The sequence below is a fragment of the Salmo salar genome, chromosome 07 (assembly GCF_965601325.2).
Source record: "Salmo salar chromosome 07, fSalSal1, whole genome shotgun sequence".
Lineage (NCBI taxonomy): Eukaryota > Metazoa > Chordata > Actinopteri > Salmoniformes > Salmonidae > Salmo > Salmo salar.
Genome location: NC_138297.1, coordinates 34,585,861 through 34,646,808, shown reverse-complemented (window position 1 = coordinate 34,646,808; position 60,948 = coordinate 34,585,861). Strand labels below are relative to the sequence as shown.

At 41.2% G+C, this 60,948-nt stretch overlaps 2 protein-coding genes across 2 annotated transcripts; both read left to right on the top strand.

Moving 5' to 3' along the window:
- Nucleotides 1-2,414: 2,414 nt before the first annotated feature.
- On the top strand, nucleotides 2,415-40,812 carry lgi2a (leucine-rich repeat LGI family, member 2a). The gene is made up of 8 exons (XM_014207467.3): nucleotides 2,415-2,694; nucleotides 14,279-14,350; nucleotides 24,209-24,280; nucleotides 24,484-24,555; nucleotides 26,853-26,924; nucleotides 33,561-33,730; nucleotides 35,504-35,668; nucleotides 37,036-40,812. Exons 1-8 carry the CDS (start codon nucleotides 2,438-2,440, stop codon nucleotides 37,851-37,853), a joined length of 1,698 nt encoding a protein of 565 aa, XP_014062942.1. The 5' UTR covers nucleotides 2,415-2,437; the 3' UTR covers nucleotides 37,854-40,812.
- A 7,930-nt stretch (nucleotides 40,813-48,742) lies between these two features.
- Nucleotides 48,743-51,940, top strand: LOC106609076 (uncharacterized). The gene is made up of 7 exons (XM_082977563.1): nucleotides 48,743-48,936; nucleotides 49,063-49,199; nucleotides 49,318-49,421; nucleotides 49,519-49,703; nucleotides 49,810-49,913; nucleotides 50,015-50,122; nucleotides 50,280-51,940. The coding sequence occupies exons 4-6, from the start codon at nucleotides 49,531-49,533 to the stop codon at nucleotides 50,083-50,085; spliced, it is 348 nt and encodes a 115-aa protein (XP_082833689.1). The 5' UTR covers nucleotides 48,743-48,936; nucleotides 49,063-49,199; nucleotides 49,318-49,421; nucleotides 49,519-49,530; the 3' UTR covers nucleotides 50,086-50,122; nucleotides 50,280-51,940.
- The last annotated feature ends 9,008 nt before the right edge of the window (nucleotides 51,941-60,948 follow it).

Below are 60,948 nucleotides of genomic sequence, written 5' to 3'. Positions count from 1 at the left end.
CAACCAGTCAGGATGCCCTCGGTGGTGCAGCTGTAGAAACTTTTGAGGATCTGGCGACCCATGCCAAATCTTTTCAGTCTCCTGAGGGGGAATGGGTTTTGTCGTGCCCGCTTCACGACTGTCCTGGTGTGTTTCGACCATTCTAGTTTGTTGGTGATATGGACACCAAGGAACTTGAAGCTTTCAACCTGCTCCACTGCAGCCGCGTCGATGAGAATGGGGGCGTGCTCTGTCCTCTTTTTCCTGTAGTCCACAATCATCTCCTTTGTTTTGATCACGTTGAGGGAGAGGTTGTTGTCCTGGCACCACACGGCCAGGTCTCTGACCTCCTCCCTATTGGCTGTCACGTCGTTGTCGGTGATCAGGCCTACCACTGCTGTGTCATTGGCAAACTTAATGATGGTGTTGGAGTCGTGCCTGGCCATGCAGTCATGAATGAACTGAGCATGCACACCTGAGGGGCCCCTGTGTTGAGGATCAGCGTGGTGGATGTAACCGACATGTAAGAATTGGTTACCCTTGATGTCCAGCAGTCAGTGGTAAGGCAAACTGCTGCAGCTTTTTGGACTCTTTCCCGCACTGAAGCCTGTGTGCTCTCGTACAGTTGTGGAATAAGTGATTTTGAAAGGGTTTTCCTGCTTGGAATTGTGTACATTGGATTTAGACTATTGCTATAATTTCTAAAACCTCTGTCCTCCACGATCAGAAATGGCTGGAAATCGGTGGCAATCATTTTAGCCAATGCAATATCAATTTGGCCTTGTTTTGCTATAGACATAGACTTTGGCATAAACTGGTCCATAGAAGACTGCGTTGCTTAGAGTCGCAGAGTAGGCCTACTTGACTGAGTGGATACATCTCCACGTGTGGAGGTGCTGGCTCCACCACTATCCACAGCAGGCCCGCTAGTTTCTCGAATCTCCACTACAGCTAGCTTCACAGTTGGGTGCACAGTTTGCATATGCCGGTGTAGGTTGTGCATAGAACCGGCTTTATATGAGATTTTGTTTTGGCAAATTCAACACTGTGCTCTAACATACTCTAACTATTTACCTCAACACCGAGATTTTAACACCTGCATATTTGCTGTGCATGGACAGAGCCATGCTCCGTTTGTTTCTATTGCAGAGGCTGTGGTACAGCTAAGCCTAATCAGACTTGCCTGTGCTAATGGAGCTCCAGGCAAAGTAAAATGATACAAATTACTTTTTTGATGCACGCCCCTCAAATGATACAAATGTAACAACAGCCTGAGCCACAGAACTTGAAACAACAATACAGATGTAACCTTAACCATGTGTGCCATACAATGTAGTATCTGAGTGGCACTGGTGCTCCCAAATCAAAATTCCATGTACATTCCACAGGTCACGTTTATAAGTGTGTTCCAAAAAATTATCAAGATTAGGAAATGTTTCGCGGCACACCTGAGAGTTCCAGTAGAGTAAAGTATAATGTACTGAATTGTACTGTACTCTGCTATACTATACGTACTTAACTGTAGTCTACTGTACTGTATTCTACTGTACTGTACTCCACTCTATTGAACTAAACACTGCTGTGCTGTACTGTACTGCACTCTACTCACTGTACTGTGCTGTACTGTCCAACTTGTGAAATGTAGATGTCTATGATCGGTTCAGATTTGGTCCGATCCAGACCAACCAAACGTGGTCATGTTTGGAGCGGGCTCATTAGAACCATACCAGGCAATTTTTACATGTACATTTTGATCATATAGAGATCTACAGTCAGTGCATTCAATTAAGGTATATAAACAACCACATATCACAGTCATAGCAAGACAAAAACGTTTCTGTAACCTTTACTGAGAATGTTGCAGTTGAAGTGTTCCATTGTTTTTTTTTTTTGACAGATGAGAGCAATAATACATATTCCACACAGCAATCTTCAGTTGGCTCCATTTTCTCTTTTAAATTGTAATTCAATATCCAGAAAATACGTATTTTCACATGTAATTTAGAACAGAAAATGAACCTGATTTCAATGTCCGGAAAACGTTATTTGGCTCAATGGGTAGCAGTTGATCAAATATTGTATTTGCTCTAGCATGATGTATCTAGTAATATGCATTATTGAAATAAGCACTACAATGTTTCATCAACTGACTTTTGGCCTGTAAGGTGATGTGAGTAGAACGAACGCTTCATAGGCTAGAAGTATGACATGTTGCCTACAGTCAATGCTAGACTATAATTGCAATTAGCCTACAAAAATCATACCGGTATTCATTGAAGTTTATAAACAAGCAAGCTAAATGCACGCTAAACCTATGCGGCTACACTCGAAAGTCTGCTGTGAAGATAACCGCTCTTTAACCAAACTATCAACAGAGTACAGGGTATAATAAATAATTAAATTGCGCGAAGGGAGCTGCAGCTGAATTGCTGATGTAAGGGGTTCAGTGCAGCATTTCATGTCGCAGGGTGGAAGGAAGCCTTGTAATCTGCCCGGCGTTTATTGCTATCTCACACATGCAAGTCCGACAAAAAATATGCTGTCAATAGTTAAAAACTGCGTGTTATTTTCATTTGTGTGCTTGTACATAGCTACGCCGATTTCTTTAAAAAGGGTTTCCAGATGTCCTTCAGCATGCAGCTGTTCCAAGGAGTCCATCATTTGTTTTGGATCTTCCTATGTCCCAAGGATCATCCCGAACGACATTAATTCACTGTAAGTAACTTCAGTCATACCTGATTTAGTCTAGGCTACAAATAATTATGTCTTTGCCGCTAATGCAAGTTATGACATATGAACGAACGAGTAGGCCTACATATCTCATATTGTATAGGATAAGAGATGTTTGTGGTGACACTCGCACAAGCTTGTTATAATATATATATATATATATATATATATATATATATATATATATATATATATATATATATATATATATATATATATATATAAGCAATGGCATAGGGTAGACCGGGGCTAACACTTTTTCTTATTTCTGAAAAAACGGAGTTAGATTAATAATATTTTTATACAAACATAGGCTACATGTCTCAGCTACCATTGCCCGCTGTCACTACGTTTCTAGGACATACCAGTCATATACAATTTAAACCGAAAGTGGTGGAGGTGAAATGTTACATTTAAACCCCACAGACTGGGTTAAATGTAACACTGTCTTCAACTGTAAAAATGAGGTGTTATAGAAACATTTTACGATTTGAAACTGATATTAAGATAAAAATACACTAAATGGACAAAAAATGTTTTATTACAGTTTAAGAATGCCATATTGACCAAAAACGGTTTAGCCAGAATTTATTAGCATTCAAATGTATGAATTAGACTTAATATATATTTTTTATTATCTTATTTCTAGTTGATGTAAAGAGGTGACATTTTATACAATTATGTAAATATGTCTAAATACCGTAATAAAATATGATATAATTTTTGGTAACCTGCGTTTACAACTAGCCCTTATTTACTAATCTGAGTCTAATCTGAGTTTTGTGAGGAAATACAACAATAATGAATGTAATCAACAATACCAATCATAATACCTCTTCATACTGATCAAAATTAGGCCATGGCTATGGATATGGTGTTTTTGCGTCCGGAAAGCTCTTTTTTAAATCTGAGGATCCGAATCACGTTCTGCGCATGTGTTATTTCCTTTTTTCTCATTTAGCTGCTGCTCATACTCCCCCTCCCTTCACGTTTCGCTCTTCTGAACCATGATGTAGCCTTTGTCTTTGCCTCTTATTTTTCTGAATATCTGAAATAAAAACCCTGCAGCGATTTGAACGAACATTCCAAAACAGATATACTATGAACCTTCTCTGTCTGTCTGTTGTAACGGATATTGCAGTTGCACAAGCAGGACGCAGTCCTTACACTTTGGACACATTCTGTATGATTATGTAGGCTAATCTTTATAGTTGCTGCCATATCATGGTTCCTGAAAAAAGTGTGTATAAGGACCGGTAAAAAATAATCTGACATTGGGCGAGTTCGTTTTGCATCGCCCGGTGCCATAGTTATGCCATATAAACTGATATCGTGTCGATAATAAATAGCTGAATCCATGTCAGCAGCTAAGAAAAACATGGAACCGCTAGACGGCCTGTTTATGTCGTATTTACAGTATGCTTGCAATACTGACAACACATTTTGTACAAACGTCGATATTGTATTTTGTGTAAAACATTTAAATAGCTGCATGTAGCCTACTCTCCTCCTGAAAAAAATAACATGAAATCGCGTTTATGCCTACTGAGGAATGGAATGCAATAGTTTGAACAGTTTTGTGTACAACATGAAATGTGTAAACTACCCCAGTGACGAGACAAAGGCGATCAAGGAGGGGTGAGTGGCGTCAGGGCACTCAGCACAGCAGCTAAGTAATCACCGGAGTGGGCACAAAAAATATCCTGCACGTGCACAGCAATATCCGCATTTTGCGGCAAATTGGGATACAGAAACTCTGTATCCATAACCACTCCCGAGGGTTCCCGAGTGGCGCAGCGGTCTAAGGCACTACATATCAGCGCTAGTAGGGGTCACTACAGACCCTGGTTCGATTCTGGGCTGTATCACAATCGGCCGTGATTGTGAGTCACATAGGGCAGCGCACAATTGGCTCAGTGTTGTCTGGAGTAGGCCTTCATTGTAAATAAGAATTTGTTCTTAGTTAACTGACTTGCCTAGTTAAGTAAAGGTTAAATGGGGAATGTTCCACAGGTCAGTAACCAAAAAAGAAAGGCAGGCAAGAATATTTATTTTAGGGCTCAAAAAATTGTTTTTGTCAATACAAAAAGAAAAGTGATGGATTTAAATAAAACAGTGCCCTTGACTTATTCCACATTTTGTGGACAAAGTGAAAACATGTTTTTAGAAATGTTAGCACATTTATTGAAAGTGAAATACAGAAATATCTAAATTACATATGTATTCACACCCCAGACTCAATATATCTCAGAATTACCTTCGGCAATGATTACAGCTCAAATCAAATTTTATTTATTTGTCACATACACATGTTTAGCAGCTGTTATTGCGGGTGTAGCGAAATGCTTGTGTTTGTAGATACAGCAGTGCAGTAGTATCTTAAAATTCACAACAATACAGACAAGGCACACAACCTAAAAGTAAAAGAATGGAATTAAGGAATATATAAATATTAGGATGAGCATTGTCAGAGTGGCATAGACTAAAATACAGTAGAATAGAATACAGTATATACGTATAAGATGAGTAAAGCAAAAATATGTAACCATTATTAAAGTGACTAGTGTTCCATTATTAAAGTGGCCAGTGATTTCAAGTCTATGTATATGGGGCAGCGGCCTCTAAGGTTCAGGGTTACGCAACTGGGTGGAAGCCGCCTAGTGATGGCTATTTAACAGTCTGATGTCCACCATTGTTCCTGTACCTGCCACCCTAGACCCACTTCAATTTGCATACTGCCCCAATAGGTCCACAGATGATGCGATCGCCATCACACTGCACACTGCCCTATCCCATCTGGACCAGAGGAATACCTATGTAAGAATGCTGTTCATTGACTACAGTGCAGCATTCAACATCATAGTACTCTCCAAGTTCATCATTAAGCTTGAGGCCCTGGGTCTCAACCCCACCCTGTGCAATTGGGTCCTGGACTTCCTGACGGGCTGCCTCCAGGTGGTGAAGGTAGGAAACATCTCCACTTTGCTGATCCTCAACACTGGGGCCCAACAAGGGTGCATGCTCAGCCCCCTCCTGTACTCCCTGTTCACCCATGACTGCATGGCCAATTACACCTCCAATTCAATCATCAAGTTTGCAGACGATACAACAATAGTAGGCCTGATTACCAACAATGACGAGACAGCCTACAGGGAGGAGGTGATTGCACTCGAAGTGTGGTGTCAGGAAAATAACCTCTTACTCAACGTCAACGAACAAAGGAGATGATCGTGGACTTCAGGAAACAGCAGAGGGAACACGCCCCTATCCACATCGACGGGACCGCAATGGAGCAGGTGGAAAGCTTCAAGTTCCTCGACGTACACATCACTGACGATCTGAAATGATCCACCCACACAGACAGCGTGGTGAAGAAGATGCAACAGTGCCTCTTCAACCTCAGGAGGCTGAAGAAATTTGGCTTGGCACCTAAAACCCTCACAAACTTTTATAGATGCACAATTGTGAGCATTCTGTCAGGCTGTATCACCAGAGGGTGTTGTGGTCTTCCCAACGCATCACCGGGAGCAAACTACCCACCCTCCAGGACACCTATAGAACCCGATGTCACAGGAAGGCAAAAAAGATAATCAAGGTCAACAACCACCCAAGCCACTGCCTGTTCACCCTGCTATCATCCAGAAGACGAGGTCTGTACAGGTGCATCAAAGCTGGGACAGAGAGACTGAAAAACAGTTTCTATCTCAAGGCCACTGTTAAATAGCCATCACTAGGCGGCTTCCACACAGTTACGTAACCCTGAACCTTAGAGGCTGCTGCCCCATATACATAGACTTGAAATCACTGGCCACTTTAATAATGGAACACTAGTCACTTTAACCTCTCGAGGGCCGGCGGGACGAAATCGTCCCACCTACGTAACAGCCAGTGGAATCCTGTGGCGCGTTATTCAAATACCTTAGAAATGCTATTACTTCAATTTCTCAAACATATTACTATTTTACAGCATTTTAAAGACAAGACTCTCGTTAATCTAACCACACTGTCCGATTTCAAAAAGGCTTTACAACGAAAGCAAAACATTAGATTATGTCAGCAGAGTACCCAGCCAGAAATAATCAGACACCCATTTTTCAAGCTAGCATATAATGTCACAAAAACCCAGAAGACAGCTAAATGCAGCACTAACCTTTGATGATCTTCATCAGATGACACACCTAGGACATTATGTTATACAATACATGCATGTTTTGTTCAATCAAGTTCATATTTATATCAAAAACCAGCTTTTTACATTAGCATGTGACGTTCAGAACTAGCATACCCCCGCAAACTTCCGGTGAATTTACAAAAAATGTACTAAATTACTCACGATAAACGTTCACAAAAAGCATAACAATTATTTTAAGAATTATAGATACAGAACTCCTCTATGCACTCGATCTGTCTGATTTTAAAATAGCTTTTCGGTGAAAGCACATTTTGCAATATTCTCAGTAGATAGCCCGGCATCACAGGGCTAGCTATTTAGACACCCAGCAAGTTTAGCACTCACCAAAGTCAGATTTACTGTAAGAAAAATGTTATTACCTTTGGTGTTCTTCGTCAGAATGTACTCCCAGGACTTCTACTTCAATAACAAATGTTGGTTTGGTCCCAAATAATCCATTGTTATATCCAAACAGCGGCGTTTTGTTCGTGCGTTCAAGACACTATCCGAAAGGGTAAAGAAGGGTGACGAGCACGGCGCATTTCGTGACAAAAAAATTCTAAATATTCCATTACCGTACTTCGAAGCATGTCAACCGCTGTTTAAAATACATTTTTATGCCATTTTTCTCGTAAAAAAGCGATAATATTCCGACCGGGAATCTGCGTTTAGGTAAAAAGAGGAATGAAAATAAAGCACGGGGTCGACTCGTGCACGCGCCTAAGCCCATTGTCCTCTGATCGGCCACTTGCCAAAAGCGTAAATGTGTTTCAGCCTGGGGCTGCCTCGATATCATTCAGCTTTTTCCCGGGCTCTGAGAGCCTATGGGAGCCGTAGGAAGTGTCACGTTACAGCAAAGATCCTCAGTCTTCAATACAGAGACAAGAAGAACAAGATCTTGTCTGAGAGGGCACTTCCTGTAAGGAATCTTCTCAGGTTTTTGCCTGCCATGTGAGTTCTGTTATCCTGTTTAGGATAGGGGGCAGTATTGACACGGCTGGATAAAAAACGTACCCGATTTAATCTGGTTACCACTCCTACCCAGTAACTAGAATATGCATATACTTATTACATATGGATAGAAAACACCCTAAAGTTTCTAAAACTGTTTGAATGGTGTCTGTGAGTATAACAGAACTCATTTGGCAGGCAAAAACCTGACAAGGTTTCAGGCAGGAAGTGGCCTGTCTGACAAGGTGTCGTTCTTCTTGTCTCTGTTTATTGAAGAGTGAGGATCTTAGCTGTCCCGTGACACTTCCTACGGCTGCCATAGGGTCTCAGAAGGCGGCAAAAAGCTGAATCGTGGCTTTGCAGGCTCTGGCTGAAACAAAGTAGCGCGTTTGGGTAGTGGCTGGTTACAGTACTGTGAGACTCAGGCGCGTGCCCGCGTCGACCGAAAGCTTTGTTTACTTTCCTCAGTTTAGCTAAATGGACATTCCCGGTCGGAATATTATCGCTTTTTTACGAGAAAAATGGCATAAAAATGGATTTTAAACAGCGGTTGACATGCCTCGAAGTACGGTAATGGAATATTTAGATTTTTTTTGTCACGAATTGCGCCATGCGCGCGACCCTGATTTACCATTTCAGATAGTGTCTGGGACGCACGAACAAAACGCCGCTATTCGGATATAACGATGGATTATTTTGGACCAAACCAACATTTGTTATTGAAGTAGCAGTCCTGGGAGTGCATTCTGACGAAGACAACAAAAGGTAATCAAACTTTTATAATAGTAAATATGATTATGGTGAGTGCTAAACTTGCCGGGTGTCTAAATAGCTAGCCCGTGATGCCTGGGCTATGTACTTAGAATATTGCAAAATGTGCTTTCACCAAAAAGCTATTTTAAAATCGGACATATCGAGTGCATAGAGGAGGTCTGTATCTATAATTCTTAAAATAATTGTTATGCTTTTTGTGAACGTTTATCGTGAGTAATTTAGTAAAATGTTAGCGAATTCCTCCGGAAGTTTGCGGGGGGTATGCTAGTTCTGAACGTCACATGCTAATGTAAAAAGCTGGTTTTTGATATAAATATGAACTTGATTGAACAAAACATGCATGTATTGTATAACATAATGTCCTAGGGTTGTCATCTGATGAAGATCATCAAAGGTTAGTACTGCATTTAGCTGTCTTCTGGGTTTATGTGACATTATATGCTAGCTTGAAAAATGGGTGTCTGATTATTTCTGGCTTGGTACTCTGCTGACATAATCTAATGTTTTGCTTTCGTTGTAAAGCCTTTTTGAAATCGGACAGTGTGGTTAGATTAACGAGAGTCTTGTCTTTAAATAGCTGTAAAATAGTCATATGTTTGAGAAATTGAAGTAATAGAATTTTTAAGGTTTTGAAAATCGCGCCACAGGCTTCAAGTGGCTGTTACGTAGGTGGGACGAATTCGTCCCGCCTAGCCCATAGAGGTTAAACTCACAGACACCATTCAAACAGTTTTAGAAACTTTAGGGTGTTTTCTATCCAAAGCCAATAATTATATGCATATTCTAGTTACTGGGCAGGAGTAGTAACCAGATTAAATCGGGTACGTTTTTTATCCGGCCGTGTCAATACTGCCCCCTACCCCCAACAGGTTAACCTGTTGGGTCTAGGGGGCAGCATTTGCACGTCTGGATAAAAAAAATGTACCCGATTTAATCTGGTTACTAATCCTACCCAGTAACTAGAATATGCATATACTTATTATATATGGATAGAAAACACTCTAAAGTTTCCAAAACTGTTTGAATGGTGTCTGTGAGTATAACAGAACTCATTTGGCAGGCAAAACCCTGAGACATTTTCTGACAGGAAGTGGATACCTGATGTGTTGTATTGACTTTAAACCTATCCCATTGAAAAACACAGGGGTTTAGGAATATTTTGGCACTTCCTATTGCTTCCACTAGATGTCACCAGCCTTTACAAAGTGTTTTGAGTCTTCTGGAGGGAGATCTGACCGAACAAGAGCCATGGAACGGTGATGTCCCATTAGACACCTGGCGCGCTAGTTCATGTTGGGTACCCTCGTTCCAATACGTTATAAAAGAGTATGCATTCGTCCACCTTGAATATTATTCATGTTCTGGTTAAAAAAGGCCCTAATGATTTATGCTATACAACGTTTGACATGTTTGAACGAACGGAAATATATTTTTTCCCCTCGTTCATGACGAGAAGTCCGGCTGGCTTACATCATGTGCTAACGAGACGGAGATTTTTGGACATAAATGATGAGCTTTTTTGAACAAAACTACATTCGTTATGGACCTGTGATACCTGGAAGTGACATCTGATGAAGAGAATCAAAGGTAATGGATTATTTACATAGTATTTTCGATTTTAGATCTCCCCAACATGACGTCTAGTCTGTATCGCAACGCGTATTTTTCTGGGCGCAGTGCTCAGATTATTGCAAAGTGTGATTTCCCAGTAAGGTTATTTTTAAATCTGGCAAGTTGATTGCGTTCAAGAGATGTAAATCTATAATTCTTTAAATGACAATATAATATTTTACCAATGTTTTCTAATTTTAATTATTTAATTTCTTACGCTGACTTGACTGCCGGTTATTGGAGGGAAACGATTTCCTCAACATCAATGCCATAGTAAAACGCTGTTTTTGTATATAAATATGAACTTGATAGAACTAAAAATGCATGCATTGTCTAACATAATGTCCTAGGAGTGTCATCTGATGGAGATTGTAAAAGGTTAGTGCATCATTTTAGCTGGTTTTATGGTTTTGGTGACCCTGTCTTTGACTTGACAAAACATTACACACAACTCTTGTAAATGTACTGTCCTAACATACTCTAAATTTATGCTTTCGCCGTAAAACCTTTTTGAAATCGTAAAACGTGGTTAGATTAAGGAGATGTTTATCTTTCAAATGGTGTAACATAGTTGTATTTTTGAAAAATTTGAATTTTGACATTTATTTGGATTCAAATTTGCCGCTCTTGAAATGCACCTGCTGTTGATGGAGTGCACCACGGGTGGCACGCTAGCGTCCCACCTAGCCCCAAGAGGTTAATAATGGTTACATATTTTTGCTTTAGTCATCTCATATGTATATACTGTATTCTATTCTACTGTATTTTAGTCTATGCCACTCTGACAATGCTCATCCTAATATTTATATATTCCTTAATTCCATTCTTTTACTTTTAGGTTGTGTGTCTTGTCTGTATTGTTGTGAAGCAAGTGGGCACAGCAGACTGGGATAGGGAGAGATTGAATATGTCCTTAAACAATCCAGCCAGCTGGTCTGCGCATGCTCTGAGGACGCGGCTAGGGATGCCGTCAGGGCCGGCAGCTATGCGAGTGTTAACATGCTTAAATGTCTTTCTCACCTCAGCCACGGAGAAGGAGAGCCCAAAGTCCTTGGTAGCGGGCCGCGTCGGTGGCAATGTGTTGTAAAGCTGGCGAAGAAGGTGTTTAGCTTGTCCGGGAGCAAGACGTCGGTGTCTGTGACGTGGCTGGTTATCCCTTTGTAGTGTGTGACTGTCTGAAGACCCTGCCACATACGTCTCGTGTCTCAAACCGTTGAATTGCAACTCCACTTTGTCCCTATACTGACGTTTTGCCTGTTTGATTGCCTTGTGGAGGGAATAACTACACTGTTGGTATTCAGTGTTATTCCCAGTCACCTTGCCATGGTTAAATACAGTGGTTCACACTTTAAGTTTTGTGTGAATGCTGACATCTATCCACTGTTTCTGGTTAGGGTTGCTTAATAGTCACAGTGGGTACAACATCTCCTATACACTTCCTGATAAACTCAGTCACAGTATCCGTGTATTCGTCAATGTTATTCTCAGAGGATACCCTGAACATGTCCCAGTCCACATGATCAAAACAATCTTGACGGGTGGATTCCGATTGGTCAGACCAGCGTTGAATAGTCCTTTGCACGGGTGCTTCCTGTTTGAGTTTCTGCCTATAGAAAGGGAGGAGCAAAATTGAGTCGTGATCAGATTTGCAGAAGGGAGGGGGGGAGGGCATTGTAGGCATCCCAGAAGTTGAAGTAGCAGTGGTCGAGTGCTACAGTCAATGTGTTGATAGAACTTCGGTAGTTTTTTCCTCAAATTTGCGGCCTCGGGATATGTGGTTTCCAGATTGCGTAAAGTCTGTCCAACTCATCCCAAACCATCTCAATTGGGTTGAGGTCGGGTGATTGTGGAGGCCAGGTCATCTGATGCAGCACTCCATCACTCTCCTTCTTGGTCAAATAGCCCTTACACAGCCTGGAGGTGTGTTGGGTCATTGTCCTGTTGAAAAACAAATGATAGTCCCACTAATGCCAAGAGTGTGCAAAGGTGTCATCAAGGCAAAGGGTGGCTACTTTGAAGAATCTAAAATATACAATATATTTCGACTTGTTTGACACTTTTTTGGTTACTACATGGTTCCATGTGTGTTATTTTATAGTTTGATGTCTTCACTATTATTCTACAATGTAGAAAATAGTAAAAATAAAGAAAAACCCTTGAATGAGTAGGTGTGTCCAAACTTTTGACTGGTACTGTATTTATTCAACAGTTTTCAAAATACAAGTACCCCACAATTAGATCTTTAGAAGCTTCTGATAGACTAATTGACATCATTTGAGTCAATTGGAGGTGTACCTATGGATGTATTTCAAGGCCTACCTTCAAACTCAGTGCCTCTTTGTTTGACATCATGGGTAAATCAAAAGAAATAAGCCAAGACCTGAGAAAAATAATTGTAGACCTCCACAAGTCTGGTTCATCCTTGGGAGCAATTTCCAAACACCTGAAGGTACCACGTTCATCTGTACAAACAATAGTATGCAAGTATAAACACCATGGGACCACGCAGCCGTCATACCGCTCAGGAAGGAGACGCGCTCTGTCTCCTAGAGATGAACATACTATGATGCGAAAAGTGCAAATCAATCCCAGAACAACAGCAAAGCACCTCGTAAAGATGCTAGAGGAAACAGGTACAAAAGCATCTATATCCACAGTAAAACGAGTCCTATATCGACATAACCTGAAAGGCCGCTCAGCAAGGAAGAAGCCACTGCTCCAAAACCGCCATGAAAAAGACAGACTACGGTTTGCAGCTGCACATGGGGACAAAGATTGTACTTTTTGGAGAAATGTCCTCTGGTCTGATGAAACAAAAATAGAACTGTTTGGCCATAATGACCATCGTTATGTTTGGAGGAAAAAGGGGGAGACTTGCAAGCCGAAGAACACCATCCCAACCGTGAAGCACAGGGGTGGCAGCATCATGTTGTGGGAGGGACTCCTGCAGGAGGGACTGGTGCACTTCACAAAATAGATGGCATCATGAGGAAGGAAAATTAGGTGGATATATTGAAGCAACATCTCAAGACATCAGTCAGGAAGTTAAAGATTGGTCGCAAATGGGTTTTCCAAATGGACAATGACCACCAAGCATACTTCCAAAGTTGTGACAAAATGGCTTAAGGACAACAAAGTCAAGGTATTGGAGTGGCCATCACAAAGCCCTGACCTCAATCCTATAGAAAATGTGTGGGCAGAACATAAAAAGCGTGTGCGAGCAAGGTGGACTACAAACTTGACTCAGTTACACCAGCTCTGTCAGGAGGAATGGGCCAAAATTCACCCAATTTATTGTGGGAAGCTTGTGGAAGGCTACTCGAAACGTTTGACCCAAGTTAAACAATTTAAGGGCAATGCTACCAAATACTAATTGAGTGTATGTAAACTTCTGACCCACTGGGAATGTGATGAAAGAAATAAAAGCTGAAATAAATCATTTTCTCTACTATTATTCTGACGTTTCACATTCTTAAAATAAAGTGGTGATCCTAACTGACCTAAAACAGGGAATTTTTGGTAGGATTAAATGTCAGGAATTGCAAAAAACTGAGTTTAAATGTATTTGGATAAGGTGTATGTAAACTTCCAACTTCAATTGTATGTACATAGTGTACAGTTTGCCACTACTCTCCTGCACTGTAAAAAAAAAAAAAAAAAAGTCTGCCCCCTGATCATTGCACTGCTACAACTTCTCTGCCTCCTCAGTTTCTTTGAAACTGTACCTTTTTTCTCTCTCTCTCTCTCTCTCTCTCTCTCTCTCTATATATATATATATATATATATTTTATTTTTTTTACCTTTATTTAAGTTAAGAAGAAATTCTTACTTACAATGACGGCCTAACCCCTTGGGCGACACTGGGCCAATTGTGCGCCGCCCAATTAGACTACTTGATCGCGGCCGGTTGGGATACAGCCTGGGATCGAACCCGGTTCGGTAGTGATGCCTCTACTACTGCAATGCAGTGCTTTAGACCGCTGTGCCACTCGGTTACCTAAACGTAATCTTTTCTACTTTTAATTTGCTCTGTGCTTACTCCATAATCTTACTATCTTTCAGGAGCATTGTCAACGGGTCCTTCTCCGAGATCAAGGAGACCATGTTTGCTCACATGCCATCTCTCCAACTCCTGTGAGTCAATGACACTTGTACTATACATGAATATACAAACGAGACATGACTATCGGTATGTGTGTCCATGGGAATGGGTAGGGGTTTAACCAGTTGGGCAAGTAAGTTGAACTCAACAACAGATGGTCAATTTTATAAGTGAAAACTCGGAATGTAAACAGTGTCGTTCTTAAAAAAATTTGATGTTTGACCTACAACAACAACAACAACAACAACAACACATGACAGTAAGTCACTTTGGATAAAAGCGTCTGCTAAATGGCATATATTATTATATATTATTAATATATTTAAGTTTGTGACTGTAGTTACATTTATTCACATCATAGTTAAGCCCCTGCTAGTGTTGCTGCAGGTAGAAAAGCCTAGGAAATGTTCTGTACTTGACACAAGCTTTCTCCAATTAATCAATCGATGTCTGGTTGTGTGTGTGTGTGTGTTTTGCGGGGTCAGGAGAATCTTTGTTGCTTTGACATTTCTGAAGATAACTATTCATTTCATGTGATTAGTGATTAATTTACGTTTGTCCCTCATTTTAAGCTCCACCCTGTAACGTGAACTGAACTCTGGTTTTAATATAGTAAAACTATACCTTATTTTTATCAAAAGAAAAATTTTAACATCTAGTAGTCAAATCATAGTGTAAAAGCAGGTGATACTCTTATTGGCCATTTTATGGTGTTTTGTGGTAGAAAACTGAGCACGTTGAGCATAACACACCAACCCTGTTATCCATAGATAGATGGGCTGCACATGTTTTAACAAGTTCAAATGTTTTGTTAAGTTTACATTTAATTGCACACAACATGCTTCCATTCACCCTGTCACAAGGGGAGTTATAGCTGATTTTTAGATGAAATTGTCAACCCTGTTACTTTAATTGGCATTTTTCTTAACTTGATCTCTTGAGATGGTAAAACATGATTTTTATTAAGTTGAACATGTGCTCTTATGACAGAATATAAACATTTGTTAAAAAAATAGTTATTTTAACTATAAAATAGTTATTTTTGACAGAATTACACTACCCAAAAAGCACTCTATTTATGGAATGACGCATATCTATTTAGACAAAGCCAAGACATGAATGTTGATCTTACCATATTCTACCTTATACATGACTTGATATTCACATAGTTTTTGTGTGTTTTTTAATTACCTTAATGTTTGACTTGTCTATTTGAGCATGTAGAGAATGTAGGCTTAGTGGAGTGCTCAGTACTGAATTTGATGATGAGCATACCGAGCATACTGAGCACAATCGGCGACATTCCCATTAGGACCCTTAAGAGCTTCGAATGTTGTGTGATGGTCCAAAGGGAATGTTCTCTGGGGGACCTTTGTCTAGTCCCCTGTAAGTTCCTAGGATGTCACTGAGGACAATATCAGGACCTTTTTAGGACATTCTCAGGGTGTTCGTTTTACTAGTCCTTAGACATTGCGTGATGGTCCCAAGGGAACATTCTCTAGGACTTTTCTTGGGACATTGTGTCATTGTTCCCTGGAGGTTTTGTCTAGTTCCTGGTTTGTCCCGGGGATGTCCCCGAGGACATTTTTAGAACATTCTTGGGAAGTTCTGTTATTTTGTTTAATTCCCGGTTTGTTCCAGGGACATCCCTGAGGACGTTTTTTTAAGACGTTCTTGGTACGTTGTGTCATGGTCCCCTGAAGCTCCCCTGATTGTCCTAGGTGTCCCAAACCATGATACACTATATATACAGAAGTATGTGGACACACCTTGAAATTAGTGGATTTGGCTATTTCAGCCACACCTGTTCCTGACAGGTGTATAAAATCGAGCACATAGTAGAATTGCCCATACTGAAGAGCTCAGTGACTATCAACTTGGCACCGTCATAAGATGCAACCTTTCCAACAGTTCATCAAATTTCTGCCCTGCTAGAGCTGCCCCAGTCAACTGTAAGTGTTGTTATTGTGAAGTGGAAAGGTCTAGGTGCAACAACGACTCAGCCGCAAAGTGGCAGGCCACACAAGAACACATAATGGGACTGCCAAATCTGTCCTTGGTTGCAACACACACTACAGAGTTCCAAACTGCCCCTGGAAGAACTGGTCGACGGGAGCTTCGGCCGAGCAGCCGCACACAAGCCTTAGATCACCATGCATAATGTCAAGCGTCGGCTGGAGTGATGTAAAGCTTGCCGCCATTGGACTCTGGAGCAGTGGAAATGTGTTCTTTGGGGTGATGAATCACACTTCACCATCTGGAAGTCCGACGGACAAATCTGGGTTTGGTGGATGCCAGGAGAACGCTACCTGCCCAAATGCATAGTGTCAACTGTAAAGTTTGGTGGAGGAGGAATAATGGTCTGGGGATGTTTTTCATGGTTCGGGCTAGGCCCCTTAGTTCCAGTGAAGGGAAATCTTAACGCTACAGCATACAATGACATTCGAGACGATTCTGTACTTCCAACTTTGTGGCAAAAGTTTCAAGAAGGCCCTTTCTTGTTTCAGCATGACAATGCCCCCATGCACAAAACGAGGTCCATACAGAAGTGGTTTGTCGAGATCGGTGTGGAAGAACTTGACTGGCCTTCACAAAGCCCTGAACTCAACTCCATCGAACACCTTTGGGATGAATTGGGACGCCGACTGCGAGCCAGGTCTTATCACCCAAAATCAGTGCCTGACCTCACTAATGGTCTTGTGGCTGAATGGAAGCAAGTCCCTGCAGCAATGTTCCAACATCTAGTGGAAAGCCTTCCCAGAAGAGTGGAGGCTGTTACAGCAGCAAAGGGGAGACCAACTCCATATTAACGCCCATGATTTTGGTATGAGGTGTTCGACAAGCAGTTGTCCACATACTTTTAGTCATGTAGTGTAAATACAGTCATGAAAAATGTATCAGGGTTCTAAAGTAAGTGGTATACTATTAAGCTAAAATAGTGTAAATTCTTTAAACAGTGACAATGTTATTGCATTTGACATGATCACTTAGTAGTACTGACTTTCCAATATGACCCCACCTGTGATTTGAATTCACAACCTCTGGATTTGGAGTATGCTTTTTCTTTCTGCTGTGCCACAGTTTGTAGAATTTCAGAAGTCCCCTACACATGTATCACCTATAGTGCCATCTGCACTGCTATTTTAATTATCAGTTAATCTGACTATTCTTTCATTGATTTCATTTATTTGAGGTTGGTTTTTTAGTGTAGTTGTCGAATGTTGGTGGGGCATATTATTCTGTTTTAATGTTACTCCAGAATCACTATGATATATATAATGGGTTTTGTTGAGTGTTATTTATGATTTTTTTTACCCCCTTTTTCTCCCCAATTGCCATCTTCTCTCATTGCTGAAACTCCCCAATCGGCTCGTGAGAGGCGAAGGTCAAGTCATGAATCCTCCAAAACATGACCCGCCAAACCTTCTTAACACCTGCTCGCTTAACCCAGAAGCCATCTGCAAAAAATGTGTCGATGGAAACACTCTTCAACTGACTACCGAAGTCAGCCTGCTAGGCGCTTGGCCCGTCACAAGGAGTCGCTAGAGCGAGATGAGCCACACAGGAGGCTGTTGAGTGTATTTGTAACTGAGCTGAGATTTAATTTGAAGTGAAAAGTGTAGGAATAGGCCTACAGGCAATGTTCCCTCAACATTTTTTGGGCACTGAGAAAATGCCAGGTCTGCTGAGCGCAAACTTGAACATTGTGGAAATTCTGTGCAACTTCCAGCACGCGTTTACTGTGAGCACTGTACCCGCTTTAAGTTACATTTTCAACAGTGGCCAAGTAGGCTACTGTGGCCATTTGATCATAATGTAGGCCTGCCAGAGTGGCCTACCATCAAAAACAATGGAGAAAAATGTTAAAATTACATTTTAACATGAAAATAGCTGTTAGATCATTCAACCTTCAGTAGCAGCAAATGTGTGGTGTTCAATGTAAGTCTACATTCCATGAAACTTTAGAAGAAGAAAAAACATGCAGGGCTTGACATTAACCTGTTTATCTACTCGTCTTTCAGACAAAAAGATGACTGAAAATGTTGTGTTGTATGCAAGAAACCACTTTACAAAATCCAGTTCATTATTATTCCCATACCATTATTACAGAGAATCAGACAAATTATGATACACTCTGCCTACTGGCTACTTAGATTATTCAAGGCTGTCTCAAAATACAACATTGCCTCTTTAAGACATAAAGAAAAGCTCTTTACCTTACTCGCTTTTCAAAGATATCTAGAAATGCACACATTTTGTGCTCTTGTAGGAAGCAACCACTACCCATTGTTGACTAGAAATTAGCTATAACTGTGCTAATGAATCACTAACTAGCAAAGAATATGAACAAATGTGCACAAGTGACAACATGCAGCTCATGCTTTGATCTCAAAACAAGCGCATCTACAAGTGACCGTTCATGCTGTAAACACAGTCCTGTTCAAAGTGAATGGCACAGATCCATATATGGCAATGGCTATTTGCATATACAGTGCATTCGGAAAGTATTCAGACCGCTTCACCTTTTCCACATTTTGTTACGTTACTGCCTTATTCTAAAATAGATTAAAACACTTTTTTTCTTCATCAATCTACACACAGTACACTATAATGACAAAGCAAAAACAGATTTTTTGAAGTTTATAACATATTTTTTTTAAATAACACATTTACATAAGTATTCAGAACCTTTACTCAGTACTTTGCCGAAGTACCTTTGGCAGCAATTACAGCTTTGAGTCTTCTTGGGTATGACGATACACTTGGCACACCTGTATTTGGGGAATTTCTCCCACTCTTCTCTGCAGATCCTCTCAAGCTCAGCAGAGGGAGCACCCCCCTATCCACATCGACGGGTCAGTATTGGAGAAGGTGGAAAGTTTTAACTTCCTCTGCATTCACATCACGGACAAACTGGAATGGTCCACCCACACAGACAGCGTGGTGAAGAAGGCGCAACAGCGCCTCTTCAACCCCAGGAGGCTGAAGAAATTCGGCTTGTCACCAAAATCACTCACAAACTTTTACAGATGCACAATCGAGAGCATCCTGTCGAGCTGTATCACCACCTGGTACGGCAACTGCTCCGCACACAACCGTAAGGCTCTCCAGAGGGTAGTGAGGTCTGCACAACGCATCACCGGGGGCAAACTACCTGCTCTCCAGGACACCTACACCACCCAATGTCACAGGAAGGCCAAAAAGATCATCAAGGACAACAACCACCCAAGCCACTGCCATCCAGAAGGCGAGGTCAGTACAGGTGCATCAAAGCTGGGACCGAGAGACTGAAAAACAGCTTCTGTCTCAAGGCCATCAGACTGTTAAACAGTCATCACTAACATTGAGTGGCTGCTGCCAACATACTGACTCAATCTCTAGCCACTTTAATAATAAAAATTGGATGTAATAAATGTATCACTAGTCACTTTAAACTATGCCACTTTATATAATGCTTACATACCCTACACTACTCATCTCATATGTATATACTGTACTCTATACCATCTACTGCATCTTGCCTATGCCGTTGGACCATCAATCATCCATATATATTTTTATGTACATATTCTTATTCATTCCTTTACACTTGTGTGTATCAAGTAGTTGTTGTGAAATTGTTAGATTACTTGTTAGATATTACTGCATGGTCGGAACTAGAAGCACAAGCATTTCGCTGCACTCGCATTAACATCTGCTAACCATGTGTATGTGACAAATAACATTTGATTTGATTTGAAGTAGGATGGAGTTGCGTAGCTGCACAGATATTTTCAGGTCTCTCCAGAGATTTTTGATCAGGTTTAAGTCCAGGCTCTGACTGGGCCACTCAAGGACCTTCAGAGACTTGTCCCGAAGCCAAAACCTGCGTTGTCTTGGCTGTGTGCTTAGGACCGTTGTCCTGTTGGAAGGTGAACCTTCGCCCCAGTCTGAGGTCCTGAGAGCTCTGGAGCAGGTTTTCATCAAGGATCTCTCTGTACTTTGCTCAGTTCATCTTTCCCTCGATCCTGACTACTGTCCCAGTCCCTGCCGTTGAAAAACATCCCCACAGCATGATGCTGCCACCATCATGGTTCACCATAGGGATGGTATTGGCCAGGTGATGAATGATGCCTGGTTTCCTCCAGACGTGACGCTTAGCATTCAGGCCAAAGAGATCAATCTAGGTTTCATTAGAACAGATAATCTTGTTTCTCATGGTCTGAGAGTCCTAAAGGTGCCTTTTGGCAAACTCTAAAAGGGCTTTAATGTGCCCTTTACTGGGGAGTGGCTTCCATCTGGCCACTCTACCATAAGGGCCAATTTGGTGGAGTGCTGCAGAGATTGTTGTCCTTCTGGAAGATTCTCCCATCTCTACAGAGGTACTCTGTAAGAGTGACCATCAGATTCTTCGTTTTCTCCCTGACCAAAGCCCTTCTCCACCAATTGCTCATTTTGGCCGGGTAGGCCAGCTCTAGGGGGTGTCTTGGTGGTTCCAAACTTCTTCCATTTAATAATGATGGAGGCCACTGTGTTCTTGGGTACCTTCAATGCTGCAGAAATGTTTTGTTACCCTTCCCCAGATATGTGCCTTGACACAATCCTGTCTCAGAGCTCTACGGACAATTCCTTCAACCTCATGGCTTGGTTTTTGCTCTAACATGCACTGTCAACTGTGGGACCTTATATAGGCAGGTGTGTGCCTTTCCAAATCATGTCCAATCAATTGAATTTACCACAGGTGGACTCCAATAAAGTTGTAGAAACATCAAGTATTATCAATGGAAACAGGACACCTGAGCTCAATTTCAAGTCTCATAGCAAATGGTCTGAAAACTTACAGTTGAAGTCGGAAGTTTACATACACCCTAGCCAAATACGAACCACCAAACAGGCAAAGCATCAATACAGGACTAAGATCGAGTCGTACTACACCAGCTCTGACACTCGTCGGATGTGACAGGGCTTGCAAACCATTACAGACTACAAAGGGAAGCACAGCCGAGAGCTACCCAGTGACACGAGCCTACCAGACGAGCTAAACTACTTCTATGCTTGCTTCGAGGCTAATAACACTGTACCGGAGGACTGTGTGATCACGCTCTCCGCAGCCGATGTGAGTAAGACCTTTAGAGAGGTCAACATTCACAAGGCTGTAGGGCCAGACGGATTACCAGGACGTGTACTGCGAGCACGCGCTAACCAAGTAGCAAGTGTCTTCACTGAAATGTTCAACCTCTCCCTGTCTGAGTCTGTAATACCCACATGTTTTAAGCAGACCACCATAGTGCCTGTGCCCAAGAACACTAAGGTAACCTGCCTAAATGACTACTGACCTGTAGCACTCACGTCTGTAGCCATGAAGTGCTTTGAAAGGCTGGTCATGGCTCACATCAACACCATCATCCAAAAAACCCTAGACCCACCCCAATTTGCATACCGCCCCAACAGATCCACAGATGATGCAATCTCTATTGCACTCCACACTGCCCTTTCCCACCTGGACAAAAGGAACACTTATGTGAGAATGCTATTCATTGACTACAGCTCAGGGTTCAACACTATAGTGCCCTCAAAGCTCATCAATAAGCTATGGACCCTGGGACTAAACACATCCCTCTGCAACTGGATCCTGGACTTCCTGACGGGCCGCCCCCAGGTGGTAAGGGTAGGTAACAACACATCCGCCACGCTGATCCTCAACACAGGGGCCCCTCAGGGGTACGTGCTCAGCCCCCTCCTGTACTCCCTGTTCACTCATGACTGCACGGTCAGGCACGACTCCAAAACCATCATTAAGTTTGCCGATGACACAAGAGTGGTAGGCCTGATCACCAACAACAACGAGACAGCCTATAGGGAGATCAGAGACCTGTCCGTGTGGTGCCAGGACAACAACCTCTCCCTCAACGTGATCAAGACAAAGGAGATGATTGTGGACTATAGGAAAAAGAGGACCAAGCACGCCCCCGTTCTCATCGACAGGGCTGCAGTGGAGCAAGTTCAGAGCTTCAAGATCCTTGGTGTCCACATCACCAACAAACTAACATGGTCCAAGCACACCAAGACAGTCGTGAAGCGGGGACGACAAAACCTATTCCCCCACAGGAGACTGAAAAGATTTGGCATGGGTCCTCAGATCCTCAAAAGGTTCTCCAGCTGCACCATCGAGAGCATCCTGACTGGTTGCATCACTGCCTGGTATGGAAAATGCTCGGCCTCTGACCGCAAGGCACTACAGAGGGTAGTGTGAACGACCCAGTACATCACTGGGGCCAAGCTTCCTGCCATCCAGGACCTCTATACCAGACACACCGAGGAATACCCTAAAAATTGTCAAAGACTCCAGTCACCCTAGTCATAGACTTCTCTCTGCTACCACATGGCAAGCGATACCGGACCGCCAAGTCTAGGTCCAAGAGGCTTCTAAACAGCTTCTACCCCCAAGCCATAACATCTAGTCAAATGGCTACCTGAACATCTAGTCAAATGGCTACCCAGACTATTTGCATTGCCCCTCCCCCCCTTTCCACACCACTGCCACTCTCTGTTGTCATCTATGCATAACTCTACCTACATACCGTTTTATATGTACATGTACATAGTACCTCAACTAACCGGTGCCCCCACACATTGACTCTGTCCCGGCACCCACTTGTATATATTGTTATTTTTTTACTGCTGCTCTTTAATTACTTATTACTTTCATCTCTTATTCCTATCTGTATTTTTTTTAAACTGCACTGTTGGTTTGGGGCTCGTAAGTAAGCATTTCACTGTAAGGTTGTTGTATGCGGAGCATATGACTAATAAAATGTGATTTTATTTGATATTGCGTTGATTCGAGCATAATTCACACAGTAGAGCTAAACACTGATAGTGTTAACTAAAGGGGAAAACTAGAGAGTTGAGTGAAGTTCAATCTCATGCTTCTCTGCGCGGGCTGATATGTCTTCTGTGCGGCACTCAGAGGGAACATTACCTACAGGTGTAATCAGTCATTGGTACAGACCTGGTGGCGTAGCAGGAAAATTGGAATGTCATGAACCTAGAGGTTGTGAGTTCTAATCCCAGGTGAGGACGTGTTCAATAATAATTACTGTATGAATAAACATACACAATGTGTGTTAAATACAAAACCTCCAGGGGACCATGACATAACATCCCAAGAATGTCCTCGGGGACGTCCCAGGGAACTAGACAAAGCCTCTTGGGTACAATGACAGAATGTCCTGCTGACTTCAGGTGACCATTTTATGACGTCCCGGGGACATACTAACGAGTCATTATTGTTAGCAGGGAATATCCTTATTATGAAAGTGAGGAATGCATAATATGGCCACACTACCAGTCTGTACTCAGTAGGCAATTTTAAGGACAGATGCCTTGTTCCAGTGTAAGGTACAGTTGTCCATCAGCAATTTACATTTTAGTGCAAGCATGACATTGATTGTGACCCTCATGTTTATTAAAAAGCTTATCATAAGAAAACTGTACTTTTGAGCGCATCTCAGATTACAAGGTCACAAAAAGGGAACATGGAGATAATGTATTGTCAGTGATATTCTGGAGGACAGAGGTAGATTTATCCTCAAACATAAACATCCCACACTGGGTAACACTATGATATCACTATGGTGAGATGACCATCATTTGAGGATACAATTTTGACTTAATTTTTGATTGCTATTCTTCGAAATGAACTTAACCTTTTAGTTGTATAGTATATATCATGTTAAAATATCAGTGATTCTACATGTGAATGTTTGTCAATGACGTGTGACATTAAATGTTATGATATAATGAATTATAATAGATCATAATTATACATTTCCTTTTTAAACTACAATGTCTTTCTATATTTGCACTTGTGTTCAAAGTAACTAACTGTTTATATATATTTATCATAGACTTCTTAATTCAAATTCAGTGATGACAATAAGGGACGATGCATTTTCTGGCCTTCCACACCTGGAGTATCTGTAAGTGCCTTTCCCTTCATTCACTCATCTTTAAAATAATGATATACTGAAGCTAATTTTGTTGTTCAAGAAATGAGTTACAGAGATACTGAGTAACTGTATCCCTTTTATTATAGTCGGGATTAATTCTACTATACATTAGCCCCATGAGATCACAAAATCCATTTTCTCTTTTGAAGTGCTGTATATCCTTTGTTCTTTAGGTTCATTGAGAGTAATAAGATAGAGACTGTCTCCAAATATTCCTTCAGAGGACTCAGGGACCTGACTCACCTGTAAGTTCAAATAATCATCATTGTCATTAGAGGAAGTTAGATTTAACAACGTGATGTTAGATGGTTCCTCACTTTGAAAGTAATCTATGGGCCAAGATAAACTATAATCCATGGTTTGGTTTAACTACGAATGTCAGCTAACTTTAGCCACCGCTAGCTAACAAGCAATGGAAGTGATAGGAGCAATCAACAACAACAACAACAAAAATCATGGCCAAATCAACTGAAATCAACTATTTGTGGTTTGACATTACGTGACCTGACAGAATTCAGATCGAAATTTGAGTTATAGATCTGTCATTCTAATTGAAGGTAAGTATGATAAGTGTGTGTGTTATTGTGTGCTGTTATACAGTATGTGTGCTATTTCCTCCTTAAGTTTTGTTTTTGTTTGTTTTTGTTCACCAGATTCTACGATATTGTTGGTTATTGAAAATATATTTCACAACGGTATAGTTGGTACAATGATTCTCTACAAAATACATTGCTTGTTTTGTCACATAAACTGACATTTTAGAATTTTAGCAACCAGTTAATGGCAAAGCAATTTCTACATAATGCAGCTTTAAAGTGATTAGGCCATTTACAATCACTTCCATTGATTGTTAGCTAGCGGTGGCTAAAATTAGCTGAAGTATATAGTGGCTGTTTAAAGAAAACTGAACTATGGATTATAGTATTTCCTGGCCCATAGACTATTTTAATAAGGGTGAGGAACCATCTAACTTCAACTTGTTGAATCCTGAACTTCTCCTTTAATTCCAGTGAAGAAAATGCATGTTTGGGGATAATGCAGTAGTATTTTAGCCCACATTGTCTTCTTACCAGGGAATTACCAGGGCTACAATGATATTCTACCTGAAATGCAACCTAATGGTTTCCCACTTATTTTCCACTTGCATTTTGTTAGTAGTGATGTATTAATGTCAATTGGGGGCTAAGGGCTCTACTTTTAGCTTGTCACAAGGCAGTGCTATTGTCAAATGCAAGTAGGTTGGCCATTTTGGCTTGTTAATACTGGTGCTGTTATTTTCTAACCATATCGCCAGGGTTGGCAATTTACCGGTTTAACATCAGCTCGCCTGCACTGAGGTGAAAACTCAAATGGTAACATTTAATGACCTAGTGCAGTCAAAAACATGATTTCCCTGTGTTTCATATATATTTCCACACTATGAGGTTGGAATAATACTGTGAAATGTAGAAAATTGTGATAATGCCCTTTTAGTGTAAGAGCTGTTTGAAAAGACCGCCTGAAATTTCAGCCTGTTTTGGTGGGATGGAGTTTTAGTCTGCCTGGTGGCATCACCAGGCGATAAATTAGTTAATAGACCAGTAAGAAAGAGAGTTCCAAACCTCTCTGCCAATAACATCTAGTTTTCAGTTTTCCCTTCCCCACTCAGAAATTGCTTGAGGAATTGCTTTTAACTAAGAAGCTATTTTTGTTTCATTTTGACAATTTTAATTGATAACAATCACAATAAGGTACTTAATTGTTAACCAGAAATTATTTGATATTGAATAAAATAAATTAAAAAAATTCTGCGTTGGGCCTTTAAGACCAACCAGTATATTATAGCCTAATCGGTAGTTTATCACCAATGCTCTATTAAAAGATCACCTTTGGGAGCAGCAAAGCAGTCAGCGGACATCCCTCTTTTCTTTTTATATTGGATATTATTTTTGGTCAGTTCCTTTGAAAACTTTGGATGAGCATCATGTGCATTATACCCTCTACTTTCTATAGCCTACAATGCTATTATGCCAATACAGTCTGAGTGTCTGACCTGAATGTAAAATTGTGGAGATTCGACCACTGTCCATGTTGCTGAATTTGTTTGTTTACTCTTTCTTCGAGTGACAAAGTTTGGCATAACAACAACAAATGTAGGCTAATCTTATTAAAATGTTTGGCTCGCACATGCAATGTAATTTACTATGGTGTAATGCAAATGCGATGTGTAGACTGATAGACTTCCATGTTGAAGCTTAACAAAAACTGCAAACATTTCTAACAAATATAGAAAAATGGATAGATACTTATTGTTGTTATTACTGCTGCACTGGACATCGCCTTTGGAAATAGAGCTGTTAAAGTGTGTGAAAACACAGACTACTACTGACATTTTTTTTTAAATGTATGAACATACAATACTGCTATGTGAAATATATATTTTACAATCTTTGTCGGTATATTTTTTTCAGGAAAATCTTGCCCTTTGGCCCTCTGTGTTTCCATGATGATTAATTGACAGGAATATCTGCTGAATGAATCTGACAATGCTGTTTTCCCTCAGGTCTTTGGCAAACAATAAATTAAAAGCGTTACCCAGGGATTCCTTCATCGACCTGGACTCATTGATAGAGCTGTGAGTTGTTATGCATGTGCATTCGATGTGTTGTGATTCTTTCTTTAACTGTATAAAAAAATATATGATTACTTTCAGGATAACTTCAACAAAGGTAGTTTTCAAAGAAAGACTTGAAGGACAAGTGTTTACTTTTTTTTTCAACCAAATCTCTATTTTTTTATGTAAATGGAATGTTATAGAAGAGTTCAGACACTTTTTGGGCGATTTTAGTTGGTTATGAGAAACTGTTTTGAGAAACTTGTTCTGCAATTCCAGGGTAGGAATAAAATATATAATTTTACACTCTGTATAGTGATGCAGATCTTTAGATGTTGTGCATATGAAATTGTGTCATTCCAAACTTTTTTGGCAACGTTATATTCCATTGTGTTCGACTCGAGCAATACTTTTCTGGCTAGCCAACGCATGCGCACTCTTCTATAACATGCCATTTACATAATAAATAATAATTTGGTTGAAAAAATATGAACTTGTCTTTTAAATGCTTTCTTTAATGCTGAGCACAGCTCCCATACTGTCTGCAAATGAACAGCAATGGCAAACCTTGCATGTGTTGCAGCTGTATTATACATACTGAATTGTTCATTTCTCTGGTTAATTTAACCTATTCTAATATTCATGCAGTGAAAGTAATCAAAATGTCACGTCCTGGCCAGTATAAGGGTTAATTGTTATTGTAGTTTGGTCAGGACGTGGCAGAGGGTATTTGTTTTATGTGGTTCAGGGTGGTGTTTTTGTAGTAAGGGCATTTTATTTAGTATTCCGGGTTTTTTTGGGCAGTGTTTGAGATTCATGCATTCTATGTTTAGTCTAGGTAGTCTGTTTCTATGTTGAGTTAATTGGGGTGGACTTCCAATTGAAGGCAGCTGTGTGGTGTTGCCTTTGATTGGAAGTCCTATATTAGTTGGGTGTGTTTGTGGGAGATTGTTCTGTGTTTAGCCTTGTGCCTTGCTAGACTGGTTGTTGATCGGTCGTTGTCTTTTTTTGTTGTTATTTTGGTGTTCATTTTGGAATTTATTAAAAGTCAAGATGAGCATACACATACCTGCGGCATTTTGGTCCTCCTTAACCAACGACAACCGTGACACTAAAAGTCATTATTTTGAGTAATCCAATGGATTACATTACTGATGACAATTTTAAACAGGTAATCTGATCTATAATGTAATACAAACCATCAAAATCACAATTGGAAAAATTTTCATCAGCATAAAACTGAAAGTAAATTTGTGTTTCTCCTAAAGGTAACACATACAATGAGTTTATTTTGATGAGTTCTTGAAAGAAACATGTTCTCGTAAGGATGAGTTGGAGGAGGAAATGAAGAAGGATTCTTACACCCCTAACCACTATTTGAATGCCATTCGTACTCTAGAGAAGGTCAGAAAGGTTGAGTGGTCTAAACCAAAGAAAGCCACAGGAATTGATGACTTATCTAATTCAGTTATGAAATCACCTAAATTGTTGCGAACACTATTTGGACTTTTCCAGGCTTGTTTTGAGAACGGCATTATTCCATCTGTATCGTACAAATCTACAATCAAGCCTATTCCAAAATCTTCAAAAATGACCCTAAAATCCCATTGAACTACAGAGGGATTACTCTCATTAGCACTGTATATAAATTGTATTCCTTCATTCTAAATTAAAGGCTCTCCCACTAACTAGAACTGTCTGGTCAGCTTGCTGATGAATATAATGGCTTTAGTACATGTACACTGAGTATACAAACATTAACTCAATTAACACAACTCAATATTATGAAGGTATTCCTAATGTTTGGTATACTCTGTGTATACAGTATACTGTCTCTAAAGTAATCCGAATGATAGAATGATAGAGAGAAAACCAACTTTTGCCTGTTTTATTGATTTTCAGAAGGCTTTCGATTTGGTTAATAGAAACCTTGCTTTTAGACAAAAATGGGAATTGATGGAAGGTTCTATGATCCAATTAAAGCCCTGTGTAGATGTCCAGTTGCCTGTGTACAGGTAAATGAACAGAGGCCTGGATGGTTTCCCACTCTGTTTTGGCTCAAACAAGGTGAGGTGCTCTCCCCAACGTTATTTGCCCTTTTTGTTAACAACTTGGCCCATGAAATCAAACATGAACATTTAGGAGTTAAACTAAATGACACGACCCGGGATACTACTGTATGCAGATTATATTGTCCTTGCAGAGACTGAGCATGATTTGCAATGTATGTCAATCTCTGGTGTACGAAGTGGAGATAATGATCAACCAAGATAAAACCCATATAATGCACTTCAGAAAAAGTGTACAATAAGAAGTAATCATTACTTTTCTTTTGGAGCAATATGCCTAAAGTACACTTGCTCATATAAATACCTTGGTTTCCTTTTCGATGAATACATGACCTTGGAGAGGTGTATAAAGTCCCTATCTGATTCTGCAGGTAGAGCGTTGGGGTCCATTGGTAGTAAATTGGAAATCTGTAAAGACCTTGGCTATTATACATATTCACAAGTCTATAATTCATGTGTGTGTACTATATTGAACTATGCTGCTGAAATCTGGGGTTGTAAAGAAGCCAAAACAGCAAACTCTATTCAAAACAGAGCCATAAGATGCTTCCTTGGAGTGCATAAGCCTTGCTATTCAAGGAGACATGGGATGGGAGCCCAACGAAATAAGACAGAGGGGTGAAATTATTAGGTTATGGAACCGTTTTATCGATATGCCTGAGGACAGAGTAACAAAAAAGGGTTTTCAACTGGGATAAAACACACAATTACCCTTGGACAAAGGAACTCAATTACATATGTAAGGAAGCTGATCTACAACACATATTTAGAAACAAGTTACGATGCAATGTCACCCTGATCAAACACAAGTTAACCCTTAGCTACAAAGAAAAATGATCAACTGATACAGTTGAAGTCGGAAGTTTACATACACTTAGGTTGGAGTCATTAAAACTCATTTTTCAACCACTACACAAATTAATTGTTCACAAATAATAGTTTTGGCAAGTCGGTTAGGACATCTACTTTGTGCATGACACAAGTAATTTTTCCAACAATTGTTTACAGACAGATTATTTCACTTATAATTCACTGTATCACAATTCTAGTGGGTCAGAAGTTTACATACACTAAGTTGACTCTACCTTTAAACAGCTTGGGAAATTCCAGAAAATTATGTCATGGCTTTAGAAGCTTCTGATAGGCTAATTGACATAAATTGAGTCAATTGGAGGTGTACCTGTGGATATATTTCAAGGCCTACCTTCAAACTCAGTGCCTCTTTGCTTGACATCATGGGAAAATCAAAAGAAATCAGCCAAGACCTCAGATTTTTTTGTTGTAGATCTCCACAAGTCTGGTTCATCCTTGAGAGCAATTTCCAAATGCCTGAAGGTACCACGTTCATCTGTACAAACAATAGTACGCAAGTATAAACACCATGGGGCCACGCAGCCGTCATACCACTCAGGAAGGAGACGTATTCTGTCTCCTAGAGATGAATGTACTTTGGTGGGAAAAGTGCAAATTAATCCCAAAACAACAGCAAAGGACCTTGTGAAGATGCTGGAGGAAACAGGTACAGAAGTATCTATATCCACAATAAAACGAGTCCTATATCGACATAACCTGAAAGGCCGCTCAGCAAGGTAGAAGCCGCTACTCCAAACCGCCATAAAAAAGCCAGACTACGGTTTGCAACTGCGTAGTACTTTTTGGAGAAATCATACTTTTTGGTGAAATGTCCGCTGGTCTGATGAAACAAAAATAGAACTGTTTGGACATAATGACCATCGTTATGTTTGGAGGAAAAAGGGGGAGGCTTGCAAGCCAAAGAACACCATCCCAACTGTGAAGCACGGGGGTGGCAGCATCATGTTGTGGGGTGCTTTGCTGCAGGAGGGACTGGTGCACTTCACAAAATAGAATGCATCATGAGGAAAAATGATGTGGATATATTGAAGCAACATCTCAAGACATCAGTCAGGAAGTTAAAGATTGGTCGGAAATGGGTTTTCCAAATTGGCAATGGCCCCAAGCATACTTCCAAAGTTGTGGCAAAATGGCTTAAGGGCAACAAGGTCAAGGTATTGGAGTGGCCATCACAAAGCCCTGACCTCAATCCTATCGAAAATTTGTGGGCAGAACTGAAAAAGCATGTGCGAGCAAGGAGGCCTACAAACCTGACTCAGTTACACCAGCTCTGGCAGGAGGAATGGGCCAAAATTCATCCAACTTATTGTGGGAAGCTTGTGGAAGGCTACCCAAAACGTTTCACCCAAGTTAAACAATTTAAAGGCAATGCTACCAAATACTAATTGAGTGTATGTCAACTTCTGACCCACTGGGAATGTGATGAAAGAAATAAAAGCTGAAATAAATCATTCTCTCTACTATTATTCAGACATTTCATATTCTTAAAATAAAGTGGTGACCTAACTGACCTAAGACAGAATTTTTACTTGGATTAAATGTCAGGAATAGTGAAAAACTGAGTTTAAATGTATTTGGCTAAGGTGTTTGTAAAGTTCTGACTTCAACTGTAGGTTTGTATGTACAGTACCAGTGAACAGTTTGGACTCACCTACTCATTCAAGGGTTTTTCTTTATTTTTACTATTTTCTACATTGCAGAATAATAGTGAAGATACCAAAACTATGAAATAACACATATGGAATCCTGTAGTAACAAAAAAAAAAGTTAAACAAATCAAAATATATTTTTGATTTTAGATTCTTCAAAGTAGCCACCATTTGCCTTTATGACAGCGTTGCACTCTCTTGGCATTATCTCAACCAGCTTCACCTGGAATGCTTTTCCAACAGTCTTGAAGGGTTCCCACATGAGCACTTATTGGCTGCTTTTCCTTCACTCTGCGGTCCAACTCATCCCAAACCATCTTAATTGGATTGAGGTTGGGTGATTGTGGAGGCCAGTTCATCTGATGCAGAACTCCATCACTCTCCTTCCTTGTCAAATAGCCCTTACACAGCCTGGAAGTGTGCTGGGTCATTATCCTGTTAAAAATCAAATGATAGTCCCATTAAGCCAAACCAGATGGGATGGCGTATCGCTGCAGAATGCTGTGGTAGCCATGCTCATTAAGTGTGCCTTGATTTCTAAATAAATCAATCATCGACAGTGTAACCAGCAAAGCACCCCCATACCGGCACACCTCCTCCTCCATGCTTCATGGTGGGAACCACACACGCGGCGATCATCCGTTCACCTACTCTGCGTCTCACAAAGACACGCCGGTTGGAACCAAAAATCTCAAATTTAGCGCCATGATGTACACCTCTTTGTACACTCATCAGACCAAATGACAGATTTCCAGTGGTCTCATGTCCATTGCTTGTGTTTCTTGGCCCAAGCAAGTCCCTACGTATTATTGGTGTCTATTAGTAGTGGTTTCTTTGCAGCAATTTGACCATGAAGGCCCGATTCACCCAGTCTCCTCTGAACAGTTGATGTTGAGATGTGTCTGTTACTTGAACTCTGAAGCATTTATTTGGGCTGCAATTTCTGAGGCTGGTAACTAAAATTAACTTTTCCGCTGTAACTCTGGGTCTTCCTTTCCTGTTGTGGTCCTCATGAGAGCCAGTTTCATCATAGAGCTTGATGGTTTTTGCGACTACACTTGAAGAAACATTAAAGTTCTTTACATTTTCCAGATTGACTGACCTTCATGTCCTAAAGTAATGATGGACTGTCGTTTCTCTTTGCTCATTTGAGCTGTTCTTGCCATAATACGGACTTGGTCTTTTACCAAATAGGGCTATCTTCTGCATACCTCCCATACCTTGTCACAACACAACTGATTAGCTCAAACGCATTGAGGAAAGAAATTCCACAAATTAACAAAACACACCTGTTAATTGAAATGTATTCCAGGTGACTACATCATGAAGCTGGTTGAGAGAATGCCAAGAGTGTGCACAGCTGTTATCAAGTCAAAGGTTGACTACTTTGAAGAATCTCAAATATAAAATATATTTTTATTTGTTTAACACTTTGTTTGGTAACTACCTGATTCCATATGTGTTATTTCATAGTTTTGATGTCTTCACTATTATTCTACAATGTAGAAAATAGTAAAAATAAAGAAAAACCGTGGAATGAGTAGGTATGTCCAAACTTTTCACTGGTACTGTATGTGCATATATAATTATCATAATTTTATTTGGATACAGCCAATATAAGCCCATGTGGGCTGGGAATCAGGAAGATGCATGACATTAATGTAAAATCAATCAAATAATTAATCATACAATGAAAACAATAACAGACCCTTTAGTGACGCCAAATTTAACACTAGTTAACGGGGAGGAGTCATCATCTAATAACACGAATTGGAGTCTGTTGAATAAGTAAGAGCGCAACCAAGAGAGCGCCCGACCTCGAAGACCTACATTTGTCTCTAGGCGTCTGAGAAAAATATGATGGTCAATAGTATCACATGCTGCACTTAGAGCGAGACGCATGAGTATAGAGATAGATGTTCATTTGTATGTTTTATAAGTGCGGGTTCAGTGCTATGGTGACTGATAGGTTTCATTGACAGAATTGGAGTTTAGAAAATCTGTAAACTGCTGGGCTAGGGTATGGTTATGCTGTGACTGATATCTGGTTGTCTGTCCTTGCAAAGTGACCTGCGAGGAAATGCCTTTGAGTGTGACTGCCGTGCGAAGTGGCTGATGATGTGGCTGAAGAGCACCAATGCCACGGTTTCTGATGTAATTTGTGCCGGACCCAAGGACATGAAGGACAAGCGGCTGAACGACATGGCCAGCCTGCACAATGAATGCATCTCCACTGGTGAGGGAGCTGACTAATTGCCAGTGGTAGAAAAAGTATTAAATTGTCATACTCGAGTAAAAGTAAAGATACCTTAATAGAAAATTGCTTATATTAAGCAAACCAAACGGCACCATTTTAATTATTTTTTTTATTTACAGATAGGCAGGGGCATATTCCAACACGTGTGCTTAATGAATCCGCCAGATCAGAGGCAGTAGGGATGACCAGAGATGTTCTCTTGATAAGTGTGTGAATTGGACCATTTTCCTGTCCCACTAAGCATTGAAAAGGACCATTTTCCTGTCCCGCTAAGCATTGAAAATGTAACGTGTACTTTTGGGTGTTAGGGAAAATGTATGGAGTAAAAAGTACATCATTTTCATTAGGAATGTAGTGAAGTAAAAGTTCTTAAAAATATAAATGGTAAAGTACAGATACCACAAAAAGTATTTTTACTTAAGTACTTTACACCACTGCTAATTGCCATGGTCTTACTTGAGCCCTCCATCATAAGGCTTACTTAACATAAACTCATTACAATGATAGTATAATTTATAAGAGTTGCCATAAACTATGAGAAGCATATTATGCATAACCATAGTAGCACTTTGGAGGTTATGAGGAAATTCTCAAAACAACTGATGACACCAGTTTACCTGACAAGACTGAATTCAAACATTACAGTTTTGTTTTTATGTGCAATTTACTTTTATTGTTGCCTGAAGACTGAATTTAATATAGCTGCTCTATCGATCGCTACATACAGGACATTGTCTGAATCTGCCACCCTAGAAGTCGTTTGTGTGACTTCAAAATGATGGGCGTTCTACAAAACAAATTCATCAGTGATTGGATCGTCTCTAACAAATCTAACCAATCAGAGTATCAAAGTTGATAATGTCATCATGTAGGACCAACCCATCGGTTTCTGGGAACAGTCAGAATGTGTTTACCTTCCAGAAGTCGTCTGGGATAGAGATAAATCGGGACTTATCATGGGCATGGCGTGGCGTTTGGCCGGAGAGATGTGGATGGGTAGCCAGGCAACTTTTACTGTACTTTTCGCAAGCATTTGGCTATAACAGAATTTGGAACTACTCGGGATACATTCAGTAACATACCAAGAATATTAATGAAAACTTTTGGGATTGATACAACATACGACTTAAAGTTTTGAGTGAGAGGTCTAACTGGTGTCTCCAAATGGCCACAACTTCCAAAGTGTGCACGGTTCCTAATTCCTTTCAATACACTTTAATGATTTACAGAAAGAGCCTATTTGGTGCTTTCTTTAGCTCTCCTGGCTGGGTCTTTTGGAGCAACTGAAGCAACACCACTTGTGGTTTTTGTATAGATTGCACCCCTGCGTCCTCAACATCTCACAATTACTGTTGTTGTCTACACTTAATCTCTCGTGGACAGATCTACATAAACATAACTGGTACCGTAGAATCTGTCGTAAAGGAATGGGATGCATAGGATAACGAGCAGCAGTTGATCCAGTGTTTGGGTTTTTCATCACTGGTTATTTGGACAAATACAATTTTGCAGGTGTTAGCATCTTTCAAATTTCAGAAGGGGAGGGGACATTCAGCCCGTAACTTGCAAAGAGAGAAGGTTTAGCTCCTTGTTCTGCTTCTCATACTACCATCTCTTAACACGTGTGGACCCAGAACTTAATTGAGCAGCTAACCAATTACGTGAAACTTTAGTTCAAGATTAGTTTACACTACACAACATTTTTTTTTTATTACAAATCATACTAATGCTAAGATTGCCCACTCTCCACAGATTTTATCCACCATCAGTCGGTGCCATCAGAGTCTCTGTCTGTGGACACATTCTCTTATAAAAATGACGTCTATGTGGCCATCGCTGCACCCAACACAGAGAGTTGTATGGTTTTACAGTGGGACCACATTGAGATGAACTTCAGGACTTATGACAATATCACAGGTATTTGGTAACATGACATCTTATGTCACTGAGGCTGACATATTCCTCTCTCAAACACACTTGTTGTGGGCAAGCGCACAGTAACATTTCAAATAGACCGGATGAGTGAAATTATTATTTGCAGCACGATTTATGTTTTAACTTATTCTTTCAATGGGAAGGATGTTTAATTTAACCAGAGTGTTAGTATACATGCAGATACCTGCTGACACTGTACACACAAAGCTTTAGCGAGCTCCAGTATCATATTTCCCATTTTTTTAAACATTACAGTGTGTTTACTGATAACGTGTGTTGGCGAGAGGAAAATGCCACCCTGAATGTCAAGTGACAAAATCACTGCTTAAATATTTGTATTTATATGGGGATGAGGTAGTTGGGTGGGCTATTTACAGATGGGCTCTGTACAGGTGCAGTGATCGGTAAGCTGCTCTGACAGCTGATGCTTAAAGTTAGTGAGGGAGATGTAAGTCTCCAGCTTCAGTGATTTTTGCAGTTCGTTCCAGTCATTGGGAGCAGAGAACTGGAAGGAAAGACGGCCAAAGGTGGAGTTGGTTTTGGGGATGACCAGTGAAATATACCTGCTGGAGCGTGTGCTACGGGTGGGTGTTGCTATGGTGACCAGTGAGTTGAGATAAGGCGGGGCTTTACCTAGCAAAGACGTATAGATGACCTGGAGCCAGTGGGTTTGGCGACGAATATGAAGCAAGGGCAAGCCAACGAGAGCATACAGGCAGCAGTGGTGGGTAGTATATGGGGCTTTGGTGACAAAACGGATGGCACTGTGATAGACTACATCCAATTTGCTGAGTAGAGTGTTGGAGGCTATTTTGTAGATGACATCGCCAAAGTCAAGGTTCGGTAGGATAGTCAGTTTTACGAGAGTATGTTTAACAGCATGAGTGAAGGAGGCTTTGTTGCGATTTAATTTTGGATTGGAGATGCTTAATGTGAGTCTGGAAGGAGAGTTTACAGTCTAACCAGACACCTAGGTTTTTGTAGTTGTCCACATATTCTAAGTCAGAACCGTCCAGAGTAGTGATGCTAGTCAGGCGGGTGCGGGCAGCGATCGGTTGAAGCTCGTCTGGAGGTTAGTTTAACACAGTGCCAAAAGAAGAGCCAGAAGTATACAGAATGGCGTTGTCTGCGTAGAGATGGATCAGAGAAGCAGCAAGAGCGACATCATTGATATATACAGAGAACATAAATTGTGCTGCATATTATAGAGTTTTATCAGCAATCATTTTGTGGTTTATATCTAGTGCTGTTTCTCTTCCTTATCCTTAATTAATATATTTCCAGTATTTAAAGCCAAAAAACTATCATTTGAATTTCTAAATGTGTCTATTCTGTGTCTCAAATCTCAGGCCAGTCAATCGTTGGGTGCAAATCGGTCATCATCCAGAACCAGGTCTTTGTCATAGTGGCCCAGCTCTTTGGTGGTTCTCACATATACAAGTTTGATGAAGACCAGAGCAGGTTCAGCAAGTTTCAGGATATTGAGGTATCCAAGATCTCCAAGCCCAACGACATTGAAGCCTTCCAGATTGCTGGCGAGTGGTTCTTTGTGATTGCCGATAGCTCAAAGGCGGGGCTCTCCACTCTCTACAAGTGGAACGACAAGGGCTTCTACTCCTATCAGTCCCTGCATGAGTGGTTCCGTGACACTGACGCTGAGTTTGTGGATCTGGATGGCAAGTCCCACCTCATCTTGGCCAGCCGCTCCCAGGTGCCTGTAATCTACCAGTGGAGCAGGAGTGCCCAGACGTTTTCCCTGCAGGGAGAGATCCCTAACATGGAGGATGTGGTGGCCGTCAAGGCCTTCCGGGTCAAGGAGGACCTCTACCTGGCCATGACGCGCTATATAGGTGACTCTAAGGTACTCCGCTGGAGTGGCAAACAGTTTATGGAGATCCAATCCCTGCCCTCACGAGGCGCTATGATCCTCCAGCCATTCTCCTTCAAAGAGCGCCACTATCTAGCCCTGGGCAGCGACTATACATTCTCACAGATCTACCTGTGGGACGCTGATAAAAAACTCTTTGAGCGCTTCAAAGAGGTGTACATCATGGCGCCACGTTCCTTTACCGTGGTATCCACCGACCGCCGGGACTTCATTTTCTCCTCCAGCTTCAAGGGCAATACGCAGATCTTTGAGCATATCATCATTGACTTGAGCTTATGAGATAGCCAGGGCTTCAGCCCCTGCATCTTATGTCTTCCATTATAAACGTTGACATTTTTGTGGGGGAAAGGAGGGAGAAGGGGCCAAGAGAGGGAGAAGTAACTCAAGCAGCATCATCAAATATTTTTTCCGATTAAGCACCTCTTGTGTTTGTATACCATTTTTAAATCGGTCATGTCCCTACTGTTCTATTGACTTTTATATGCACAGGTAATCTCTGTTAACCCAGAACTAAAATCTCAAGTAATTTGGTCAACTCGGTGATTAAGTTGTGGATCTATACGTGGTAGTTCCGGTTTCCAAAGTCTTGCAAAAGGAAACTCTCAGCCAACTCTTTTCCTTTTCCACAATGTACATTGCCTTATCAGCACAGGTGTTTTAGTGTTTTGTTTGTCCTGCTGCTGCGCCACCTAGCTATGAATAGTGATCACTCCCAACTGCTTTGTAGATACAGGGAAAAGTCGCAGCAGCACAAACCTTTAATAACAATATTATGTGACACACAACCCTTGTGACCCTGAACCCAGAACTCTTAAACAAGCAGTACACATTTATGTTTGTATTTTGTTTATATCGTCCATATAAGCAGTTTCACAAATATTTGGGGATTTACAAAAGTTTTCGTTGCTCAGATTTGTTCTTTATTCCACATAAATGTACAATTACTCAAGTCCCTAAACAAGTCCTTGCTGCAGAGTACAACTAGATATGTGTGTATTGATTGACTAAGGACTATATTCAATCAGATCTGCTTTAGCCAACAACCATATAGCGTATTTTTGGGGCTGTGTCGGAGGTGGAACTGCGTTAGAGCTGTCAAATCCACAAGTAGCACATGGCATTATACCTAAAGCAGACATTGCCATTGGCTGCATGGAGTCATCTTACGAGAAATCCCATGCAGCCTTGTTTACAAGTTCAAACACTGGAATGTGAGATGTAATCTAGAGCTCAATTAGGCTGATAAATCATTAAAACAAAAACATTTCTTCAATTTGAGCATCATTATTTCTACAGTGTATATATAGCCTACGCTTTCTCGTTCTGAACTTCTAACGCAAGTTGGATGGTTGTGGCTTCGTAACAATGATCTGCTCATCTGCTCACCGATTTGACAGCTACAACGCAGTTACACCTCCGACACCCTCAAAACATCAGTAATGCGGGTTTTTTCTGTTGCCGGTTAACTCTTGATCTGATTGAGTCCAGGCCTAAGGCATCATCATAGATATTGACTATGCTAGTTTGATTATTAAAAACATTGACCAAATAAGTGAACATTAATGCTCTACAGATGTATTCTTTTGAACAATAATGATACATATTAACACATACTTTCTGACAGAAAGTATGATCGCATTCTCCCTCCATATTGCACAGCTTGTGCTTTGCTGGTCAGTCTCATGTACTAACTCATTGTTATCAACTCTGTGAAATTGTCTTAAGTGGATCAAGCTCTGCCTCAAAAAAGCAAAGTTACAGTTGGTGATCAGAGTTCAAATGAAAATGTATAATTTGTTTGGCAGAGAACACAGACACAATAATTGTATTGTAGTTTTTTTTACATTCATTTCCCGGCCTCAAATGTAACATTTGCATAGTATATAATTTTACTGGTAGCGTATTTAACCACCATATGCCAATATTTGAGCCATACCTCCAAAAATTCCTCTTCTAAAGAAACACGTGTATGCTGCGGGGAACTGTCCACTGTAAACTCCTGTCTTGAGGACTAGTAAAAATTGCTTTTCATAGAAACAAATATATGAATGTTCTCTGCATGTTGATAAATGAGGCCGACTAAGAGTATGAGTCTACTTTAGACTATAGGCTGCTAGAGGAAATTCTTGCACAGTCTGCAGGCTCCCAATGATCCTTTTTTTCACTCGCAGGCTGAAATATCCAGTATACAACTGCGCATAACCAGCTAGCATTAGTATGGTGGCTAAGTGTGACATGTTTGCCTATGGGAAATTCTAACAGCTGCTTAAGTTGTTAGCTGAGTGTTAAACCAGACTTGTTCCTCTACATTAGCCGCTAATATGCTACATTGTAAGCATGGCCCCAATGAGTTCAGACAAGTTCATGTACTGCATGCAGGCATTATTGATAGGGTTGAGTAATTATTTTAGCAAAACACTGACCCTTCCAGCGTCACAGCTCTGTAAATAACTAGATGTCTGTCTATCAGACAATGGCATGTTTTATGCTTTTTATAGATTTAGTCAACCTATAACCTGCATATAGTCAAAAGACCAGGCCAAATTAATTAGAAGTTCAACAGTCACCGACAGAGATTTAGCATTGTAAAGTATTTTTTGCGTGATTTCCCACAGCAATTGGGAATGCCTAAAGTTTTGATCTGTGATGTTCTTGCATGAACAGATGACTTGTTTAGGTAAATTATAATGATTAAATAGTTAATTAAAAAGTTGTACAGAATAATGCTGCCAATATTTTAACCAAAACTAGAAGGCATGAACACATCACTCCAATGTTATCCTAATTTCACTGGCTGCTTGTAAAGTATCAGTCTAATTTTCAGATTTTACTCTTAACTTTTAAATCATTGCACGGCCTTATCTGACATGCTCGTTCCATATAACCCAGGGAGAAAGCTCCGCTCCCAAGGTGGCCTGTTGACGATACCTAGGTGTAGAACCAAGGCCGGGAGCGGAGCATTCTCTATCAGAGACCCATAGCTATGGAGTGACTTACCCTGTTAGGTAAGAGGGACAGACACTATTGAGGTTTTTAAATGACACTTGAAAACCCACCTTTTTACGTTGCCTTTAAAATATGATTTTGTTGTTATTTTAGCATCCTTTTTTGCTTCATTTTCTTTTCTTAATCATTTATTGCCTTCCGTTTAAAAAAATCTCTTACCTTTTATTGTTTTTACTGTAATATATGTTGTGATTTTAAATGCACTTTAAATAAAGTTTGATTTGATAAACGATGTTACTCTACAATGTATTCAACTTTCTTGACTGACACATGATCACAGAAAATTCAAAGCTGAGCAATGGGGGGTGACATGGGACTGACAGGTATTGGTAAAAAACATACCAAACATCGGTTTATTATTTGCCGTAATATTCATACGCTGACCACCTGGAAATTTCCAGCACATGCTTAATGTCAAGGTAAAGCCCACACAATTGACAGCTCATTATTCTCAGAAGACTAGCTGGTCCGGACAGCTTCTTCCTGTTTCATGATTGGTTAGTATCGAAAGTAGTTTATGCTGGGTACAAAAAATGAACTAATGAAATAAAGGATTCTGAATGCTACAGGGGATACAAATGAAAGTGATATTTGAGAGACCTCAAATATCACTTTTAGTTTGTGAGTGTGTGATATAGGGGTATAGAAAAGTTTATTTTGACATTTATAAAGAAAAACGTATAACCAATAGCAGCTATGGTGACACTGCCATGTTGATCTGAGCTTTGCTGTTGGAAAACCACTACAGTGTCCGACTTCCGACTGTCGCAGATGTACCTCCCCCAATCTCCCTCGTCAACTTTCGTCTACAGTTAGCTTCGTTAACCTTACTACTCAAACACACCCATTGGCTCCCAATCAACAAGGATGCTGCCTTCAAAATGGGCGTATTCCAATCCTAAGGTACCTTAAAGAACCACAACAGTGAAAATGCCCTTTTTCAGCTGAAAGACGATGCCCAGAGCTTACTCGTGATGTTGCACAACAATTTAAGTTAATACGTCTTCGCGCGTTGCGATTGAGCTGAGCCAAACAGCCTTTCGAAGTCCACTTGGGCGCCTAAGCCATGGAGCAAATAAAAATAGAGGGTGCAAACGTGTTTTTACACGTCCACTTTTTTACCAGATACAGTGCCTATCATAAGTATTCATCCCCTTTGATTTCTTCACATTTTGTCAGGATCTTTATAGGACAATGTCAGGACTTTCATTTTACTAGACCTTAGGATGTTGCATGATGGCTGCTTGGGAACGTTCTCTGGGGGACGTTTGGTAGTTCCTTGTATGTTACCAGGATGTTACTGAGGACCATGTTAGGACCATGTCAGGATTATTTTAGGACGTTCTCAAGACTTTCATTTTACTAGTCCTTAGGATGTTATGTGATGGCCTCAAGGGAACGTTCTCTGGAGGACATTTGTCTAGTTCCCTGTAAGTTACCAGGACATCACTGAGGACCATGTCGGGACCTTTTTAGGATGTTCAGGTATTTTATTTTACTAGTTATTAGGACGTTGTGTGATGGTCCCAAGAAAAGTTATTTCTGGGACCTTTATCTTGTTCCCTGTAAGTTACCATGATGTCATTGAGGCCATCTTAGGACGTTTGTAAGATGTTCAAGACATTTGTTTTACCAGTCGTCAGGACGTCACGTGATTGTACCAAACCCTTATAAGAAAGGCCGAGTGGGTAATTTGTTAAATATATACTATATATACATTTTTATTGGCCAAGTTTGTATTTGTTTAGTAATTTTTTGTTGGGGGGTACATTATCCATTTCTATGTATACGTTTATAAAATATGTACCCGTAGGCTGCCACTCAAAAGAAAAACAACAGTAAGAAATACTCAGAGTTTAATTAATAACAAATGTAATTTAAACAGGAAAAGAAAACAACAAAAGAAGTGAGCTTCCATGACTGCGTTACCATGCACGCCTCCAACTCAATCATAAAGTTTGCAGATGACACTACAGTAGTAGGTATGATTACCAACAACAACGAGACAGCCTACAGGGAGGAGGTGAGGGCACTCAGAGTGTGGTGTCAGCAAAACAACCACTCACTCAACGTCAACAAAACAAAGGAGATGATCGTGGACTTCAGGAAACAGCAGAGGGAGCACCCCCCCCTATCCACATCGACGGGACAACAGTGAAGAAAGTGGAAAGTTAAGTTCCTCGGCATAAACATCACGGACAAACTGAAATGGCCCACCCACACAGAGTGTGGTGAAGAAGGCACAACAGCGCCTCTTCAACCTCAGGGGGCTGAAGAAATTTGTCTTGGCACCTAAAACCCTCACAAACTTTTACAGATGCACAATTGAGAGCATCCTGTCAGGCTGTATCACCACCTGGTATGGCAACTGCACCGCCAACAATTGCAAGGCTCTTCAGAGGGAGTTGCGGTCTGCATAACGCATCACCGGTGGCAAACTACCTGCTCTCCAGGACACCTACAGCACCCGATGTCACAGGGAGGCCAAAAAGATCAAGGACAACAACCACCCGAGCCACTGCCTGTTTTCCCCACTACCATCCAGAAGGCGAGGTCAGTACAGATGCATCAAAGCTGGGACCGAAAGACTGAAAAACAGCTTCTATCTCAAGGCCATCAGACTGTTAAACTGCCATCACTAACACAGAGAGGCTGCTGCCTACATACAGACTTGAAATCATTGGCCACTTTAATAAATGGATCACTCGTCACTTTAATAATGCCACTTTAATAATGTTTACATAGCTTGCATTACTCATCTCATATCTACACTACAATTGAAAAGTTTGGGGTCACTTAGAAAAGTCCTTGTTTTTGAAAGAAAAGCACATTTTCTGGCCATTAAAATAACATAAAATTGATCAGAAATACAGTGTAGACATTGTTAATGTGGTAAATGACTGTTGTAGCTGATTTTTAATGGAATATCTACATATGCGTACAGAGGCCCATTATCAGCAACCATCACTCCTGTGTTCCATTGGCACGTTATGTTAGCTAATCCAAGTTTATCATTTGAAAAGGCTAATTGATTATTAGAAAACCCTTTTGCAATTATGTTAGCACAGCTGAAAACTGTTGTCCTTATTAAAGAAGCAATAAAACTGGCCTTCTTTAGACTAGCTGAGTATCTGGAGCATCAGCATTTGTGGGTTCGATTACAGGCTAAAAATGGCCAGAAACAAATAACTTTCTTCTGAAACTCGTCAGTCTATTCTTGTTCTGAGAAATGAAGGCTATTCCATGCGAGAAATTGCCAAGAAACTGAAGATCAGTTACCCAACAAAATAACATCAATTTATTTAGACTAATTGTTTTTATGACTACAGACAGTAGGCTAATATTCCTATTTTCTTGCATTAATTCATTTGTCTGCATGTCTATTCAACATTTGGCAAAAAAATTAACCATGCCATGAATTAAGAACGATCAACATATTTTTTTCTTCACAATGCAATGCGGCACATTGACAACTCAAATCGCTTTAAAGAGCCTTCTAATATTAGACAACAAATAAATAAACTAAAACAACTTCAAAAACAGTCCATTCATAACTGGATTTCTTCAAATTGCTGTGCAGGAAAAGGATGTCATCCACCGTGCCTGGTCGCAGGCTCGCTGCTGGCTTCTCTCTGAAACCACACATCCATCTGTAGGTGACGCCTTATCCTTTGGAACCACGCAATTACCAGGTGGACAGTAGGCCTCTTGAAGCAGTAGAGGAAATCAACAAGATCCGCAAGTATTCTTTCACACTAGCTGGCCTTATGTTATCTGCAGTTTCGAGGTGCACTGTCACACTCTGTGGTGGATAACATCCACTCTTCGTTTATGTAATGGGCTGTAAGACACAGGTATCCTATTTTTCGAAAATCGTCAGTCCACATGTCAAGTGTAATTGCGCCATTGCATCAACCCCTACAAATATATTCTAATGTATTATAATGCACATAATAATTCAAATAAAATTTGCTGTAGCTATAGGAGAGAGACTGCATGCTAAAGACAAATAGAAATAATGTGTCTTTAAGACTGCATTATATGACTTATGAATGAGTCACTCAGCCCTATGCTTCTGTTCCTGCTTCTGTTGCCTATTTGAGTGTTTGTTTAATATCCTACTGATTCTGTGGTCACCAAGCCCCATGCAACCGTAAAATGTTGGATAAAGAACTTTCACAAATCCGTCTGTTTTTAAACTTTGCTATGCTGTATTAAAGGCTTTGCGATGTTTTTCATTAGAACAGACTCTATGCTATTACTTCTACTTTAGTGTTATTTACACTGTTCCAAACTGGCAGATAGATTACAATATAATTTAACAGCACTTGCTTGTCATGCAACAATGATTGTCTCTTGCACAATGATTTTACATGAGGCCTAATTCACATGATATGCCTAAAATACTTATATCCCCTAGGCTAATAAATAAATCATATTTTTCCTTTCAATTGTTTAATTGCTCTATATCATGATATTTCAAGTTTTCCCTTTGGAGCACATGCAAAAGCGATTTGGAGTTGTTGAGCGGGAGTGACAAAATGTATTACAATTCCGTGCGCACACTCCAAAAAATGTTTTTGTTTTTTCTACTTAGTCAGAAGAAGCTGTAAATGGACCATGTAACACGCATATAGACGCACATACAATATTTGTTCATCAACATCTTTATGTTTTCGTTAATAAAATAACGATAAAAAAACACTTCCAAATGTAGATGTTTATTTAAACTACTTCCCGCAAGCTCCACGACCACAGGTAAAACCTTGCTTAGATTATCAATAAATAAATGGTGACTTCTGACTTGTTGCATCTTACGGACAATTTGGAGTATTATTGATTACTGTGAAGGTCGGGTTTGGATCAGTTTATGTAGATATTTGTCGTATCCTTCAGTGTTGCACCTGCAGGTCCATTGGATGTTTTGACTATTTATTCCAGATTGATTCCCCGATATATAACAAACACGTAGCCTATGCAATGGGTAAGGTGCAAGCTATATAGACCTTTTTATGTTGAGGGAATCTCGTATTCATAAATTGGCTCCAAAGCTGATCAAAAAAGGCAAGAATGGTCGTAATTTTAATTCGTCAAGCCGATGAAATACTTGATTGCTGGTAAACAATCGGCCTGAAAAAACGAATTCTAGAGGTTAGTGTGCATTTGCATGGCAAAGGGAAATGCATGGCAAAGGGAAATATACGCATTTTGGAATTATTTTCTGTAATAATGCATTCAAAAAAGATTTATTGGGAAAAGAAAGCAAAATGTGAAAAATGCCTCAGAGCAAGATGAGATGCTTTTTAAGAACCAATATAAAGTGCTAGAAAAAGTGTGTCAAGACACTGGAGCACCGGGCCAAATAGTGTCCCCCTCTGCGTCACAATGGGATTCGATGAGTTCTAGCTTCTGTTGCTAGGGGTGTAAGAACATATTGTTAAATATGAATGAATAATTTAAGCTGTTTTTAGATTGACGTTGCTAGCTACTGTATTTATTTTTCTCAGCCTGCCTAGTCAGCTAGCTAGCTAGCCAGACAGTTTTATTTAGCTAACGTTAGCTAGCTACTGTACCTGTTATTGTAGCTTTCTGTTTGTATGTAGCTTGCACTTCAATGGCATCCCTCGATGAGATTTTATTTTATCTTTCCAACCAGGTGAAGTACTCAGAAAAAACACCACTGATCTCGAAAAGAGGCGTAACATTCTGAGAAATTCACAATTCAGGGTAACGTTAAGCAGTTTACTTCTATTAGGTAACTGGACAGATTTAGCTATGTGCAACTATTTTCCATCTAACATAGCTAGTTGCTAGCTATACATATAGTTCAGTGGAGGCTGCTGAGGGGAGTTATATGTCTGTCATATTGAGGTGTCTAGCTATAAGTTAAACCTGATCAATCAAATGGATAGGTGTAAGCAATTATGGTAATTGCAAATTCCCTTAAATAGGTGTCTTCGCTAGAGAGGGAGGGAGTGGGAAGAAAGTGAGAAAGGTGGGAAGACAGACAGACAGAGGGGGCGAGAAAGACAGTGCAAATGTACTAAGGCTTGAGTATTTCAACAACTCTTCTCTTCCAACTTGTTAGGCAATCATATCTACCTACGGGGGAAGGATGGCCAGACACACAGGACGGTGATTTCTACTAAGGAGGAGAGGAGGCCGTGCTGACCGAGATGCATGCTGGCCATTTCGCAGTGAAGCGCATGATTGCCAAAATCAACCTACGCTTCTTCTGACGGGGAATTGTCAAGAAGGTGGACAGCTGGGCAAGTGAAATAACCTTTTGTTTATCAATCACAGGGTTCAATTCTCGGGCCGACTTTCTTCTCTGTATACATCAATGATGTCGCTCTTGCTGTTGGTGATTCTCTGATCCACCTCTACGCAGATGACACCATTCTGTATACTTCTGGCTCTTCTTTGGACACTGTTATCTAACCTCCAGACGAGCTTCAATGCCATACAACTCTCCTTCCGTGGCCTCCAACTGCTCTTAAATGCAAGTAAAACTAAATGCATACTCTTCAACCGATCGCTGCCCGCACCTGCCCGCCCGTCCAGCATCACTACTCTGGACGGTTCTGACTTAGAATATGTGGACAACTACAAATACCTAGGTGTCTGGTTAGACTGTAAACTCTCCTTCCAGACTCACATTAAGCATCTCCAATTCAAAATTAAATCTAAAATTGGCTTCCTATTTTGCAACAAAGCATCCTTCATTCATGCTGCCAAACATACCCTTGTAAAACTGACCATCCTATCCATCCTCGATTTCGGCGATGACATTTACAAGATAGCCTCCAACACTCTATTCAACAAACTGGATGCGGTCTATCACAGTGCCATCCATTTTGTCACCAAAGCCCCATATACTACCCACCACTGCGACCTGTACGCTCTCGTTGGCTGGCCCTTGCTTCATACTCGTCGCCAAACCCACTGGCTACAGGTCATCTACAAGTCTTTGCTAGGTAAAGCCCCGCCTTATCTCAGCTCACTGGTCACCATAGCAGCACCCACCCGTAGCACACTCTCCAGCAGGTATATTTCACTGGTCACCTCCAAAGCCAATTCCTCCGTTGGCCGCCTTTCTTTCCAGTTCTCTGCTGCCAATGACTGGAACGAACTGCAAAAATCACTGAAGCTGGAGACTCATATCTCCCTCACTAGCTTTAAGCACCAGCTGTCAGAGCAGCTCACAGATCACTGCACCTGTACATAGCCCATCTGTAAATAGCACAGCATAGCCCAATATCATACTGTATTTATTTATTTATTTATCTTGCTCCTTTGCACCCCAGTATCTCTACTTGCACATTCATCTTTTGCACATCTATCACTCCAGTGTTTAATTGCTATATTGTAATTACTTCGCCACCATGGCCTATTTATTGCCTTACCTCCCTTACCTCATTTGCACACACTGTATATAGACTTTTTCTACTGTATTATTGACTGTATTTTTGTTTATTCCATGTGTAACTCTGTTGTATGTGTCGAACTGCTTTGCTTTATCTTGGCCAGGTCGCAGTTGTAAATGAGAACTTGTTCTCAACTAGCCCACCTTGTTAAATGAAGGTGAATTTAAATAAGTGTATGTATATGTGTGTGTGTATATATATATATATATATATATATATATATATATATATATATATATATATATATATATATATATATGATTTCAATGAATGTCATATCAGAGTGCAAACAATGTTTCAATTTGTCACTTTTTTGCTTAAAGATCAGTACACTGTGTAGCCTGCCAGAAGTTTGAGAGGGCGAAGACTGTGGCGCCGGAGTTGAAGCCCATCAAAGTTGTTTCACCATGGCACATGATCGGTAAGTGTCCCAATTCAAATTTTGCCCTGATAAGTTGGTTTGTAATGTTTGCTTTATTTGACAGGAGAGTTCAATATTATAGAATGTGTATGTGTGTGTCAGTATCCTTGCAAATATGAAAAGCTGCATACTGTATGACACAGATACGGTAAGAATAAAGTAATCTTCTCTCTAAAACTTAAAATGTTATGGGTGGACCTCATCGGACCCTTCACGAAATCCAGGAATGGCAACAGCTGGTGTCTGACGGTGACCGATCACTTTACCAAGTGGGTGGAGGCAATACCCATTAAGATCAGTAAAGGAAGAGTATGTTCTTAACTCGGAATTCCCTTCTGTAACCCATTAAAAAGGGTGGTTGGAACAAATAAATATATTTTCGTTTTGTATGATACCTATCAAGGACGAGACTGGCAAGGCCACCTCCAAGGCGATGGTGGACATCTGCAACACACATGGTTCTCCTGAGGTCATCTTGAGTGACCGAGGTCATGAGCGCTGGAACAAGGTACAGATCTTGTAGGTTATATTCTGTCACCAATGGTGTGTTTTATTTTTTTCCATGGTACATAATCAGATATATTTCAATATCTTACATTGTCAATAGATATCGCTTTCCTACCCCCTCCTGCAGGTTTGGTGAATGGACCATCCAGACCCTCAAGGCTGCCATGGACAAGTCCCTTGATTGGTACCTGGAAGAGTGGGAGAAAAACCTGAAAGTAATTCTCTTTGCACACAACAGCAGCATCCAGGCCTCCACAAACAAAGGTAAACAATTGAGGTAAACAATGCAATTGAATATACAATTATTGCATATGCTGTAGTCTTTCAAATTTGTGATTGACTTAGTGTTGTTTGTCTGTATTTTTGTATAACGTACTTTCAGATAACTGAAACCCCACTTGATGTGATGGAAGTTGTCGAACCAGATCTGAATGCCTTCGAGGTCCAGTTCAGGCATGGACTGAGAAGGATGTGGTTTTTGACCAGGTAAAAATGATTGTAAGAAAATATGTAGATATGAGATATGTAAGTAATGTATTTGTAATATGAAATATAATTACATTTATTCTTGTTATCAATAAAGGTGAGACTGAACATGGACGAGGCGCAGGAAAAACAGAAGGAGAGCTACCGAAGCAGAATCAAGAAGGGGACCAAGTGCTACGACATCCGGGCAATTTACTTGGCTTGGAAGAAGGACGAAAGGAAGGCGAGACCTGGGAAACCTCGCTGTTTTTTCGCTCCTAGCTGGGGTCACCATCTGTTAAAGTAAATATAAAACCTCTTAGATAATTACTATTTGCATTAGCCCACAAAATAACCTGAAGCTAGTTTTAGTTTCCCTAACACTAATATTTTCTGTTTGTCTTCCTAGGGTTACCTCAGCGGAAGTCAACAATCTTCTACAGTTGGAGCAGTTTGACGGTCGACCACTGAAAGCAGTGACGCCCTACACTTCAGTGAAGCCCAATAGACAAAGTATGTTAAGCTTTGGTTAGCATTTGAGAAAGCAAGAAATGGTAGTTATGCTGAGCTTATAAAAATGTACCTGTTCAATTTACCTCTCCAAATGACATTAGGACCATCGACTGTCCGAGCCCCCCCAGGAGGTATCCCATCCACCAGAACCAGTGAGTCCGGATCAGTCTGATTCTCTGTGCGCTGAGTCGGAGGGGGACCAGCTTGAGGTAGGCTATACCTTCTAAAAGTGTTAAAGTACATATCTCCCATTTATAACACTGCACTAATCCATCAAACTTTTTCACAGTAAAGTGTAAACTGTGTTTGCTTGTTTATGTCTCTGTCTCCTACCCTGTTCCCTTTAACTCTGCTCTTGTTCCCCAGGAGCTGGAGGTTCTGCCCAACACCCAGACATGGATCCACCTGATGTCCTCCATTACCAACCACCCTCCAACTTTTCATTAAATATTCTACAGCTACTGATGTTGTCATTATCTGCTAAGAAAGTGAGATAATATATGAGATAAATCAAATCGTATTGGTCACATACACGTGTTTAGCAGATGTTATTGCGGGTGTAGTGAAATGCCTGAGTTTCTAGCTCCGACAGTGCAGTAATATCTAACAAGTAACATCTAACAATTTCACAACATATACACACAAATCTAAGTAAAGGAATGGAATTAAGAATATATAAATGTATGGATGAGCAATGTCAGTGGCATAGACTAAGATTCAGTAGAATGGTATAGAATACAGTATATACATATGAGATGGGTAATGCAAGATATGTAAACATTACATTTTACATTTTACATTTAAGTCATTTAGCAGACGCTCTTATCCAGAGCGACTTACAAAATGGTGCATTCACCTTATGATATCCAGTGGAACAACCACTTTACAATAGTGCATCTAAATCTTTTAAGGGGGGGGGGTTAGAAGGATTACTTTATCCTATCCTAGGTATTCCTTAAAGAGGTGGGGTTTCAGGTGTCTCCGGAAGGTGGTGATTGACTCCGCTGTCCTGGCGTCGTGAGGGAGCTTGTTCCACCATTGGGGTGCCAGAGCAGCGAACAGTTTTGACTGGGCTGAGCGGGAACTGTGCTTCCTCAGAGGTAGGGGGGCCAGCAGGCCAGTGGTGGATGAACGCAGTGCCCTTGTTTGGGTGTAGGGCCTGATCAGAGCCTGAAGGTATGGAGGTGCCGTTCCCTTCACAGCTCCGTAGGCAATCACCATGGTCTTGTAGCGGATGCGAGCTTCAACTGGAAGCCAGTGGAGAGAGCGGAGGAGCGGGGTGACGTGAGAGAACTTGGGAAGGTTGAACACCAGACGGGCTGCGGCGTTCTGGATGAGTTGTAGGGGTTTAATGGCACAGGCAGGGAGCCCAGCCAACAGCGAGTTGCAGTAATCCAGACGGGAGATGACAAGTGCCTGGATTAGGACCTGCGCCGCTTCCTGTGTGAGGCAGGGTCGTACTCTGCGAATGTTGTAGAGCATGAACCTACAGGATCGGGTCACCGCCTTGATGTTAGTGGAGAACGACAGGGTGTTGTCCAGGATCACGCCAAGGTTCTTAGCACTCTGGGAGGAGGACACAAGGGAGTTGTCAACCGTGATGGCGAGATCATGGAACGGGCAGTCCTTCCCCGGGAGGAAGAGCAGCTCCGTCTTGCCGAGGTTCAGCTTGAGCTGGTGATCCGTCATCCACACTGATATGTCTGACAGACATGCAGAGATGCGATTCGCCGCCTGGTTATCAGAAGGGGGAAAGGAGAAGATTAATTGTGTGTCGTCTGCATAGCAATGATAGGAGAGACCATGTGAGGATATGACAGAGCCAAGTGACTTGGTGTATAGCGAGAATAGGAGAGGGCCTAGAACAGAGCCCTGGGGGACACCAGTGGTGAGAGCGCATGGTGCGGAGACAGATTCTCGCCACGCCACCTGGTAGGAGCGACCTGTCAGGTAGGACGCAATCCAAGCGTGGGCCGTGCCGGAGATGCCCAACTCGGAGAGGGTGGAGAGGAGGATCTGATGGTTCACAGTATCAAAGGCAGCAGATAGGTCTAGAAGGATGAGAGCAGAGGAGAGAGAGTTAGCTTTAGCAGTGCGGAGAGCCTCCGTGACACAGAGAAGAGCAGTCTCAGTTGAATGCCCAGTCTTGAAACCTGACTGATTAGGATCAAGAAGGTCATTCTGAGAGAGATAGCAGGAGAGCTGGCCAAGGACGGCACGTTCAAGAGTTTTGGAGAGAAAAGAAAGGATACTGGTCTGTAGTTGTTGACATCGGAGGGATCGAGTGTAGGTTTTTTCAGAAGGGGTGCAACTCTCGCTCTCTTGAAGACTGAAGGGACGTGGCCAGCGGTCAAGGATGAGTTGATGAGCGAGGTGAGGAAGGGGAGAAGGTCTCCGGAAATGGTCTGGAGAAGAGAGGAGGGGATAGGGTCAAGTGGGCAGGTTGTTGGGCGGCCGGCCGTCACAAGACGCGAGATTTCATCTGGAGAGAGAGGGGAGAAAGAGGTCAAAGCACAGGGTAGGGCAGTGTGAGCAGGACCAGCGGTGTCGTTTGACTTAGCAAACGAGGATCGGATATCGTCAACCTTCTTTTCAAAATGGTTGACGAAGTCATCCGCAGAGAGGGAGGAGGAGGGGGAGGAGGATTCAGGAGGGAGGAGAAGGTAGCAAAGAGCTTCCTAGGGTTAGAGGCAGATGCTTGGAATTTAGAGTGGTAGAAAGTGGCTTTAGCAGCAGAGACAGAAGAGGAGAATGTAGAGAGGAGTGAGTGAAAGGATGCCAGGTCCGCAGGGAGGCGAGTTTTCCTCCATTTCCGCTCGGCTGCCCGGAGCCTTGTTCTGTGAGCTCGTAGTGAGTCGTCGAGCCACGGAGCAGGAGGGGAGGACCGAGCCGGCCTGGAGGATAGGGGACAGAGAAAATCAAAGGATGCAGAAAGGGAGGAGAGGAGAACATTACTTTAGATTACTTTACATTACTTTAGGAGAACTTTAGAGAACATTAAAGTGAATAGTGTTCCATTTATTAAAGTGGTCAGTGATTTCAAGTCTATGTATATAGGCAGCAGCCTCTATGAGCTAGTGATGGCTATTAAACAGGCTGATGGCCTAGAAGCTGTTTTTCAGTCTCTCGGCCAAATTTGTTCAGCCTCCTGAGGTTGAAGAGGCGCTGTTGCGCCTTCTTTACCACACTCTGTGTAGGTGGACCATTTCAGTTTGTCAGTGATGTGTACGCCGAGGAACTTGAAGCTTTCCACATTATCCACTGCTGTCCCGTCGATGTGGATGGGGGGTGCTCCCTCTGCTGTTTCCTAAAGTCCACGATCATCTCCTTTGTTTTGTTAACGTTGAGTGAGTGGTTGTTTTGCTGACACAACACTCTGAGTGCCCTCACCTCCCTGTAGGCTGTCTCATCGTTGTTGGTTATCAAGCCTACTATTGTGTCATCTGCAAACTTCATGATTGAGTTGGAGGCGTGCATGGCCACGCAGTCATGGGTTAACAGGGAGTACAGGAGGGGGCTGAGCATGCACCCTTGTGGGGCCCCAGTGTTGAGGATCAGCAAAGTGGAGATGTTACCTACCTTCACCACCTGGGGGTGGCCCATCAGTCCAGGACCCAATTGCACAGGGTGGGTTTGAGACCCAGGGCCTCAAGCTTAATGATGAGCTTGGAGGGTTCTATGGTGTTGAACGCTGAGCTATAGTCAATGAACAGCATTCTTACATATGTATTCCTCTTGTCCAGATTGGATAGGGCAGTGTGCAGTTTGATGGCATCGTCTGTGGATCTATTGGGGCGGCAAGCAAATGGAAATGGGTCTAGGGTGACAGGTGAGGTAGAGGTGATATAATCCTTGACTAGTCTCTCAAAGCACTTCATGATGACAGAAGTGAGTGCTACGAGGCAATAGTCATTTAGTTCAGTTACCTTTGCTTTCTTAGGTGCAGGAACAATGGTGACCATCTTGAAGCATGTGGGGACATAGACTGGGATAGGGAGAGATTGAATATGTCTGTAAGCTGGTCTGCGCATGCTCTGAGGACATGGTTAGGGATGTAGTCTTGGCCGGCAGCCTTGCGAGGGTTAACATGCTTAAATGTCTTACTTATGTCGGCCATGGAGAAGGAGAGCCCACAGTCGTTGGTAGCGGGCCGCGGCGGTGGCACTGTCTTATCCTTAAAGCGGGCGAATAAGGTGTTTAGCTTCTCCGGAAGCAAGACGTTGGTGTCCGTGACGTGGCTGGTTTTCCTTTTGTAGGTCGTGATTGTCTGTAGACCCTGCCACATACGTCTCGTGTATGAGCCGTTGAATTGCGACTCCACTTTGTCTCTATACTGACGTTTTGCCTGTTTGATTGCCTTGTGGAGGGAATAACTACACTGTTTATATTCTGCCATATTCCCAGTCACCTTGCCATGGTTAAATGATAATGATTCGCGCTTTCAGTTTTGCGAATGCTGCCATCTATCCACGGTTTCTGGTTAGGGTAGGTTTTAATAGCCACAGTGGGTACAACATGTCCTATACACTTTCTGATTAACTCAGTCACCGTAATAGTATATTCGTCAATATTATTCTCAGAAGCTACCCGGAACATATCTCAGTCCGTGTGATCAAAACAATCTTGAAGGGTGGATTCCGATTGGTCAGACCAGCATTGAATAGTCCTTAGCACGGGTACTTCCGGAGTACTTTTGAGTTTCGCTTATAGGACAGGAGGAGCAAAATGGGGTCGTGGTCAAATTAGCTGAAAGGAGGGCGGGGGAGAGCCTTGTAGGCATTCCGGAAGTTTGAGTTAGTGGTTGAGTGTTTTAGCAGCGTGAGTACTACAGTTGATATGTTAATAGAACTTTGGCTGCCTTTTCCTCAAATTTGCTTTGTTAAAATCCCCAGCTACAATAAATGCAGCCTCAGGATATGTGGTTTCCAGTTTGCATAAAGTCCAAGTTCTTTGAGGGCCGTTGTGGTATCAGATTGAGGGGGGATATACATGGCTGTGACTATAACAAAAGAAGATTATCTTGGGAGATAAAACGGTCAGCATTTGATTGTGACGTATTCTATGTCAGGTGAACAAAAGGACTTGAGTTCCTGTATGTTATCACAATTACACCATGAGTCGTTAATCATGAAAACGCACACCCCTGTGTCACGACTTCCACCGAAGTCGTTTCCTCTCCTTGTTCGTTCGGCGTCGATCCACTTTTCATTTTCCATTTGTTTTGTCGTTTTCCTACACACCTGGTTTCCATTTCCCTCATTATTTGTTGTGTATTTAACCCTCTGTTTCCCCCCATGTCTTTGTGTGGGGTTGTTTGTAAGTTCTTGTGCACTTGTTTACTGGTGCGCGTCAGGTTTTTGTACCCATATTCTGTTGTATTTTTATGCCGTTGGTTTTTGGATTAAACTGCTCCGGCTACTACCTAGTTCTGCTCTCCTGCGTCTGACTTCCCTGCCACCAGTTATGCACCCTTTTACACCCTGCCCATCTTCTTCCCAGAGAAATATTTATTCCTGTCTGTGCGATGAACTGAGAACCCAACTGGCTGGACCGACTGACAGTATATCCCGAGTGAGCAACATATCCGTGAAACAGAGTATGTTACAATCCCTGATGTCTCTCTGGAAAGAAACCCTCGCCCTGAGTTCATCAACTTTATTATCCAGAGACTGAACATTAGCGAGTAATATACTCGGAAGCAGTGGGTGGTGTGCGCGCCTCCTAAGTCGGAATAGAAGAGCACTCCGAGTACCTCTCCTCCGCCGGCGTTGTTTTGGGTCAGCCTCTGGAATTAGTTCAATTTCCCTGGGGGGTGCGAACAAAGGATCCGCTTCGGGAAATTCGTATTCCTGGTCATAATGCTGGTGGTGCTGGTGAGTTACCGCCACTCTGATATCCAACATTTCTTCCCGGCTGTATGTAATAACACAAAAATAATTCTGGCTTACCAATTTAAGAAAAAATACATAAAAAAATGCAAAGCTTCCTACGAGCTCTCTGTCTGCGCCATTTTCTATTTTCCTTGATACACAGAAACTAAAAACACTAGCACTGCAAACACTCAGAACAAAGAGAGCACTATTTGGCCAAATAATGTCCCCCAGCCAAATAGTGTTCCCGTCTGCGTTACAATGGGATTCGATAAACTATTAGCGTCTGCTGCTATATCAACGGCGTGATGACCTAATGATTCGAATTTTGGAGATCATTGCAGCCTAAATGACGTTATTTTCACCATCGCTATGCAAACAAGGCTGATTTCCACAACAATTTTGCTGTTTAAACAAGTTTTCTTTAGCTAATAAAATGAGAACATTAATTCAAACTACTTTTGGGTACCTTGTTAACATTACAACATGAAATCCATGTTGTGAATAAGAACTGTTCTTGAAGACCGAGAATCATAACTACTCTACACAATACGTTTCTATCTCTGGACGTTCCGTGACATTGCTACGTTTCGGAAATAGAAAAGAAAACGTGTAATCTGCTCGACACATAAATTACTTACCTTACAGATCACGAAGTCAGCTAATTTCCACTTCATTCATATGCAAATCCGTTTGATTCATACACTGGCTTGTCTGTCTGTCATGTTTTTATTTTAACTTGCTCTTCCCTTATCTACACTGAAATAATATAATTTCAGTAGCCCTCTAAGATTTTAAAAAACCTCTCTCTCATAGCTCTTTAGTACACCCTTGTGGTTGAATATATATATGTATCTATTAAGGTCCTACGTTAGAACAATGAATAATATGTAACAAATAAATAACATCAAAGGATATCTTACAATAATGAACACCTTGTGAAACAGCTGTGAAAACCAACCTGGCAACATTTAAGATTTTAATACATAAACTTTGTTTTTTTTGTAGAGTTTATTTCCACAGATGTATTTTTATTTTTATGCACTCACATGGCAATCATAGACTAAAATACTGTATTTTGGTGTGTGGAATATATAGGGGGGGTTGCTGTGTGGGTGAGATGTTCTGCCTGTCACATGTTCTCAACAGGCAGCCAGTTTCAGAAGGGGGACTTGAAGAGGGAGACTGCAAAGTCCAGGCACAGCTGCTCTCTTTGTTCTGAGTGTTTGCAGTGCTAGTGTTTTAGCTAATCTGTATATCTCACATACTATGTGCCCAGTATGATAGTTTTCTTGCTCTTTCTTAGCAGATAATGACAACATGACAACAACAGTAGCTGTAGATGTAATGAAACGTTGGAGGGTGGTTGGTAATATTGGAAAGATAAAATAAAATATCCTCGAGGGATGCCATTGAAGTGCAAGCTACGTACAAACAGAAAGCTGCAATAACAGTTACAGTAGCTTGCTAGCTGACTAGGCAGGCCGAGGTATATAAGTACAGTAGCTAGCAACGTCAATCTAAAAACAGCTTAGATTATTCATTCCTACTTAACAATATTTACTTATATAAAGACAAATACATGGAAAAGAAAGTGCTCTCTTTCCAGTCTTTTCGGTCCTCTGAAGCATCAGGTTGTCACCTTCAAAAACACTGTCCTTGGAGAGCAATTCTGAGGTAATAAATTTGCTTGGACTGAGCGAGCGTTTATGCTGTGAAATAGAACTACAACTGCCTGCATCCTCCTTCCTTCGCGACCGCTATGAGGTAATATAGAGCCAAGCAACCAGCATAGCAATGGATGCAGTGGTTTTATACGTAATCCGGTCAGAATGTTGCAAGATCTAGCAACAGCCCTAGCAACAGAAACTAGAACTCATCGAATCCCATTATGACGCAGAGGGGGACACTATTTGGCATGACAGGCCCACAGCTCTGCTTTGAGGCTGACCATTCAGGCACTGGTGACGTTTCAGACACCGATAGTGGTGTTGGCTTTACAGGCAACTGTGGAGAGTGCAGCCGCACTCCAAAACGCACGTTCTGCCGCCCGCATATTCAAACTTCCAGCCACTGTTGCACTCCTCAAACGAGTTAGTCCATTTAGGGCAGCAGCAGCTCATGTTTCAATCATTAGGACATTGACAAACAATGCAGGGGCAGAGACTGCCATTTCACGCAGGCTAACAAGCAGTGAGGCCTCCTCTCACTTAAATGATATTTGACCATTCCCAATGAAGTCTCCATTCACTCCATGGTGGGAACGGGTGAAGACCCAGTACAACGCATATAGTATTGAAATGCGAGATGTATGGCAAGTACTTTTACTCTCAATTCCAAGTGAAATTGCCCACAGAGCCATGGATGATTTTAAGGAGGGCACAATTGTTAACCAGCTGTTTCACAATGAAACCAATGCAGACATATTATACGGTGCATTCGGAAAGTATTCAGACCCCTTTTCTTTTTCCACATTTTGTTACTTTACAGCATTATTCTAAAATGTATTAAATCGTTTTTTTCCCCCTCATCAATCTACACAATGCCCCATAATGACAAAGCAAAAACAGGTTTTTAGATATGTTAGCAAATGTATTTAAAATAAAAATTTGAAATATCACATTTACATAAGTATTCAGACCCTTTACTCAGTACTTTGTTGAAACACCTTTGGCAGCGATTACAGTCTTGAGTCTTCTTTGGGTTTTTATTTATTTACCCTTTATTTAACTAGGCAAGTCTTCTTGGGTATGACGCTACAAGCTTGGCATACCTGTATTTGGGGAGTTTTTCCCATTCCTTTCTGCAGATCCTCTCAAGCTATGTCAGGTTGGATGGGGAGCGTTGCTGCACAGCTATTTTAAGGTCTCTCCAGAGATGTTAGATCGGGTTCAAGTCTTGGCTCTGGCTGGGCCAATCAAGAACATTCAGAGACTTGTCCCGAAGCCACTCCTGCGTTGTCTTGACTGTGTGCTTAGGGTCATTGTCCTGTTGGAAGGTGAACCTTCACCCCAGTCTGAGGTCCTGAGCGCTCTGAAGCAGGTTTTTCATCTTTCTGTATTTTGCTCCGTTCATCTTTGCCCCGATTCCAGTCCCTGCTGCTGAAAAACATCCCCACAACATGATGCTGCCACCACTATGCTTCACCGTAGGGTTGGTGCCAGGTTTCCTCCAGACGTGACTCTAGCCATTCAGGCCAAAAAATTAAATCTTGACTTCATCAGAACAGAGAATCTTGTTTCTCATGGTCTGAGAGTCTTTTAGGTGCCCTTTGGCAAACTCCAAGCGGGCTGTCGTGTCTTCTACTGAGGAGTGGCTTCCGTCTAGCCACTCTACCATAAAGGCCTGATTGGTCGAGTGCTGCAGAGATGGTTGTCCTTCTGGAAGGTTCTCCCATCTCCAAAGAGGAACTCTGGAGCTCTGTCAGAGTGGTCATCTCCCTGATCAAGGCCCTTCTCCCCCGAGTGCTCAGTTTGGCCAGGCGGACAGCTGTGCCTCGACACAACCCTGTCTCGGAGCTCTGTGGACAATTCCTTTGACCTCATGGCTTGGATTTTGCTCTGACATGCACTGTCACCTGTGGGACCTTATGTAGACAGGTGTGTGCCTTTCCAAATCATGTCCAATCAATTGAATGTACCACAGGTGGACTCCAATCAAGTTGTAGAAACATCAAGGATTATCAATGGAAACAGGATGCACCTGAGCTCAATTTCGAGTCTCATAGCAAAGGGTCTGAATACTTATGTATATTAGGTATTATTATTCGTATTTATTTTTGAGATTTGCAAAAAAAATAAAAATTCACTTTGTCATTATGGGGTATTGTGTGTAGATTGTTCAGGGGGGGAAATTATGTAATCCATTTTAGAATAAGGCTATAACGTAACAAAATATGGAAAAAGGGAAGGGGTCTGAATACTTTCCGAATGCACTGTATATAATGAATATGAATTCAGAGGATTAAAATGATTAAATATTAAAGCTTCAGTCATACAAAAGTTGTACTTAAATCCAAATTGGTTTTCCAGCAAATTAGTGAGACTGTCTCACCCCATGTTCAAAAATAGCCTTTTTTTAACCTCTCACTTTCGGATATTTGAAAATGAAATTCTCTATAGCTATTTTTAAAACAAGATATAAAAAGCTGGTTGCAATTTCAGTTTAATCCAACAGAAAAGACAGGACAAATATTACAAGAAATATTATGGTTAAACTCAAATATACTAGTTCATAAAAAAAAATGGGGATATATTTTTTTATTATAATCTTTGTTCATGATATCATAAATATGACTGGTGGAGTTATGTCACACATGTAGCTAACAAAAATATATGGATATGTCTGCTCTATCCAAAATTACAACCAACAGCATTACCACAAAAATGTAAGAGGCAAGTGGATGGGGAAAAAGTAAGCAACTGCAGTAAGGAACAAAATTGGTTAAAGAAAATTGTGATGAATAAAAAAAAGTATACCAGTTTCAGTTAAGGACCAAAACATTTACAGCTGCACCATATAGGTTGAAAAAGAGTTGAGAAGAGATTTTCGATGTGCGATATAATCTAGGCTTTAAAGCCTTTTTGAAATCGGACAGTGTGGTTAGATTAACAAGAGACTTGTCTTTAAAATGGTATAAAATAGTCATATGTTTGAGAAATTGAAGTTAGAGCATTTGAGGTATTTGTTTTTCGCGCCATGCGATTCCACTGGCTGTTGCAAGCGTCCCACCTTGCCCAGGGAGGTTAAAGACAGACGTTCCGCTAGCGGAACACCGTTCCGCCTGCGGAACCCCTAGCCAACCAATTAAAATACCACAATTCTATTTTCTCAAACAATCAACTATTTTACACCATTTCAAAGACAAGACTCTCGTTAATCTAACCACATTGTCCGATTTCAAAAAGGCTTTACAGCGAAAGCAAAACATTACATTATGTCAGGAGAGTACCCTCCTAAAAATAATCACACAGCTATTTTCAAAGCAAGCATATGTCACAAAAACCAAAACCACAGCTAAATGCAGCACTAACCTTTGATCTTCATCAGATGACACTCCTAGGACATTATGTTATACAATACATGCATGTTTTGTTCAATCCAGTTCATATTTATATCAAAAACCAGCTTTTTACATTAGCATGTGATGTTCAGAACTAGCATAC

Coding starts and splice junctions, on each gene's coding strand:
- lgi2a (XM_014207467.3), top strand. CDS start 2,438: ATGTCGCAGGGTGGAAGGAAGCCTTGTAATCTGCCCGGCGTTTATTGC. Junction 26,925..33,560: donor CTGGACTCATTGATAGAGCT/GTGAGTTGTTAT, acceptor GTCCTTGCAAAG/TGACCTGCGAGGAAATGCCT. Junction 35,669..37,035: donor GACTTATGACAATATCACAG/GTATTTGGTAAC, acceptor CTCAAATCTCAG/GCCAGTCAATCGTTGGGTGC.
- LOC106609076 (XM_082977563.1), top strand. CDS start 49,531: ATGGACGAGGCGCAGGAAAAACAGAAGGAGAGCTACCGAAGCAGAATC. Junction 49,704..49,809: donor TGGGGTCACCATCTGTTAAA/GTAAATATAAAA, acceptor TTGTCTTCCTAG/GGTTACCTCAGCGGAAGTCA. Junction 49,914..50,014: donor AGTGAAGCCCAATAGACAAA/GTATGTTAAGCT, acceptor AAATGACATTAG/GACCATCGACTGTCCGAGCC.